The sequence below is a fragment of the Scomber japonicus genome, chromosome 23, assembly GCF_027409825.1.
Source record: "Scomber japonicus isolate fScoJap1 chromosome 23, fScoJap1.pri, whole genome shotgun sequence".
NCBI classification, from domain to species: Eukaryota; Metazoa; Chordata; class Actinopteri; order Scombriformes; family Scombridae; genus Scomber; species Scomber japonicus.
The window spans coordinates 22352824-22421826 of NC_070600.1; the positions used below are offsets into that span (position 1 = coordinate 22352824).

General features: G+C 39.3%; 2 protein-coding genes across 3 annotated transcripts; one reads left to right on the forward strand and one right to left on the reverse strand.

The window, feature by feature from the left end:
• The first annotated feature begins 5813 nt into the window (after window positions 1-5813).
• Window positions 5814-27623, forward strand: LOC128385124 (NLR family CARD domain-containing protein 3-like). The gene is made up of 6 exons (XM_053343985.1): window positions 5814-5931; window positions 7102-7182; window positions 8688-10473; window positions 21395-21565; window positions 26289-26465; window positions 27488-27623. Exons 1-6 carry the CDS (start codon window positions 5817-5819, stop codon window positions 27492-27494), a joined length of 2337 nt encoding a protein of 778 aa, XP_053199960.1. The 5' UTR covers window positions 5814-5816; the 3' UTR covers window positions 27495-27623.
• Window positions 27624-31022: 3399 nt separating this feature from the next.
• LOC128385146 (bile acid-CoA:amino acid N-acyltransferase-like) lies at window positions 31023-43123 on the reverse strand. Of its 2 annotated transcripts, XM_053344008.1 has the most exons (11): window positions 42870-43123; window positions 40968-41173; window positions 40249-40348; window positions 37513-37703; window positions 36229-36392; window positions 35312-35431; window positions 34265-34347; window positions 33693-33786; window positions 33507-33587; window positions 32809-32950; window positions 31023-32233 (listed from the first exon to the last, which is right to left on the reverse strand). In XM_053344008.1, the coding sequence occupies exons 2-11, from the start codon at window positions 41158-41160 to the stop codon at window positions 32109-32111; spliced, it is 1293 nt and encodes a 430-aa protein (XP_053199983.1). In that variant the 5' UTR covers window positions 41161-41173; window positions 42870-43123; the 3' UTR covers window positions 31023-32108. The 2 variants fall into 2 exon arrangements, with proteins under 2 accessions (XP_053199983.1, XP_053199984.1); XM_053344009.1 differs by lacking the exon at window positions 42870-43123 and having other exon boundaries at window positions 40968-41299.
• Window positions 43124-69003: the final 25880 nt, after the last annotated feature.

The window sequence follows — 69003 nt, forward strand, 5'->3', positions numbered from 1 at the left end:
TACTGGCCCTTTATGTTCAAGGATATTCAGCAGTGGTGTGAGCAGTGCATCCCATGTCAAACCCGCAGGGCCCCTAGGCCTAAGCATCGAGCCCCAATGGGGGGGTCTCAAGCGAGTCGACCATTCCAGAGAGTGGCAACTGATATTCTGGAACTGCCAATGACTTCTAAAGGGAACAGATATGTGTTAGTAGTGGAAGACTACTTCACCAAGTTTGTAAATCTGTATGCTCTTCCTAACCAGACAGCTCAGTCAGTAGCACAGTGTTTGTTTGAGGACTACGTGCTAGTACATGGCATCCCGGAGGTGCTGCACAGCGACCAGGGCCGGCAGTTTGAGGCTGAGATTGTGCAGAGACTGTGTCAACTTTTAGGGATTAAAAAAACACGCACTGCCCCATATAATCCCAAATCAGATGGCATGGTTGAACGTTTTAATCGGACTCTCATTGATCAGCTGGCCAAGACCTTGCTCGCCTGTGGCGGTGAATGGGATGCTTATCTGAAACATGTGGCTTTTGCTTATAACACGTCTGTTCATGCCTGCACTAACTACACTCCTTACTATTTAATTCATGGACGCGAAGCTCGTGTCCCAGTGGATGTGTTGGTGCCCTCGCAACAGGGGCACTCAGACTTATTTTCTTCTCAGGGGGACTATGTGACCTCTCTGGCGGGGAGACTGGAGACCGCCTTCAGTGCCGCCAGACAGAGTAGTACCAGCGCACATGAGAAACAGAAACTGTATCATGATGGAGCAGTCCGTCACAAGCCGTATGCAGAAGGGGATTTAGTCTGGCTGCATAATCCTACAGAGGACCGGATGAAACTTGCCCCTCACTGGAAGGGACCCTACAGGGTCCTGGCGGTATTGGACTCACGGGGGGAACCAGGGCTCACCTATCGGATTGGCTATCCTTTGGACTCGGACGGACAGGAACAGGTAGTCCATTACAACAGACTGAAACCCTACACGCTGCCGATACCGGCTGCTGCTTCGAGCAGCCTTCCAGCTTCCCCTCCTCAGGCACCCTCCCTGCGGGACGAGGGGCTGTTATACGGGGACTGGGTGGTTGAAGAACCGCCCTACGCAGGTGGTATAAGGACTGTTCCAGATCCGGGCACCAGCGAGCCACGGCGACCTGTGTCTCGTTTTGGAAGGACTGTGAGACTGCCAGTCCATTTCAAGGACTTTGTTACCTATGATTAACTGAAATGTTTCACTGTCTCTGTCACTGTAGTGTGTTAGTTAGGCCTTATTCGTTAATTCAGTGTGAGTTACTTACAATGTGGATAGGCATGTTTGTTGGTTTGTTTATAATTATATTATTAGATCAGGGTAGGTACAGTCTGCTCAGTTGCCATTGTGTGTCAGCTATATCTGGGGTACGTAGGGCACGATTGAGACTGTGCTTTTATGTGATGGGGTGACAGATGTTTATGTTGTTTACTGTTGCTCAAAAGTGTTTGTCCAGCACATTTAGTACTTCGGTTGTTGATGTTTAGAAACGAGGACGTTTCTTTTTGGGGGGAGGGGAGGTATGTAACCTTTCTTTTTGGTACTGAGTATTTCTGAGCAGACAGCTTAGAGTCAAGTATGTTTTTCCGGGTTAGTATTGATAGTGTATAGGTGGGGGTTTTATTTTGGAGGGAAAAAGCGGAAGTAGGTTGTTTTTGGGTGATGTGTGGGTATTCACAGTGTCTGGAAGAATAAAGCAGCACACGTCCTGTTCAGCAGCGGATCCTCCGTGTTTTTATTTTATAAGATGTCTAAGTATAGGCGTCCATAAGCTCGGTTACAATAATATTGACTAGTTTTGGTTTAGTTTTAGTTTAAGTCTCAGCTTTAGTTTTTCAGGTATTAGGAGGAAAGCCTTGATTAGTAGAAGTTGTAAAAGATAAAATAATGCTGACACTGAGGTATAGGTGTTTGTTAGCCCATTATCTGAAGAAGTCAAACTGAACAGAATACAGTAAAAATGGAAAAAATGGTTTGGATCAGAGCCCAGAAATACACGTTGTTGTTGTTGTTCTAGTATTAGGATTTATTCTGAGATAAAGATTAGGGTGGATGTGAAAGGCAAGAACTAGTGTTAAAATAAAAAAAGGTAAGTATTAAGGATTGTTTGTAAATATTAAAGTACTGGGTAAGTATTAAGATGAGAAATAAGATAATAACATTTAAATTTAAAAGTAGAGATTTCAGTCAAAGCCAATGCACAGCCTGACACACATTACTATCTGCCCCAGACAGGACACACTGTGAGGCTGGAACAAATTCAACAGGGCTTTCCTCAGATGACCCTGAGGCCTACGACTGATGATGTGTCCTATAACACAATATGAGTAATTAAACAAATCTTAACATCTCATCATCATCGATTATAATAATAATTATTAATTTAATCATTGGAGTAATATACAGGTAAGACAGTTATTCGTAAATTTAAAAAAATGTATGCCTTCACAAAATAAATGACAATGAATTTGAGGGTCCATTGTTGTAGAGTTTGAAAGTGAGCATAGCATAAGATGATTTAAATAAATGATGCTCTCCTGACTTTATTGGTCATACAGGGCAACTTGACTGAAATGTTTCCCATTTAATATTCCCATTGACCTGCATCCTGCACCTGTCTCTGACTCACTCTCATGCACCTAGATGTCAGGAGAGGTGGTGGAGTGATAATTATTTAGTGAGCAGTATCTATTCTTTCATGTTTATAATCAGAACAAATTATACTGACTGCAAAGTACCAGTCTGTGAAACTGGAATTTTTTCCAAAGCCCTCAGCAGCAGGTCAAAGATTGCTCCTCAAAAAGTAGAATATTTTTCAGTTTTATGACCCAGTTTATAAATGAGTCAGCCATGCTTTTATTCGTCAACAGGGAGCTTCCTGTTCATGTTGTCTTTTGCTCTGGTGAGATTATGAGTCATACGAGCCGCACAAAATGGACAAAACATCACCATAAACTTCACAGTCAACAACATGAATTGGCCGCTCCCAGTATCAATCACTTCCAGTATTTGGTACATTCTCTTTCCATGAAGATTGTGTCATTTGTAAAAGTGTTCAGCCACTTGTAAATTTGTCTCAGTGCTCCTAAAAGTGTTTTATATCTTGTTAATTTGTTTTCTAAAATGTAAATTTGTTTTGTTTTTGTTCAAAATGTTGTCTCTGGCACAAAATAGGACATCAGGATGAATTTTCTTCTATGACCTAATTTTTTTCAAGTATCATAGAGGTGATATATCAGGGCCCAAAAAAATGTATTAATATATTTATACAAGTGTTTGCAGTCAACAGATAATGAATACCAATATAGTAAAGCAGAGGTCTAACCGACTGATATTACCCAAATGTCCAGGTTCACTGTTTTCCCTGTGATGTTGAACTTCTTTGTGAGGAAGAAGAGACACGCTGATCAGGCTATAAATTGACTGCAACTGACGACTATTTACATTATCCACTAATCTGTTGATCACTTTCCGGATTCATTGATTAGTCGATTAGGCTGACAGTCATTGTTTCCCCAAGTCCAAGGTGATGTCCCCAAATGTCTCATTTAGTCCAAACACAAAGATTCAGTTTACTGTCATAGAGGACAAAAGACACCAGAAAATATTCACATTTGAGACCAGACCATATGAACAAGTTTAGTTTATGTTGAAGTCATAAGATTTTCATAGTGACGTTTTTGATAAACTGTTAGTATATAGTGGAAGCTGATAATAATGACAACGCAAAATATCTACTGGAATTACTACTAAACCTGATATTGAAAGTGTAAATGTCCCTTTTAGATTTTTCTAATATTTATTTCTTACTTTATTTGAGGTGCTCAATAAAACCAGGTCAATTTAGGACAACACAAGCTGCTGAGGTAAGTGAAGATCATGTTGCTGAGTCTCAATCTCCTGAACCTTTGAACTCATCAACCTCAATAAGAAGAATGAAGCAGCTCTTATCTGCTATACTTTACAACATCACGTACCCAACAAGTGTGATAGGTACATCATTGTGTCATTGGTCTTCGGTCTTATCTTGACTTATTTTAAAGCAGACGGAGGAGGAAAGGAGGAAAGCAGCACGTCTGACGCAGGTAAGTGTTAATATTAGTGGTGAAATAATGAATATTGTAATTATTGATCAATCTAATGATTATTTTTCAGATGAATTGTTGTTTTTGATTAAACTGTCAGAAAATTATAAAATCACAGAGCTGACGTCTTCAAACATTTCCTTTTTTCTGCGTCCTCACAGATGTAACGTGGCACACTGGTTCATTAAAATAGAGAGAAATCACAGTTAAGAATGACTCAGATGTTTATTTGAAATCTGTTGGTTTTAAACTAGAGTCAAAGTCAAGTCAAGATGTGATTCTCTGAAAATTATAGATGTAATGTTAGAAAATTCAACTTCAACAAACAAAAACGAACCATTGCCTCCATTACCAAAATTCCAAGCTGTTTGTAGTTTTGTCATTTTGTCATGGTGTTACAATTATTAATGACAATGACTTTATACCTGCTGTAATGACCTTTATCAACCATTATGTTATCCCTTGCTGTGTGTGGCCTATGAACCCACTGATAGAGGGAGATTTATGTATGTGTGTGTGCTCTGTCATAGTTATAAAATCACAGCATTGACGTCTTCAAACGTTTCCTTGTTCCTTTTCCTGGTTTCTGCGTCCTCCCGGATGTAACATGACACACTGCTGCGCTCTAGATAAACACCACCTGAAACAACCATTGAAATAACTAACATACACATTCACTCAACAAATATTATGAAAATAAAATGCACATTTCTCACTAGAAATGTTGTCTAAACACATTTTACTGTTGAAACTAACTTAAAATAGATTTTCCAGTGAGAATAAAGGGAATGGCATCTTGTATTTTGGCAGATATAAACTTGACAGTAACATGACATGGACGCAGACCATCAGAAAATGATAGGCAAAAAAAAGACATCTCACAATTTTAGAGCCGTTATTGTGATACTAACACTTATTGCGCTCAATGAATGTCACCTTTGCCTCATCGTAGGTGTGAAAGGCGGTTCAGCGGTTCCTCAACCCATTACATTAACAAGCATCTTTCCTTTTGAGTTGTCCTTGAGAAAGACAGTATATGCCTATTGGCTCATGATCAGCAGATGACCTCTCACCTCCCAGTTTAAGCACGAGGAGAGTCAGTGGTGAAATTTAGTATCTCATCATTATTATTTTCCTTTCAGGTTTTCACAGACAGCTTCCCTCAGTGTCCAACGTTACCAGCTGATCACTCATGAACTCCTGTAGAGGTAAGTTTGTTGTAATACCAGCAGAGGGCAGCACTTCATAAAGACATGGTGCTGCTCACCAAAAGTACACCAATAAGAATGAAATATTCTCATTTGATATGAAATACAGACACCAAAAGCCTCACACCTGGAACATGACTGCAAAAGTTTGTTGTTTGCTTCCTGACATAGTTTTGCAGTGGTGAAAAACTGAAATTATGAAAATAATAGAAGTTGTTCAAGCAGTAGATGATTAACATTTAAGATGAACATGTACAAAAGTCACACTGGTAAAGTGGCATGAGATGAGAACTGAATACATGTTCTTCCTAATTAAAATGTCTCTTATTTTCAGTAGGGGGCAGAAATGGCAACACTTAAGCTTTTTGAAATTCTGAAAGACTTAAAAGAAGATGAGTTCAATAATTTCAAGTGGATCCTGAAGCATGATGACATCCTGGAGGGCTTTAAAGGCATCCCAGAGTCTCAGCTGGAAAAAGCAGCAAGGCGGGACACAGTGGATCTGATGGTACAGAAACATCAGGATCATGGAGCTCTGCAGCTAACCAAGACGGTTTTAGAAAAGATCGGCAGGAATGATCTGGTGCAGCGTTTACAAAACTTTCAGCCTGAACCAAAAGGTAAGTTCTTTATATATATAAATCTGAAAAGCTGTGACACATGAAGTTCATAAATAGTTACATAGGTTATGAGTTACAATATTCTATTAATAATAATGTGTTAACAAAAATAATGTTAGAGACTGATTTGTCTTTTTTATGGTACACCAACTTCATCAGAAGAAGAAGTAACAGGATAAAGATTTTTTTTTTAATGATTTAAAGATAAAATACATTTACATACAGTTACCTGGCTAACACCATGAAAAAACTATCTGTTAGTCCCCCCCCCCCCCTCTCTCTCTCTCTCTCTCTCTCTCTCTCGCTCTCTCTCTCTATCTTACACTGATAAACAAGACCACAAGATACATGAAGTCCCTCAGTGAGGAAAACCCCAGACCCAGAAGAGATCATTTAACTTTTTACAGCCTCCTGGATTGATCTAAAGTAATTCACATTTGGCTACAAATAAGATACATAAATATATTTGACTTGGACACAGAAAGCTGCTGTTGTACAGTACCAAATAATTCAACATTACTACACATCTCAGAAATACTGTGATAAAAGTACTCAAGATAAAAAAATTATTGAATTGTGGGGCCCTAAAATATAGAACATTAGTCAATTATTTATTACCTCATAATTCATAGACATTAATATAATATTTTATGTACAATGTATGCATTAAACTAATCTTTAATTTCTTTTTTCTGGGAAGAATGGACCATCCAAAACCTTAATGCCACAACCCCCCCCCCCCCTGTATTCACATGAAATGGTTCAGTCCTGTCTCCAAACCAAACAAGACACTTGTTGGCAGTTAATTGTGAATGAGTAGGAACTACAAAAGCAAAATGTCCCAACAGCTTCGTAAAATACATAAAATAGGTTTCCACTAATGAAAACAAAACAAAAAAAGATAAGAGAGAGAACTAAGAGGATGACAAAATGTCATAAAAATAGCAGGTGGTAGTCCATGAGTGGTTAAAATGAACCTGTTAGCTAAGCTTAGTCCACAGTGAGACAGGTTAATGTTACGTTTGCTACCCAGGCATTAGTTACTGCTAATATAATAGAACATTCTTAGTGTTAGCATTTCATTCATCTTTTATCTGACATTTAATCAATGCAGGAAAACGTTTAGTAAACTATACATATTAACTGAGTTGTTCTTGCTTCTGATACCAGGACCAACAGATGCATCTCCAGGCTCAGCAGTCCTGCCCTCCCATGATACTGAACCAGCCCCACTTCCAACTAAACAAAGAGGTGAGCAGCATGTGTTGAATGACATGTCACTTTACATAACTTTACATTTACATTACATCTTTTCATTATTATTTTTGAAAAAGAAGAATGATTAAATACTTTTAATCATAATTATTGGTTGAAAAACAAAAAATCTACTACTGATTTCATTTGGTTCATTTCACTAGCAAGGACCACACCAACAACATGCTGCACTTAAACCATTTATTAAGAAAACGATTGATGAGCATAGTTCTTCCACTGCTGACTGTGTTTTGGGGAGGCTCATTGGAAGTCCATCGTAGCACCTGGTCAAAAATGTTTTTAATGCATTAAGGTTTCCAGATGAATCACAAGCGTTAACATTGACAGCCCTAGTATAAATATAATATTAAAACACTGAGATCTTACCCCTATTTTCACCCAGAAGTATGTGTGTGTCAAAGTACTTTTAATGTTATACTTAAAATAAAAATCCTATATCAAATATGATAATTAATAATAATGTTCATAGGTCAGGGTCATAACTTTACGTAGGTGGCCAAGGAACTGCCTGATAAATGTGTTCATGTATGAGATCCATCGCTTGTGTCAGTCTCCATTGCCAAACTCTCCAATGTTATACCACAATGTCATTCATTATGCTGAATGACAGTAGCATTTAGATCCCATGTTGTCACTAGATTATTGAAATTCATATTTATTTGTTGTATTAATATTAGATATTATCATTTTAAACTATATTATGGCATTTTAATGTATTTAAAGGCAGATTACCTGTATACTGAAAACATTTTAAACATTTTATCCTGTTTTTCCATACAGTTTTTAACTATACTGGTGGTGCTGCTGATAATTGCTCCTAGGATCATTATTAGTGTTGCTAAAGGAATCACATTTAATCAATATTTTGGGCCATCTTGATTAGGGATGGTCACTGTCAATCACTGATTGATAATTGATCGATAATATATTATCAATCAAACGCTGGCATCAAATATAGGTTATGTTTTGTAGTGTGAGTCTTGAAGCAATGCAATGAATTTCACTATGTGGCAGCAATGATACATCTTACCAACAGGGGGCGATGTTTAACAGAGAAAATGGCTCAGCTACCAACGAGCTACTGTAGATATCAAACGTAAACACGAAGAGGTCAAGGTGAAATTTGGCGTGAGACCATTTCAAACTAAAAAATGACAGACTGCAGCTTTAAATAAGCATAATTGTGAAGTAACACTATCTCTCTCACTCACTGTCCCTCTTTCTCTCTCGGCTCGGCTGGGTGCATTTTGGAGTCGTTTAATGTTATATTATGGCAAAAACTGTCAGTTGTTTTTTGACATATAGTGACAAAAACACATCTCAAAGAATGAAGTTAAAGATATTTTCAACATTTTTGCATTTTCTTTCAGTGCAAGGCAGTAAATGTTTGTAAGAAAAAAACCTTCACCATATTAAGTTGTTTTTTTAATCCATATATTTATTTAGTTGTTAAAATCTATATTTTTCTCCTCTTTCAGCAGGTAGTAGACGGCCGAAGGTTTTAGGTAGATATGATTTCACTCTGACGAGGAAATTTCAAAAGGCCGCTGACGGAACTGATGAAGCAGGAAAAAAAACCCTCCTCAAAAAGATTTACACTGAGGTCTACATCACAGAGGGAAAGAGTAGAGAGGATAATATCCAACATGAAGAGAAGCAGCTTGAAACAGTTTCCACCCTCCATGACACTCCGATCAAGTGTAACGACATCTTTAACGTCCTACCTGGCCAAGAGGAACACATCATCAAAGTTGTTCTGATGAGCGGCGTCGCTGGTGTTGGAAAATCCTTCTCAGTGCAGAAGTTCATTCTGGACTGGGCAGAGGGCGCCGAAAACCAAGATATCAGTCTGCTGATTCCACTTTTGTTCAAAGAGCTGAACTTGGTCAAAAATGAGCCGCACAGTCTGCTCACACTGATCCGTCGTTTCTATCCAACATTAAAGAACGTCACAGAAGAGATGCTCGACTCTGATGACTTTAACGTTGTGTTCATCTTTGACGGCCTGGATGAAAGCAGACTGTCACTGGATTTTGAGAACAATGATGTCGTGTCTGATGTCACACAGACGTCATCAGTCAGCGTGCTGCTGACAAACCTCATCACAGGGAATCTGCTTCCCATGGCTCGCATCTGGATCACTTCCAGACCTGCAGCAGCCAATCAGATCATAGATCAGAACTGTGTTGACAGGATAACGGAAGTACGAGGCTTCACTGATGACCAGAAGGAGGAGTACTTCAAGAAGAGATTCAGTGATGAAGAACAGTCCAGCAAAATCATCTCGCACATCAAGACATCCAGGAGCCTCCACATCATGTGCAACATCCCAGTCTTCTGCTGGATCATTGCAACAGTTTTGAAGCTCATGTTGACTCCCGACCAGAGAGGAGAGCTGCCCAAGACCCTGACTGACCTGTACTCACACTTCATGCTGGTTCAGACAAAGAGGAAGAAGAAGTATGATGAGGGACCTGAGACCAAAACACAGAAGCTGACAGAGGCTGACAGTGAATTTCTTCTGAAGCTGGGGAGGCTGGCGTTTGAACATCTGGAGAAAGGAAACATCATGTTCTACCACGAAGACCTGGAGCAGTGTGGTCTTGATGTCACAGAGGCCGCAGTGTCGTCAGGATTCTTTACAGAGATCTTCAAGGAAGAGGGCGTGATATTCGAGGAAAAAGTCTACAGCTTTGTTCATCTGAGTGTTCAGGAGTTTCTGGCCGCAGTCTACATGTACCACTGTTACACCAGCAGGAACACAGAGGTACTGAAAGACTTCCTGGGAAAATACTACAGCTACTCAACTCTGGATGACTTCCTGAAGAGAGTCATGGAGAAATCTCTCCAAAATGAAAATGGCCACCTGGATCTGTTTGTCCGCTTCCTTCATGGCCTCTCTCTGGAGTCCAACCAGAGTCTCTTAGGAGGCCTATTGGGGTGGACAGAGAACAGTCCAGAAACCATCCAGAGAGTCATCACCAACCTGAAGAAGATGAACTGGAAGGATATCTCTCCTGACAGAAGCATCAACATCTTCCACTGTCTGATGGAGATGAACGACGGCTCAATACATCAGGAGATCCAAGAGTTCCTGAAGTCAGAGGACAGAGAGAAGAGACTCTCTGAGATCCAGTGCTCAGCTCTGGCCTACATGTTGCAGATGTCAGAGGAGGTTCTGGATGAGTTGGACCTGGAGAAGTACAACACATCAGAGGAGGGACGACGGAGATTGATCCCAGCTGTGAGGAACTGCAGAAAGGCTGTGTAAGTCCAGATGTGATTAATTATTAGTAGTTTAGTTCTAAAAATATAAATAATAAAAAATTCTTATTAGTGTTAAAATAGTGCTCTACTTATTTATAGCTGAAATAATATGTCAGTTATATGGATTCACAGATTAGCTGTTTTAAAAGTGTGTAATGTTAATTATTTAGTTGTTTGTGATTATAGCTGTTAAGTTAATAAAAACAGTTATTCTATTTATTTCTAGTAATTATTTTATTTTATAGTTTTTTCTTCTGTTATATGACAGGCATCATTCAAACCTGGTAAAACAAATGACGGACTTCAGAGGTTGTGGTTGAGGTTTTATTACAGCAGCATTTTATCACAACATATATAAGTACAGTTATCAATGAATGCAGGAAAGTTATTATTACATGAGCAGGTTCTGCAAATCACATCAGACACACTGTTTTTAACACTATAATTCAGAGTTTAAAATAAGATCTGTATCACTTTCCAAAGAAGATTTTTGAAGTCAGACAGAGTTGCTTTCATCATCTTTTTCTTTAAGGTCTCTGAGACATTTCATAGTGAGCACCGAGGATCAGCCAATCAGAAAACGGATTCAGAAATATTCTTTATTTTAGGGAAGTCGTGTTACATGGGCTTGTTTTGAAGTTTTAGATAGATAGATAGATAGATAGATAGTAACTTTATTGATCCCTTGGGGAGGTTCCCCTCAGGAAATTTAAGTTCCAGTGCAACATCGCAATAAGTACAGGTTGAATAAGAACACACAAAGTAGTATAAAAACACACATCTTACACAGTAAAAACACACATTATAAATAGATACCGGGAGAAGTGCAAAACAGTGTGCAAGTATATGCATTGTAGATATATATATATATATATATATATATATATATATATATATATATATATATATATATATATATATATATATATATGTATATATATATATGTATATATATATATGTATATGTATGTATATGTACAGGAGGTAGCAACAGGTTTTGGGTAACTGAAGGATAAGTTACGACTGTAGTCAAGTGAGTATTACGTTTTAAGTATCCAGTAATAAATAATAAATAATAATAAGAGTCAGTATGAGTTTTCAGGTGTTACGCCTCTTATGTGTCCTTTTTCTGATATTCTCTTGGCCACATAAAGACAATCCCTCTTTTCTCTCTTGTTGGTGTAGAGCAGGGGTCTATCAAACCAATAACTGGCTAAGATATTTGTCATTTTTCATATTATGTTTGGCATGTTTTTATTGCTTTAAACATTTTTTAAAAACAGTCCCCTGATGCAGCCTCCACTCTCTCTGACACAGTCCAACTCATGCTGACAGCTGCTCTGTCTCTCTGGCGTGATACAATTAATTACCAGGAAAAGTAACTATTATGTTACTTTTTAAATAAATGTTCAAATATGTCAAATTACTTGGCTGCCTCAATCAACAACTGGCCTAAATCACGTTCATCACATTAAATTATGTTTAAGAAATGTACTAAAAAGAAGTAAATAATATAATTGTACATGTAGCAGATGTGAAGCGATTGAATTTGATTCATCAAAAAGAACCAATCCTGGTCTAAAATAAAAACCAATCTACACATAGTGCAGAATGCATAAGTTACTATCTTCTCTTTCTGTTTATCACTAGACCTCATTACTTATTTCCATCATTTAAAGTATCTATTCAGGTAATTACTGAGGATATACACTACTCCAATCCTTGTGAAATCACAACTAACTATTTTAGTGCAAACAAAATAATTATATATCATGAATTCCCATTTCACAATCTCCATTTAAAATAAATACATTAAATTATTCATCTCTTTTAAGCACTATTTATCTTTATTTTGTTTCACAAATCACTATATTTGAAATAACTTATTCTCCCCAGTGTAGAGAAGAGTAGTAGCAGGAAACGCACAGAGGTCTGATCATTATATGAGAGCAGAATGACACAATTCAGCCTATTTAAAGAGATCTTATACACATTAAAGTTCAATGATATATTTTTAATGCTGATACCCTGATAACATCTTTCTGATGACATCATGTTGAAGATAATTCATCCTCATTGGTTTGTTAATTGTGTTTGTGCTGAATCAGTTTTTCAGAATCTCAGAAAGTAAAGTCAACAACTAAACATCATGCAGTCATCTGTCATACACATCTAAATATTTAATTACATTCATATTATGTACAGCTCTAATATTGTCAGGTCATTAGATTCATTTGTGTTTGTCAGCAGTCAGTAAATGTAGCTGTTATGGATGTGAAGCTGACAGCAGCAGGTAGCAAAGAGAGATGATCTTTCTCAACTGTAACTCTTCACTGAGCTGAACTGAGTCTAAATATCCTGCAGTCACAGATAAAATAGTGGACAGTAAAACTGCTTTTCTAATCAAGATGTCCTCATGTTAACTTTGTGGAGGCAGACATGGGATCAGATCACACAGACAGACTAAGTAACTCCATTTTCCCTCCTTCATCTGCAAGATGAAAAGAAAACAAAGATTGAAGTCTGCAGGTATGAGAGAGAGTGATGAGAATGATTGTTTCATTCAAGCACAGTGAGAAACCATCAGCTGAACTGGGAGTGTTCTGGTAGCTTACTGGTTCAGATGCATCCAGTATAACTGCAGCATCCACTGATCTCTCTCCTGTTTTCCTGTTTCCTGTTTGTGTGTCAACTGTTGTTTTACATTAAAGGAATAAAATGTGCCAAAAATGATTCAAACGTTTTAAAGACATTAGTAGAACCACTGATGTGAAGAGCAAATGTTAATCAAAATAATGAATGTCAAACTGTTTTATCATCAAATACATGAAGTAAATATAAAGTGTCTCCTTTCATGATAACATATGTTGTAATATATGTCTCATTACAGACTTTCTCTCTGTGGACTCTCAGAGACTCACTGTGAAGTTTTGGCCTCAGCTCTGAAGTCCAACCCTCATCTGACACATCTGGACCTGAGTAAGAACTACCTGTCTGATTCAGCAGTGAAGCGTCTGTCTGCTGGACTGGAGAGTCCAAACTGTGGACTGAAGACTCTGATGTGAGTTCACTGACTGTAGCTTTAGTAGTTTTTTTCTATATATTCAATTCAAATCCTTCACCAATGTTTAAAATGTTTGGTTCATACATTTTCAGGATGTATCTGAGCACAAATCTGTAGAATTGAAATATTTTCAGGAATTTAAAATCCACAGTCTTGTTCTGTGTTAAAATGACTTCCAGAGTTTAAACTAATATGAGGCTTCAGCAGTCTGAGTTCCACATATCTAGTAAGTATCAAGGTTATTATAGTTTTGAAATTTTCTTTAGTTTTTCTTTTTCTTTAGTTTTTCAGTTTGCTTTTTTATTTCAGTTTAGTTTTAGTGAGTTCAACAAGTGATTTAGTAGTTTCAGTTTAGTTTTTATTTAGTTTTAGTCTTAGTTTTAGTTTTTCAGGTATTAAGAGAAAGCCTTGACTTGTAGAAGCTGAAAAGGGTTTATCATCAAGTCCTTTTTAATTTCATTCTTTAACCACGGCTGCTGCAGGACAGGAAGTAACCGAGGGAGAAAACAAAGCTGAATTTATCTGTAATTCACTTTAGTTTTAGTTAGTTTTACATTGTTCATTGTAGTTTTTATTTAGTTTTCCTTTTTTTTTTTTATTAATTGTAGTTTTTATTTTTATTTAAGTTAAACTAAATAATTTTTCATAGCTAGTTTTAGTTTTAGTTAACTATAATAACCCTGGTAAGTATGTTTGAGTTTCTTCAGTGTTTCCTGGCTGAGCTGCAGTGGAGGGATCAAAACTCAAAGAGGGAATATTGTACTATATATTCTGAAACTTTGAGTCACACAAATCAAGTGTGAGTGTACCAGACTGTCAAAGCCTCATATTGTATGGTACAAAATATGGACAGGAGGAATGATTACTGCCACCAAGAACATGGTTGAATTACACACACCTACTAAACTACCAAATACAGGAAGAAGAGCTCATGTAATAAATAATGAACAGGTCTGATTTCATATTGATCCTCTAATTACAGACTTGACTGAGTTCAGCAGCAGTGTGATCGATTTCTGTTCATTTGATGACAGAATATTTTTCACATCAGCAAAATCATGACACACAGACACACAGACACACAGACACACAGACACACACACACACACACACACACACACACACACACACACACACAGATAAACACACTTACCTTTATTATGATGCATTTTCTCTTTAACAATCCAATGAATAATTAGTAGGCTACAGCTATCAGTGTTCAGTGCTATCTTCAAAGTTTACTGCCTGTTGTCCGTTCAGTTTGTAATACATCGTCACATTTTTTTGTTTTGGAAGATAATTATAGTGTGCACTTTTTGTAAATGTATTGTTCAGGTATTTAATGTTATAAAGAAACATTAATTAAATGTATGTTCATTTAAAGGCAGCTTTGTGTTGAGTTTTGTGTTGCTGTAAATTTTGGCACACGTTAACATTTACAGCAACTGAATATCGGATGCAAGTATCGATTATCGGCCTCTTTGACTTATTAATAATCTGTGTTAAAAACGATATCAGTTGATCCCCAGTGTAGAGAAGAGTAGTAGCAGGAAATGCACAGAGGTCTGATCATTATATGAGAGCAGAATGACACAATTCAGCCTATTTAAAGAGATCTTGTACACATTAAAGTTCAATATTATATTTTTAATGCTGATACCCTGATAACATCTTTCTGATGACATCATGTTGAAGATAATTCAACCTCATTGGTTTGTTAATTGTGTTTGTGCTGAATCAGTTTTTCAGAATCTCAGAAAGTAAAGTCAACAACTAAACATCATGCAGTCATCTGTCATACACATCTAAATATTTAATTACATTCATATTATGTACAGCTCTAATATTGTCAGGTCATTAGATTCATTTGTGTTTGTCAGCAGTCAGTAAATGTAGCTGTTATGGATGTGAAGCTGACAGCAGCAGGTAGCAAAGAGAGATGATCTTTCTCAACTGTAACTCTTCACTGAGCTGAACTGAGTCTAAATATCCTGCAGTCACAGATAAAATAGTGGACAGTAAAACTGGTTTTCTAATCAAGATGTCCTCATGTTACCTTTGTGGAGGCAGACATGGGATCAGATCACACAGACAGACTAAGTAAGTCCATTTTCTCTCCTTCATCTGCAAGATGAAAAGAAAACAAAGATTGAAGTCTGCAGGTATGAGAGAGAGTGATGAGAATGATTGTTTCATTCAAGCACAGTGAGAAACCATCAGCTGAACTGGGAGTGTTCTAGTAGCTTACTGGTTCAGATGCATCCAGTATAACTGCAGCATCCACTGATCTCGCTCCTGTTTTCCTGTTTCCTGTTTGTGTGTCAACTGTTGTTTTACATTAAAGGAATAAAATGTGCCAAAAATGATTCAAACGTTTTAAAGACATTAGTAGAACCACTGATGTGAAGAGCAAATGTTAATCAAAATAATGAATGTCAAACTGTTTTATCATCAAATACATGAAGTAAATATAAAGTGTCTCCTTTCATGATAACATATGTTGTAATATATGTGTCATTACAGACTAAAGGGCTGTGAACTCTCAGAGACTCACTGTGAAGTTTTGGCCTCAGCTCTGAAGTCCAGCCCTCATCTGACACATCTGGACCTGGGTGGAAACAAACTGTCTATTTCAGCAGTGAAGCGTCTGTCTGCTGGACTGGAGAGTCCAAACTGTGGACTGAAGACTCTGATGTGAGTTCACTGACTGTAGCTTTAGTAGTTTTTTTTCTATATATTCAATTCAAATCCTTCAGCAATGTTTAAAATGTTTGGTTCATACATTTTCAGGATTTATCTGAGCACAAATCTGTAGAATTGAAATATTTTCAGGAATTTAAAATCCACAGTCTTGTTCTGTGTTAAAATGACTTCCAGAGTTTAAACTAATATGAGGCTTCAGCAGTCTGAGTTCCACATATCTAGTAAGTATCAAGGTTATTATAGTTTTGACATTTTCTTTAGTTTTTATTTTTCTTTAGTTTTTCAGTTTGCTTTTTTATTTCAGTTTAGTTTTAGTGAGTTCAACAAGTGATTTAGTAGTTTCAGTTTAGTTTGTATTTAGTTTTAGTCTTAGTTTTAGTTTTTCAGGTATTAAGAGAAAGCCTTGACTTGTAGAAGCTGAAAAGGGTTTATCATCAAGTCCTTTTTAATTTCATTCTTTAACCACGGCTGCTGCAGGACAGGAAGTAACCGAGGGAGAAAACAAAGCTGAATTTATCTGTAATTCACTTTAGTTTTAGTTAGTTTTACATTGTTCATTGTAGTTTTTATTTAGTTTTCATTTTTTTATTAATTGTAGTTTTTATTTTAATTTCAGTTCAACTAAATAATTTTTCATAGCTAGTTTTAGTTTTAGTTAACTATAATAACCCTGGTAAGTATGTTTGAGTTTGTTCAGTGTTTCCTGGCTGAGCTGCAGTGGAGGGATCAAAACTCAAAGAGGGAATATTGTACTAAATATTCTGAAACTTTGAGTCACACAAATCAAGTGTGAGTGTACCAGACTGTCAAAGCCTCATATTGTATGGTACAAAATATGGACAGGAGGAATGATTACTGCCACCAAGAACATGGTTGAATTACACACACCTACTAAACTACCAAATACAGGAAGAAGAGCTCATGTAATAAATAATGAACAGGTCTGATTTCATATTGATCCTCTAATTACAGACTTGACTGAGTTCAGCAGCAGTGTGATCGATTTCTGTTCATTTGATGACAGATTATTTTTCACATCAGCAAAATCATGACACACACACACACACACACACACACACACACACACACACACACACACACACACACAGATAAACACAATTACCTTTATTATGATGCATTTGCTCTTTAACAATCCAATGAATAATTAGTAGGCTACAGCTATCAGTGTTCAGTGCTATCTTCAAAGTTTACTGCCTGTTGTCCGTTCAGTTTGTAATACATCGTCACATTTTTTTGTTTTGGAAGATAATTATAGTGTGCACTTTTTGTAAATGTATTGTTCAGGTATTTAATGTTATAAAGAAACATTCATTAAATATATGTTCATTTAAAGGCAGCTTTGTGTTGAGTTTTGTGTTGCTGTAAATTTTGGCACACGTTAACATTTACAGCAACTGAATATCGGATGCAAGTATCGATGATCGGCCTCTTTGACTTATTAATAATCTGTGTTAAAAACGATATCAGTTGATCCCCAGTGTAGAGAAGAGTAGTAGCAGGAAATGCACAGAGGTCTGATCATTATATGAGAGCAGAATGACACAATTCAGCCTATTTAAAGAGATCTTATACACATTAAGGTTCAATATTATATTTTTAATGCTGATACCCTGATAACATCTTTCTGATGACATCATGTTGAAGATAATTCAACCTCATTGGTTTGTTAATTGTGTTTGTGCTGAATCAGTTTTTCAGAATCTCAGAAAGTAAAGTCAACAACTAAACATCATGCAGTCATCTGTCATACACATCTAAATATTTAATTACATTCATATTATGTACAGCTCTAATATTGTCAGGTCATTAAATTCATTTGTGTTTGTCAGCAGTCAGTAAATGTAGCTGTTATGGATGTGAAGCTGACAGCAGCAGGTAGCAAAGAGAGATGATCTTTCTCAACTGTAACTCTTCACTGAGCTGAACTGAGTCTAAATATCCTGCAGTCACAGATAAAATAGTGGACAGTAAAACTGGTTTTCTAATCAAGATGTCCTCATGTTAACTTTGTGGAGGCAGACATGGGATCAGATCACACAGACAGACTAAGTAAGTCCATTTTCTCTCCTTCATCTGCAAGATGAAAAGAAAACAAAGATTGAAGTCTGCAGGTATGAGAGAGAGTGATGAGAATGATTGTTTCATTCAAGCACAGTGAGAAACCATCAGCTGAACTGGGAGTGTTCTGGTAGCTTACTGGTTCAGATGCATCCAGTATAACTGCAGCATCCACTGATCTCTCTCCTGTTTTCCTGTTTCCTGTTTGTGTGTCAACTGTTGTTTTACATTAAAGGAATAAAATGTGCCAAAAATGATTCAAACGTTTTAAAGACATTAGTAGAACCACTGATGTGAAGAGCAAATGTTAATCAAAATAATGAATGTCAAACTGTTTTATCGTCAAATACATGAAGTAAATATAAAGTGTCTCCTTTTATGATAACATATGTTGTAATATATTTGTCATTACAGACTACATGACTGTGAACTCTCAGAGACTCACTGTGAAGTTTTGGCCTCAGCTCTGAAGTCCAACCCTCATCTGACATATCTGAACCTGAGCTGGAACGAACTGTCTGATTCAGCAGTGGAGCGTCTGTCTGCTGGACTGGAGAGTCCAAACTGTGGACTGAAGACTCTGATGTGAGTTCACTGACTGTAGCTTTCGCAGTTTTTTTATATATTCAATTCAAATCCTTCACCAATGTTCAAAATGTTTGGTTCATACATTTTCAGGATTTATCTGAGCACAAATCTGTAGAATTTAAATATTTTCAGGAATTTAAAATCCACAGTCTTGTTCTGTGTTAAAATGACTTCCAGAGTTTAAACTAATATGAGGCTTCAGCAGTCTGAGTTCCACATATCTAGTAAGTATCAAGGTTATTATAGTTTTGACATTTTCTTTAGTTTTTCTTTTTCTTTAGTTTTTCAGTTTGCTTTTTTATTTCAGTTTAGTTTTAGTGAGTTCAACAAGTGATTTAGTAGTTTCAGTTTAGTTTTTATTTAGTTTTAGTCTTAGTTTTAGTTTTTCAGGTATTAAGAGAAAGCCTTGACTTGTAGAAGCTGAAAAGGGTTTATCATCAAGTCCTTTTTAATTTCATTCTTTAACCACGGCTGCTGCAGGACAGGAAGTAACCGAGGGAGAAAACAAAGCTGAATATATCTGTAATTCACTTTAGTTTTAGTTAGTTTTACATTGTTCATTGTAGTTTTTATTGAATTTTCGTTTTTTTTTTATTAATTGTAGTTTTTATTTTAATTTCAGTTAAACTAAATAATTTTTCATAGCTAGTTTTAGTTTTAGTTCACTATAATAACCCTGGTAAGTATGTTTGAGTTTCTTCAGTGTTTCCTGGCTGAGCTGCAGTGGAGGGATCAAAACTCAAAGAGGGAATATTGTACTAAATATTCTGAAACTTTGAGTCACACAAATCAAGTGTGAGTGTACCAGACTGTCAAAGCCTCATATTGTATGGTACAAAATATGGACAGGAGGAATGATTACTGCCACCAAGAACATGGTTGAATTACACACACCTACTAAACTACCAAATACAGGAAGAAGAGCTCATGTAATAAATAATGAACAGGTCTGATTTCATATTGATCCTCTAATTACAGACTTGACTGAGTTCAGCAGCAGTGTGATCGATTTCTGTTCATTTGATGACAGAATATTTTTCACATCAGCAAAATCATGACACACACATACATACACACACACACACACACACACACACACACAGATAAACACAATTACCTTTATTATGATGCATTTGCTCTTTAACAATCCAATGAATAATTAGTAGGCTACAGCTATCAGTGTTCAGTGCTATCTTCAAAGTTTACTGCCTGTTGTCCGTTCAGTTTGTAATACATCGTCACATTTTTTTGTTTTGGAAGATAATTATAGTGTGCACTTTTTGTAAATGTATTGTTCAGGTATTTAATGTTATAAAGAAACATTCATTAAATATATGTTCATTTAAAGGCAGCTTTGTGTTGAGTTTGGTGTTGCTGTAAATGTTGGCACACGTTAACATTTACAGCAACTGAATATCGGATGCAAGTATCGATTATCGGCCTCTTTGACTTATTAATAATCTGTGTTAAAAACGATATCAATTGATCCCCAGTGTAGAGAAGAGTAGTAGCAGGAAATGCACAGAGGTCTGATCATTATATGAGAGCAGAATGACACAATTCAGCCTATTTAAAGAGATCTTATACACATTAAAGTTCAATATTATATTTTTAATGCTGATACCCTGATAACATCTTTCTGATGACATCATGTTGAAGATAATTCAACCTCATTGGTTTGTTAATTGTGTTTGTGCTGAATCAGTTTTTCAGAATCTCAGAAAGTAAAGTCAACAACTAAACATCATGCAGTCATCTGTCATACACATCTAAATATTTAATTACATTCATATTATGTACAGCTCTAATATTGTCAGGTCATTAAATTCATTTGTGTTTGTCAGCAGTCAGTAAATGTAGCTGTTATGGATGTGAAGCTGACAGCAGCAGGTAGCAAAGAGAGATGATCTTTCTCAACTGTAACTCTTCACTGAGCTGAACTGAGTCTAAATATCCTGCAGTCACAGATAAAATAGTGGACAGTAAAACTGCTTTTCTAATCAAGATGTCCTCATGTTAACTTTGTGGAGGCAGACATGGGATCAGATCACACAGACAGACTAAGTAACTCCATATTCTCTCCTTCATCTGCAAGATGAAAAGAAAACAAAGATTGAAGTCTGCAGGTATGAGAGAGAGTGATGAGAATGATTGTTTCATTCAAGCACAGTGAGAAACCATCAGCTGAACTGGGAGTGTTCTGGTAGCTTACTGGTTCAGATGCATCCAGTATAACTGCAGCATCCACTGATGTCTCTCCTGTTTTCCTGTTTCCTGTTTGTGTGTCAACTGTTGTTTTACATTAAAGGAATAAAATGTGCCAAAAATGATTCAAACGTTTTAAAGACATTAGTAGAACCACTGATGTGAAGAGCAAATGTTAATCAAAATAATGAATGTCAAACTGTTTTATCATCAAATACATGAAGTAAATATAAAGTGTCTCCTTTCATGATAACATATGTTGTAATATATGTGTCATTACAGACTAGAGAGCTGTGGACTCTCAGAGACTCTCTGTGAAGTTTTGGCCTCAGCTCTGAAGTCCAACCCTCATCTGGTGGATCTGAACCTGAGTCGAAACGACCTGTCTGATTCAGCATTGAATCGTCTGTCTGCTGGACTGGAGAGTCCAAACTGTGGACTGAAGACTCTGAGGTTAGTTCACTGACTGTAGCTTTAGTAGTTTTTTTCTATATATTCAATTCAAATCCTTCAGCAATGTTTAAAATGTTTGGTTCATACATTTTCAGGATTTATCTGAGCACAAATCTGTAGAATTTAAATATTTTCAGGAATTTAAAATCCACAGTCTTGTTCTGTGTTAAAATGACTTCCAGAGTTTAAACTAATATGAGGCTTCAGCAGTCTGAGTTCCACATATCTAGTAAGTATCAAGGTTATTATAGTTTTGACATTTTCTTTAGTTTTTATTTTTCTTTAGTTTTTCAGTTTGCTTTTTTTATTTCAGTTTAGTTTTAGTGAGTTCAACAAGTGATTTAGTAGTTTCAGTTTAGTTTTTATTTAGTTTTAGTCTTAGTTTTAGTTTTTCAGGTATTAAGAGAAAGCCTTGACTTGTAGAAGCTGAAAAGGGTTTATCATCAAGTCCTTTTTAATGTCATTCTTTAACCACGGCTGCTGCAGGACAGGAAATAACTGAGGGAGAAAACAAAGCTGAATTTATCTGTAATTCACTTTAGTTTTAGTTAGTTTTACATTGTTCACAGTGGTGGTTTTTGCTATGGGCAATGTGGGCAACCGCCCAGGTCGCAATCTACTTGGGGGCGCACGAACGCTCTCAAAAAAACAAAAACAAAAAATCCCTCCTCAAAAAAACCCCCCCAAAAAACAGTTTTCTAGACTAATACCGCTCATTTCCACATCAACTTGGTGCAGTGGGCGATGAGGCGCCCCTACTATTACGTCAACTTGCTGCTGAGGGTCATGTATACAGGTTGTGTGTGTCAGAAGAAAAGGCAAAGGGGAGGGGGGGGGGGGGGGGGGGTCAACTTGCGACTGCAGAGGCTGTGAGCAGGTTGTGCGTGAGTCTCACTCTCAGAGGAAAAGCAAGGGGGGGAGGGAGGAGGGGGGAGGGGGGGTGGGATAGACTGACCTGTGATGATTATGATCCCAGGCCACACAACACAAACTGCTGCTTCCAAATAAATAGTAATACATTTATAAACTTAATACAGACCTGTTATAGCTACATGTAAGTTATTGGGTTATGTGAAAATTAAATAAATAAATAAATAAAATGCAAAAAAAAAAAAGAAGTTTTACATACTATATTTCATTTATTCAATTTATTTTTGTGTGGTGAAGGATTTGTGCAATTTACATTGGTGTAAACATACTACATGTCATTTATTTATCTCATTTCTTTCTCTACTCTTGTTAATTTTTGTATTTAATAACATATGTAATAAAATAACATAAATAGTTCAATATTGTGCATGTGTGTGTGTGGTGGTGGTGGTGGTGGGGGGGGGGGGGGGGGGGGGATGTGATGGTCAGTCCGCCCAGGGCGCAAAACTAGCCAGGACCGCCTCTGATTGTTCATTGTAGTTTTTATTTAGTTTTCGTTTTTTTATTAATTGTAGTTTTTATTTTAATTTCAGTTAAAGTACATAATTTTTCATTGCTAGTTTTAGTTTTAGTGAACTATAATAACCCTGGTAAGTATGTTTGAGTTTCTTCAGTGTTTCCTGGCTGAGCTGCAGTGGAGGGATCAAAACTCAAAGAGGGAATATTGTACTAAATATTCTGAAACTTTGAGTCACACAAATCAAGTGTGAGTGTACCAGACTGTCAAAGCCTCATATTGTATGGTACAAAATATGGACAGGAGGAATGATTACTGCCACCAAGAACATGGTTGAATTACACACACCTACTAAACTACCAAATACAGGAAGAAGAGCTCATGTAATAAATAATGAACAGGTCTGATTTCATATTGATCCTCTAATTACAGACTTGACTGAGTTCAGCAGCAGTGTGATCGATTTCTGTTCATTTGATGACAGAATATTTTTCACATCAGCAAAATCATGACACACACACACACACACACACACACACACACACACACACACACACACACACACACACACACACACACACACACACACACGCACACACACACACAGATAAACACAATTACCTTTATTATGATGCATTTGCTCTTTAACAATCCAATGAATAATTAGTAGGCTACAGCTATCAGTGTTCAGTGCTATCTTCAAAGTTTACTGCCTGTTGTCCGTTCAGTTTGTAATACATCGTCACATTTTTTTGTTTTGGAAGATAATTATAGTGTGCAATTTTTGTAAATGTATTGTTCAGGTATTTAATGTTATAAAGAAACATTCATTAAATATATGTTCATTTAAAGGCAGCTTTGTGTTGAGTTTTGTGTTGCTGTAAATTTTGGCACACGTTAACATTTACAGCAACTGAATATCGGATGCAAGTATCGATTATCGGCCTCTTTGACTTATTAATAATCTGTGTTAAAAACCATATCAGTTGATCCCCAGTGTAGAGAAGAGTAGTAGCAGGAAATGCACAGAGGTCTGATCATTATATGAGAGCAGAATGACACAATTCAGTCTATTTAAAGAGATCTTATACACATTAAAGTTCAATATTATATTTTTAATACTGATACCCTGATAACATCTTTCTGATGACATCATGTTGAAGATAATTCAACCTCATTGGTTTGTTAATTATGTTTGTGCTGAATCAGTTTTTCAGAATCTCAGAAAGTAAGGTCAACAAGTAAACATCATGCAGTCATCTGTCATACACATCTAAATATTTAATTACATTCATATTATGTACAGCTCTAATATTGTCAGGTCATTAGATTCATTTGTGTTTGTCAGCAGTCAGTAAATGTAGCTGTTATGGATGTGAAGCTGACAGCAGCAGGTAGCAAAGAGAGATGATCTTTCTCAACTGTAACTCTTCACTGAGCTGAACTGAGTCTAAATATCCTGCAGTCACAGATAAAATAGTGGACAGTAAAACTGGTTTTCTAACCAAGATGTCCTCATGTTAACTTTGTGGAGGCAGACATGGGATCAGATCACACAGACAGACTAAGTAAGTCCATTTTCTCTCCTTCATCTGCAAGATGAAAAGAAAACAAAGATTGAAGTCTGCAGGTATGAGAGAGAGTGATGAGAATGATGGTTTCATTCAAGCACAGTGAGAAACCATCAGCTGAACTGGGAGTGTTCTGGTAGCTTACTGGTTCAGATGCATCCAGTATAACTGCAGCATCCACTGATCTCTCTCCTGTTTTCCTGTTTCCTGTTTGTGTGTCAACTGTTGTTTTACATTAAAGGAATAAAATGTGCCAAAAATGATTCAAACGTTTTAAAGACATTAGTAGAACCACTGATGTGAAGAGCAAATGTTAATCAAAATAATGAATGTCAAACTGTTTTATCATCAAATACATGAAGTAAATATAAAGTGTCTCCTTTCATGATAACATATGTTGTAATATATGTGTCATTACAGACTAAAGGGCTGTGAACTCTCAGCGACTCACTGTGAAGTTTTGGCCTCAGTTCTGAAGTCCAGCCCTCATCTGACACATCTGGACCTGAGCTGGAACGAACTGTCTGATTCAGCAGTGAAGCGTCTGTCTGCTGGACTGGAGAGTCCAAACTGTGGACTGAATACTCTGAGGTTAGTTCACTGACTGTAGCTTTAGTAGTTTTTCTCTATATATTCAATTCAAATCCTTCACCAATGTTTAAAATGTTTGGTTCATACATTTTCAGGATTTATCTGAGCACAAATCTGTAGAATTGAAATATTTTCAGGAATTTAAAATCCACAGTCTTGTTCTGTGTTAAAATGACTTCCAGAGTTTAAACTAATATGAGGCTTCAACAGTCTGAGTTCCACATATCTAGTAAGTATCAAGGTTATTATAGTTTTGACATTTTCTTTAGTTTTCATTTTTGTTTAGTTTTTCAGTTTGCTTTTTTATTTCAGTTTAGTTTTAGTGAGTTCAACAAGTGATTTAGTAGTTTCAGTTTAGTTTTTATTTAGTTTTAGTCTTAGTTTTAGTTTTTCAGGTATTAAGAGAAAGCCTTGACTTGTAGAAGCTGAAAAGGGTTTATCATCAAGTCCTTTTTAATTTCATTCTTTAACCACGGCTGCTGCAGGACAGGAAGTAACCGAGGGAGAAAACAAAGCTGAATATATCTGTAATTCACTTTAGTTTTAGTTAGTTTTACATTGTTCATTGTAGTTTTTATTTAATTTTCGTTTTTTTATTGATTGTAGTTTTTCTTTTAAATTTCAGTTAAACTAAATAATTTTTCATAGCTAGTTTTAGATTTAGTTAACTATAATAACCCTGGTAAGTATGTTTGAGTTTCTTCAGTGTTTCCTGGCTGAGCTGCAGTGGAGGGATCAAAACTCAAAGAGGGAATATTGTACTAAATATTCTGAAACTTTGAGTCACACAAATCAAGTGTGAGTGTACCAGACTGTCAAAGCCTCATATTGTATGGTACAAAATATGGACAGGAGGAATGATTACTGCCACCAAGAACATGGTTGAATTACACACACCTACTAAACTACCAAATACAGGAAGAAGAGCTCATGTAATAAATAATGAACAGGTCTGATTTCATATTGATCCTCTAATTACAGACTTGACTGAGTTCAGCAGCAGTGTGATCGACACACACACACACACACACACACACACACGCGCACACGCACGCGCGCACGCACACGCGCACGCACGCACGCACACACACACACACACACACCTGAACACACCTGAACACATCTGATTGGATTATACATGGATTTTAATCTCCATCATTTATTCTTTATTCAGATTGGAGCGCTGCAGGTTGTCAGAGAACAGCTGTGTTTCTCTGGCCTCAGCTCTGAAGTCCAACCCCTCCTCCCATCTGACAGAGCTGGATCTGAGAAGAAACAACCTGAATGATTCAGACGTGAAGCTGCTGTTCGATCTTAAGGAGAGTCCAGACTGCAGACTGGAGACTCTGAGGTGAGTAGAGAGTTCGAGTCAGTCTGTGCTGGTTTTTTATTAAACACAGTCAGTATCAAAGCAAAGATCCAGTATTTCCTGGTGAACCTCCAACCTTCTCAGTGCTGCTTTCCTCAGTGAAGCTGTGAGAATGGTGACAGGCTTCAGGATTGGACAGAAAGACAGAGGGAGAGAGAACAGTCAGCCAATCAGATGAGCCAGAAGCTTGTTATGATCGTGTGTTTGAGTTGATGTGAAGACGACTATTGTTGTTGTGTTGATATCTGCAGGAAATAAAGCTGGATTACAGCTGACAGCCTTACAAGATGTATAGAGACAGTGATCCTCATCATCAAACTGTCACACCATCAAATCTGATCTGAAAGTGTTTGTTTTCTCATTTCAACACTACAGAATTGATCAGTTCATCTTTGTCAGAGCTCTAAGATCAGTCTGACTGCAGCCTGCAAATCACTGGCTCTGATTTCACACAAGCATCACGTTTAGTAACCATGTGGTCTTAATACAGACCAGAACCTCTGCTGAAGTCCAGGAATCCCAGCAGCTGTTTAGCTGAGAGCTCTGACTGATTGTCATGTGATGATTTAACAGCAGGAAACATCTTCAAATCCCACAGAGACTCTGCAGCTTAAAGCTTTGATAAGAGTTGACATGTATCAGCAGTAAATCCATCAGTAAACTGATGAGTGAATGTCTCTGTCTCTGCAGTAATGATGTGTTCATGACTCTCAGCACTTTATTTCCTCTGTGTACTTCAGTGAAATCTGCAGAGGAAACAAGACCTGATAGTAAAAGTGTGTGCAGGTGTGTGAGCTTGGAGCTCAGTGTGTTCACTCCAACACATTAACATGAGAGCTGAAAGGAAGCAAGCTATGATGCATAGCTGTTCCACTTCTGGTCTGAACAGGACTGAAGTCCCTGCTTCTCTTTATACTTGATGTGCTGCATCACTGACTGACAGCTGAAGTGAGTCTCACTAAACACTAATTTATCACCTCTGTTGTTTCTTCTTCTCTCATCAGCTGGTGATGAGCTCTGTCAGAGTGTGAGTGAACATCCAGGAGTGTTGAGAGAGGATCAGCTGGATCCTGATGATCTAACTGGAGTCTGGATCTGGATTTTATCATCTTCACTTAAGTCTCTTAACTGACTACAAACTGAACAGTTATCTCTGGATTTTGTTGAAGTCAGCACTTTACAGATTTGTCATACATGAGCTTTTTGATGTAGAAAAGATAAAAACATACATTATTTCACCTGAATAATCAACTAAGTATCAGGCAGTGGAGGAAAGTAACTTAGTCCATTTACTCAACTACTCAAGGACTGCACAGATGTTATAAATCAGACGGTGAGCCTGGGTCCATATTTATCAAGCGTATCAGAATCACGCTGAGAGTTAACGAGGACTAAAACTAATGAATTAGAAGAGAATTGACTGTGATTTTCAGCAGGAGAAGGATTACTGCTGGGAGAGAGTGAGACGTTGCTGTTTTACCACAGTAATGATGACGTGTTGTAGTTTTCTCACAGTCTCAACTGCACATATTAAACAATTTTAATTTGGTATATTATGTGTGTATTCATTAAGTTTAGAAGCAGGTAACTTACCAAGGTTATAAAACTATGATGCTAAAATTCATTGATGAATTCAAGATGATATTTACAAACTGAGATCAAACTAAATCACTTTTTTAAACTAATTTTATATTCACTGGTCCTCTATTTATTTTTGTTTTACATGCTGTACATCTTAAATTTCAATCTTATGTTTATTTTTCTGGCTGTGCTGGCGGTGAGTCCAAAATGTCCAAAAGTCCATGACATGAGGGTCAGTGACAAAGAAGGGTTGGCAAGATGAGCAATTCAAAAATATCTTTAAAAAACTTTCTTAAAAGCAGCATCAGGTTTATTAAGATATAATTTTGTATTTGTGTTGGTTTTATGTCATGGTTTATTTTCTTCATCATTATACTTTATTTTCTTATCTCTGTAACATTGGTTTTAAGAAGTTTTATACAGTTCTTTACTTTGTTCATGGTTAAAAAAAGACAACATTTTAACAGCAGTGTCTGTGGAAATAAATGAATTTTCAGTGTTTTAATCCTGTGTGTCGATTCAGCTTTATTTATAATATCTATTTTTACATTTGTTATTGTCTCTGTGTATAAATGAGCCATATTTAATTGAATCTGTGTTGTTAGTTTTGGATGTCTGTGGAGCTGTTAGATTTCACCATCAGTGAATACAGTCTTATGTAACAGATGGAATATCATCTTTGTAATTTTAGTTTCTTATGTTATGTATTTTGTTGTAATATGTAGTAATTTCACCAAAATCCCCCATTCTTCGTACTGGGAGTACTGTATTAGGTTGTATTCTAGCGCCCTCTGCTGGCCATTAGCAGACACTGCTTCATTTCCCGTCTCTCGTCAGTCTGCATGTATCCTTACTGAGAGAGGTATGTACTGAAGGAAGCGCGATCATAAAGTGTGTAATGTCTGTCGTTCTTTTTGCCTCTAGAGATGAGTTTTTAAGGCTTTAAAAACTAGCTTAAACACGTTTTTCCTGTAACGTTGTGTGGCTGGTTTTCATCATTTTGGCTTGTGGAATACACACTTAAGCTTGTTTTTTCATGTTAGGTCTGTTGCAGAGATGAAAGAGCCTAAAAACAACGTTTTTGCTGTCTTTTGGACTCATTTTGACAGAACACAACGCTGACCGACACAGTCATGAAGCCTCATAGTGCTTCCTGTCTCTGGCTGCAGTACAGCTGACCGTCCACTAGATGGCAGAGTCTGACTGGAAGTGAAATTACAAAACTCAATACGACGTCATGTGCTCTGTCCAGATCATTTTCAGGGTCATTTACAGTTGCCTTTTTATTTTAGTTCAGTTTTAGTTAGTTTAGCAAGTGAATAAATATTGATATATAATAATATTGACTAGTTTTGGTTTAGTTTTAGTTTAAGTCTCAGCTTTAGTTTTTCAGGTATTAGGAAGAAAGCCTTGATTAGTAGAAGTTGTAAAAGATAAAATAATGCTGACACTGAGGTATAAGTGTTTGTTAGCCCATTATCTGAAGAAGTCAAACTGAACAGAATACAGTAAAAATGGAAAAAATGGTTTGGACCGGAGCCCAGGAATACACGTTGTTGTTGTTGTTGTTGTTGTTCTAGTATTAGGATTTATTCTGAGGTAAAGATTAGGGTGGATGTAAAAGTACATCAAAGTATTCAGGTCATCACGGTATTAGCTGAAATGGTAAATGATAAGTGTAAAAGGCAAGAACTTGTGTTAAAGTAAAAAAGGTAAGTATTAAGGATTGTTTGTAAATATTAAAGTACTGGGTAAGTATTAAGATGAGAAATAAGATAATAATATTTAAATTAGAGAGTAGAGAGTAGAGATTTCAGTCAAAGCCAATGCACAGGCTGACACACATTATTATCTGCCCCAAACAGGACACACTGTGAGGCTGGATCAAATTCAACAGGGCTTTCCACAGATGACCCTGAGGCCTACGACTGATGATGTGTCCTATACAAGGGGGGAGTTGTGGGTTCTACCATGACTCTACACTCCTTCTGCTGGAGTCCTGCAGTAACTACACAACACTACTGCTGCTGTTAGATTAACATTGTACACATAAAACATGAGGAAACACAGAAATAACTCTTCTCTACGGAGGTATCTGCACCTTTATTCAAATGGCAATGCATTTTGCAAAATGGCAATTCAATGTTCAATTTTGCAATTCAGTCTTCAATTTTGTAATGCAATTTTTAAATGTATTTGTACCAATTGTAAAATTTGTACCAATTTTAAAATGTATTTGGCAATTCACAATTCAATTTGCAAAATGCATTTCCATTTGAATAAAGGTGCAGTTAGGCTTCCATACTTCTCACAGTGCTGCAGCTGACAAAACAATATTTAAAATACAAAATAAATAAACTATAACCTTAGAGATGTAAAAAGCACTCAAAAGTTCATATTTCCCACAAATCGCGATTGAGTCGGGTAAATAATTAGTTTTTTCACAGTACAGAAAACGGTTTGGAGAAATAGAAGAGGAAGGGAGTGGAGGGGCTGGGACAGAACTAGAAAGAGTGATACCAATAAAATAGACATCGAAAAATATAAAAATAGAAGTGACAGCAAGTTGTAGATAAACAACAAAATAATAGCCATTCAATGTTCAAAAAGGGTGTAGAAAGAAGGAACTTTTCCCCCTTTTTTTAAAAACTCTAACAACAAAATCAACATAAGATATATTTAAAAGAGCTGTACAGACACATGAGTCAACAGGAAGTTTAGCTGGAGATGAGTTTCAACAGTGGAGAAGATAGTGCAGTGATTATGTAGGAAAAAAAGATAACAGATGTGATTGGGTAAGGTTGGATAATCAAACTATCTACACCTAGAAGATTAAAGTACACATAGTACTACAGTAAAAGTAAAAGTACCTAAATTATACTTTGCTCGAGTTACTTTCTTTAACTTTTGAATGAAGCATGAATGAAACACTCAAACTGAAAATTACAGATCTGTGATTACAATGTTTTTATTTTAAAAATCAATGCATTTTACAGACAAACATGTTAATTCATCAAAAAATTTGCTCCCATACTCTGTGTTATTAAGTTTCTAAAAAAGGACTAGTGTAGGATTTAGTGCCATCTAGTGGTGAGATTGTATATTGCACCCAACTGAATACCCCTTTCACTCTTTAAAACATATATATTAATATTATATTCCATTTTTTGCAAAGTCTGTTCCAATAGATGCGACCCAATTCTACACACTGCACCTTTAATATTAATACCAAACATGCACCAACCATACTTTTCATACATTTACATTTTCTTTTAATCAAAATCCCTGAGTATCTCTAATAAAGAAAAATAAAATCCTAAAAATGGCATCTGCTTCTTTCCTCTCGTTATAAATTGAGGGAACAAGAAGTGGAGAACTTTTAACAATTGATATGTATTATACACCAATTAACACACCTGGAAATTACATCAGAGCAGCTTAATATTCATCACTAATGATTGGTTAAGATATCTAACAAGAGGCTATGTCAAACTGAAATCACTATAATAGCTATAATTCTAGTCTATTACTTGATTAATACATTTTTTTATAACGAATAACGCCAAAATTCTCTTATTCTAGCTTCTTAAACATTGATATTGTCTTGTTTCTTAGCCCTTAATGACAATAAACTGAATATATTTGGGTTATGGACTGTTGGTTTGGATATTTCAGGTTGCACGTTGGGCTTTGTGGAATAAAAGGGATTGGTCATTTTTCACCATTTTTCACCATTTGCCCAACGACTACTCGATTAACTGAGAAAATACTTGACAGATCAGTTACAACCCTTAAAATAATACTTATCCAGTCTGTCTCATTCATAATTCTGACTTTGTGGACACATAAATAAGGAAATAGAGGCACAATATGACCCTAAAAAACATCCTAATCTGTTCATTCAATCACATCAAAAGGCACATGATTAATACAGAGAGTACCTAATACCATATAATAAACTATATTATACATACAGTACATTTATATAATAACGCTGTATTTTCCAGCAGTGATTGCCAGGTCTGTCTGAACTTATGTAATGATTCACAGCTTGGCTTTGGCACTTAAACTGGAGTAAAGATGCTGCTGTAGAAAAGTCAAGATCTTCCTCCAGGAGTCCTCCTGAGCATCTGAATGGGGTTTGGTTTGTCCTCCCCAAAGTAAAATCACTGCAACACACAAGGTTTTATTTGACAGAAGACAAGTCTGTAAATACTGATGATTTAATAACCTTAAATAAAAACAACTAGGGGGATTTTATTGGATGTATATTGTTAGGCAGAATAAGAGCATTTAACTTTTGAAGAGCTTTTGTAAAGACATTTGATTAGGAGATTAAGTGGATGAGATATACAATGAAAATATAGTCACCAAATTACCTATTAAAATCTAAAAAAACATATATATTTTTTAATGTTTGTCCAGTCTTAACAGGTGGCAGAAGTCTTTACTGCTCTGCTCTGATAACAGCTGCTCCAAATTTGGAAAAAACACAAAACTCTGCTCCATGAAAATCAATTTCACTTCTATAAATCTCCATTAAATTAGGTTTTGTTCACTTTCTGAGCTGCAAGCCATCAAATAATCACTCAGGCAACGTTAAAGATGGAGTGATCTGCCTGCACAGGAACTAGATGCTACATTTCCTGTTTTGATGAATTAAATCATCATTTTATTGTCTGATAAAAAGGTGAATGTCTTTATTAGTACAGGACATTCAGTATAGTGTGCAATGATAAGTCACCTTTGGCTTTTGTGCTGCTCACGATGAACTTCGTAGCTCTGAAGTGAGGGGAGTACGGCGGCTCGATCAGATGTCCAGTGTCAGGGTAATGCAGTCTGGTCAGCAGGTGGTCTTTACCTGCTTCGTGCATCATCAGGGCGATCTGGGGGTTAAAATAAACAAATAAATGCATGGTGCTAGGTGGACATATTTAAGCAGAGGTGCTATTTTTTGCACACAGGTTATTGAGTTATCTTTATTTTTCAGTTCTGTAGAGTTTCAGATTCAGATTCAGATTCATTCTTTGTTTACAGCTGGACAAGGACTATCTCCCTCTGTAAATGTATTTGGGCCATTATTTTCACTTTAAGTAAAACAATTACAGGTGGAATACCAAACACTTGAGGAGTAGTAGTAGTTTTTTGCAGCTCATAACTTCTGCACAGAGTATTAAAAACCAGATTTTTCAAGCTTAGTCTGAACATGAGTCATGTATAATGAATGAATGAATGAATGAATGAATAAATGAATGAATGAATGAATGAATGAATGAATAAATGAATGTAATTATCAGCACTATATGTGACCAGATAACAGAGGTTAATAAATAACGTACAATGCCGCTCCTGTCTGTTGATTAAATGGGATCAGAGTGGAGCATGCAAACAATATCACTGTAAATCAAGTGTGTGTGTGTGTGTGTGTGTGCATGTACTCACATCGTCAGCAGCTTCCACGGCGGCCGTGTTCTGATCATCGAGACCGTTGACCAGCAACATTGGACAGTTTATTTGTCTCGCCTAACAAAGCATCACAACTGGAGTTAATTCAAATATTGTTGATGTAGTCTTGCAGTTAATTAATTAAATATATACTCTAATACACACACACTGCAACATACTTACGTCCACTTTCTCTGACATGTCACTGCTAATCGGTAGACACATATCTCGCCATATGTGATGGTCGTTCTCGTCTATACGCGTCTTGTGAGCATTCCTGCCGTCAAGAGGAGTAATGATTTAGTCACAATACTTATTGACTCCTGATGCGATATTTTGTATTTGCTTTCTTTCTGTTTGACATTGTGTGGGTATTTTTGTGTTAGTTTGTTTTTGTTGTCTATTACTTTTTCTTTTCTTTTTTTTTTTTTATTTATTCTTTTTTTTAATGTATTTATTTATTCACTTATTTTTTTATTATTATTATTATTATTATTATTATTATTATTATTTTATTATCATTATTTTTTCATTATTATTATTATTATTATTATTATTTATTTTATTATTATTTGTTTTTATTTTATTATTATTATTGTTATTATTATTATTTTTTTTTCTTCTAATTTATTCTTGGTTATTTGTATGTTGTTCTTTTTTGGTGTCTCGATGTTTGTGAAGAACAAGTTTATACGAGTAATTAGTTAATTCATGAAAGTTCAGTCAGAGTGTGAAACTTTGTGCTGAATACTTACTTTACCATCAGGTCACTGATGGCGTTGATGGTCGCTCCAGTTGGAAAGAAGTGGTTGCCGCTGACGCAAACACAACAACGAGGCTGAAACAAAACACGACCATGATGTTAACTTTACAATCCATCAGTAGATTTCTATGATTGATGTATGGTGTATATGATGGTAAAAGTGTTGATCCACACCAGGGTTATTATTGTTCTTATTTTTATTTAGTTTTTCAGTTTGCTTTTTTTTTAAATTTCAGTTCAGTTTGAGTTAGTTTCACAAGTGATTAGCTCATTTTAGTTTAGTTTTTATTTAGTTTTAGTTTTTCAGGTATTAGGAGGAAGGCCTTGATTAGTAGAAGCTGTAAAGCAGTGGCCCGCGGGCCAGAACCGGCCTACCGAGGGGTCCAATCCGGCCCACTTTCCTTCCTGTCTTCTTTTTTTCCCTTCCTTCCTTCTTTCCTTCCTTCCTTCCTGTCTTCTTTTCCTTCCTTTCTTCCTTCCTTCTTTCCTTCCTTCCTTCCTTCCTTCCTTCCTTCCTTCCTTCCTGTCTTCTTTTCCTTCCATCCTTCCATCCTTCCTTCTTACATGTTTTATTGAGTTATGAGGTTTTTTTTTTATTACATTATCAGCTGTCTCTTTTTAGTTTTTATCCCACAAATATTACCATCACTTTTCAAAACCACACTTTTATTTTTATCTACTGCATGTTCGTAGCTAAATATTCCCATACTTGCCTGAAACAACTTTTTCTTCTTTCTAGAAAATCATAAATTGCACGTTAAGCATTTTCTTCTTTTGCGTTATGCAGCAGCCGCTCTGCTGCCCCCTACTGGTACTAGCCTGCTATTTCAAGAAGTCAAACTGAACAGAATACAGTTAAAAATAAGAGGGAGAAAACAGAAAACTAAAACTAAACTCATTTTATCTGCAATTCAGCTTAGTTTTAGTTAGTTTTGCATTGTTATTAACTATAATAACCCTGAATCCACACACAGCTAACAACCACATATTCAAGGCTGAAAAAACAACAACTCTGAGACATATTGTACCTACTACTTACCTTGACGAGGGTGCTTTCAGCTGCCAATTTCAAGGCAATAATCGAGCCGAGGGAAAGACCGAAAATCCCTACTCTGTCTGGAATCACTTGAGGATGATCCTTGACAATATCAAACGCAGTCTGTGAAGAAGTAAACACAAGGCGACAAAGAAAAGAAAAGAAAGAATTAATTAAACCCAATGACCTAAAGTTCTCACCAAGCTACACTGTTAGGGGTAAGAGCATAGACTGTATAAAAGAAATGGACGTAACATCCGTGACGTCACCCATTGGTTTGTGGACTGCTGCTCGGAAGCCAATAGTTTCGAATCTAGGCAGCGCCATCTTGAAAATGTCAGGTGCATGCTGGGAAAAATAAAAACACAGATTCTACTTATATGGGCATGAGGCGGGGCCATGGGCGGAGCAGGGAGGTTGCTATGGTTGCGAGGGCTGGATCTCGAGGACATTGGTCAATCAACCTGTCAATCAGGACGTATCCACGCCCTAATGCATACCCTGCTTTATCGTCAAATATAAAATCAGGGAGGCCAAAATGTCCCAAATGAACATCATACTGCATTGAAGAAGGCTTTAAACTAGCGATTGAGACCATAAACACATTTTGAAAATGTTTACTGAGGTTAGAAATCAAGTGAGAAGTTGGTGAATTCTCCATTGACTTGTATAGAGACAGTCGCCCCCTGGTGGCCTTTTGATAGAATTTACTTAAAAGTTACTTCTGCGTTGGCTTCATTTCAGAGGACCAGAACTCCCTGCCTGGTAGCAACAGAAATCTTCCATGTAAAGTAAATAATGAGTAAATCTTTGTTACCATCATCTCATTTAAAGGCTTTGTAGCTTTGTATGTAAATATATAATAAAAACACATTAAAGTAGCAGAGGATAAGAGTCTCTACAAAAATTAAAAAACAAACCTCAAAATATCTGAACTGTAGATCTGCTGTCTGCAGCTCACCGGGGGAGAAATACTCCAGCGCTAAAGACACAAAACCATGGGACGCCAGCAAGGCCGAACGATACTCCAGCAGACCTCCACCGCCTCCCCACATATCCATCAGACCTGGGAAGGGTCCTGGACCTGAAGCACGGAGACACAGATCACAAATTTAGGCTGTGTTCGAAACCGCATACTACATACTACGTACTTCTATACTACATACTACGTACTTCCATACTACATACTACATACTTCTATACTACATACTTCTATACTACATACTTCTATACTACATACTACACACTAAAGGACCAGATAGTAAGCAGACCGTTTACACTGTAGTAAACTACACGATAACCCACAATGCATTTGGTTCCTACCCGAGCTGAAATCATCAGGCTGAAGCTGATTTCATTTTAGCTCTAACTCTGTAAATAAACCACTTTATCCACATTTCTAACCTTTTTAGGAAGAAAGTAAAGTAGCCCTTTAGATCCACAATGTGACGCTAATTTGTCCAAATAACACCTGTTTAAAGTTTTGTTCCTGAGAATTCGGAGACACTCAAGTTAGCCGTAGCAAGTAACGCACTTCCTGTCATTTTCACAAAATAAAACACCCGTTGCCTTTTATTATTAAGAAAACCATAACAATAGAATTGGTGCTTTTATTTTGAAAACAGGAAGCGAACATTCCCTCACTGTAGCTACCTGTGACGTTTGTATTTTGGGTTTTTTCAGAAGTTGCATTGCATCTTGGGTAATGTGAGTGTGAGTAGTAGCGTTGCATCTTGGGTAATGTGAGTGTGAGTAGTAGCGTTGCATCTTGGGTAATGTGAGTGTGAGTAGTCAGCTCTTGATGCATACTCTGCATTTCTGGAGAATCTAGTAAACCATCCAGGAACTTCTCACATACTCTAAATCACATACTACACAGTTGAAACACACTACATACTTCAAATGACGTCAGAGTTAGTACGAGTAGTAGGAAAGTATGGGGTTTCTAACAGACCCGTAGTCTAAACCCAGTAGCAGATTAGGGTTGCCAACTCCCTGAAAAATAAAAAGAGACACCTAGTTGGGAGTGTTGGCCGACCTGATTGCGTTCACCTCTCCCGGCTTGGTGAAATATTTTGCCTTTTTGTGTGTGTGAAACAATTTTTAAATTATTTGACTTGAACCTTTAATTTAATTTGATGCATGTTTTTGAGTGAAACAAATACATGGAAAGCTAATTATTATTTGACTATTGTTTTTCACACCTGGAGGTATAAACAAAGTCCCTCGAACTCCTTTCTCCTTGATATCGACCCTCCGGACCCCCGGAGCCATGTACCATCTCTCAGTGAGCACCGACGCCAGAGGAGGCTTTTCTCTGAAGCCCTCGGCTATGTGTCCACTGTAAACCGAGATGTTGACGGGCATCGGGCTGCGGACGTCCATCTTTCTCAACCTGCAGGTACAGAAAAGAGCAAACTTCAGCGTATACCAAACATGGCACTAAATCTTTACACTTGAGTATGTTTCAGAGCTTAGAATTAAAAACTAACAAAGCAAACTCAAGTCAACAAGGTCTTTTATTTTGTAGGGTAACATAATTGGAAGTTTTCATGCAGGTGTTGTTGTTTTTTTAGCTGTAGTCATTCTTCTGTTGCTACTACTTACTTCAAATGTGCTTTCAATGTAAAGTAATGGAGGACTAAATCATATTTTGAAAGTAGATTTAGCTAGTATTCAGCTTGCTCTCTCTTCCCTCCTTTCCTTCCTCCATCACCCTCCCTTCCTCCCTTCCTTCCTTCCTTCCTTCCTTCCTTCCTCCTTCTCTCTTTCTTTCCTGCCCCCTACCTTCCTCCCTTCCTTCTTTCCTCTGTCCTTCCTTCCTTCCTTCCTCCCTCCCTCCCTCTTTCCTGCCACCTACCTTCCTCCCTTCCTTCTTTCCTCTGTCCTTCCTTCCTCCCTCCCTCCTTCCCTCCCTCTGTTCCTTCCTTCCTTCCTTCCTTCTTCTCTCTTTCTTTCCTGCCCCCTACCTTCCTCCCTTCCTTCTTTCCTCTGTCCTTCCTTCCTTCCTTCCTCCCTCCCTCCCTCTTTCCTGCCACCTACCTTCCTCCCTTCCTTCTTTCCTCTGTCCTTCCTTCCTCCCTCCCTCCTTCCCTCCCTCTGTTCCTTCCTTCCTTCCTTCCTTCTTCTCTCTTTCTTTCCTGCCCCCTACCTTCCTCTCTTTCTTCTTTCCTTCCTTCCTTCTTTCCTCCCTCCTTCTCTCTTTCTTTCCTGCCCCCTACCTCCCTCCCTTCCTTCTTTCCTCTGTTCTTCCTTCTTCCTTCCTTTCATCCTCCTTCTTCCTCCCTTCCTTCCTTGACTCGAGGACAACAGGAGGGTTAAAGCGTGGATCTTGACGTCACAGTAAAAGCTGCACTATCATCTTGTCAGGAAGACATCCTGTCTCTCTACTTGAGACGGTGAAGGCAGCAGGCTGTGGTGTTTTGGGGAAAGCAGGAGTCACTTTGATAACGGTGGCGCAACATTACTGTGATTCTCCTCGGGCCGAGCTTCAATGAACACTTTCAGCGTAAGACGTTAAGATCCATGCTTGACCCACAAATATGGAACATAGTCATTTAAAAAGTAGATGATCAGCTTCTATTGAGCTTCAGCAGTCGTCCTCCTTCCTGTCGTCCTCCCGGGTCAAATTGACCCCGTCTGTTTCGACTGTTCTTTCTTTCTTTCCTTCCTTCCTTCCTTCCTTCATCCTCCTTCCTTCCTTCTCTCCTTCCTCCCTCCCTCCTTCTTTCCTTCCTTCCTCCCTTCCTCCATCCCCCTTTCTTCCTTCCTTCCTTCCTTCCTCCCTCCTTCTTTCCTTCCTCCCTTCCTCCATCCCCCTTTCTTCCTTCCTTCCTTCCTTCTCCCTTCTCTCTTTCTTTCCTCCCCCCTAACTTTCTCCTGTCCTTCTTTCCTCCCTTCCTCTTTTCCTTTCTAGGAAGGAAGGAAGGAAGTAAGGAAGGAGGAAGGGAAGACCGGAAGGAAGGAAGGAAGGAAGGAAAAGAAGACAAGGAGGAAGGGAGAAAGAAAGGTAGGAAGGACAGACGGAAGGAAGGAAAAGGATTGGACCTCTTGGCGGGCCGGTTCTGGCCCATGGGACGCATGTTTGACACCCCTGCAGTAAAGGCTGCACTATCATCTTACAGGAGTTCAAGATTTCTTACGCTGAAAGTGTTTATTGAAGCTCGGCCGAGGAGAATCAAAGTTCTATCAATACGCCGTCTGATGCATGATGCCAGCGCGACTCTGAGGAAACTGTCTTTAAGCCTTCACAGATAAAACCACTACAGTTACCCATCTGTGTGTTTAGGGAGTCAGACTGTGCTGCACCTCCGTTATCAAAGTGACTCCTGCTTTCCCCAAAACACCACAGCCTGCTGCCTTCACCGTCTCAAGGACAGAGACAGGATGTCTTTCTGACAAGATGATAGTGCAGCTTTTACTGTGACGTCAAGATCCACGCATGACCCCAAATATGGAACATTTTTTATCTAAGGAAGGAAGGAAGGAAGGAAGGGAAGAAAAGACAGATGGAAGGGAAGAGAAGACCGGAAGGAAGGAAGGAAGGACGAAAGGAAAAGAAGACAAGGAGGAAGGGAGAAAGAAAGGTAGGAAGGAAAAGAGGGATAAGAAAGAAGAGAAGACTGGAGGGAAGGAAAGGAGGAAGAAAGGAAGGAAGGAAGGGAAGAGAAGACAGATGGAAGGAAGAGAAGACTGGAAGGGAGGAAGGAAAGAAGGAAGGAAGGAGGGAGGAAGGGAAGAGAAGACCGGAAGGAAGGAAGGAAGGAAGGAGGGAGGAAGGGAAGAGAAGACCGGAAGGAAGGAAGAGAAGACAGGAAGGAAGGAAGGAAGGAAGGAAGTGCACAGGTGTATCAAACAAGATAAGGTTTAATTAAAAGTAACAGTGATAAATAAATAAGACAATTCATTATGATAGTAATTTGAGGCTTCGGTGTTTTTACCTGAGGCCTTTCCGGCTGCCTGGGACGGGACGCATGCTCCACAACAAACCCATGGGTTCGATTCCTGCGTACGTCCCTCCATAACTCAAATCCTCTGCAACTACAAAAAGCACAAAAAGCAATGGACTGTCAACGAGAGCATTAACCAGGCGTGTCAAACTCATTTTCATTCAAGGGCCACATAAAGCCCAATTTGATCTCATGTGGGACAGATCACTGAAAGAAGGGAAGGAAGGAAGGAAGGAAGGCAGGCAGGAAAAGGAGGAGAACAAAAGAGAATACAGGAAGGAAAGCTGGAAGAAAGGAAGAAAGGAAGCAAGGCAAGGACAAGAAGGAAGGAAAAGAAGGAAGGAAAGAAGGAAGGGAGCAAGGACAGATGGAAGGAAGAGAAGAGAAGACAAGAAGGAAGGAATGAGGAAAGGTAAGACAGATGGAAGGAAAGAAGGAAGGAAAAGAACACAGGAAGGAAGGAAGCAAGGCAAGGACAAGAAGGAAGGAAGGAAGGGAGCAAGGACAGATGGAAGGAAGAGAAGAGAAGACAAGAAGGAAGGAATGAGGAAAGGTAAGACAGATGGAAGGAAAGAAGGAAGGAAAAGAAGGAAGGAATGAGGAAAGGTAAGACAGATGGAAGGAAAGAAGGAAGGAAAAGAACACAGGAAGGAAGGAAGGAAGGAAGGGAGGAAAAGAAGGAGAGGAGGATGAGGAGGATGAGAACCAACCGGACACTGTTCCTCTGTGGTCACTGACGTAGTGAGCGTAGGCCTCCCAGTAGTCTTTGTCCTCGGAGTGATGGAGGGAGTGAAGGGTTACCGGAGATCCGGCCGGCAGGTTCTCCACCAGCACCTTGATCTTCTCGTCGACCAGAGCACGAGTGGGGAGGACGGAGAGGAGCGGGGGGACAGCCTGAGACATGGTCGATAAACGTCTGCGGAGAAATGCAACGAAAAAAAGAAAAAAAGAAAAAAAAGAAAAGCTGGATAAAACACAGGAGAAGCAGTGAGGAGGGACGAGGACGATGGGAGTGATGGTGGTTATGACTGGGGTTATGTTTTATGTTCCAGACTGACAGAGCTCTCTCTCCTCCCCTCTCTCTGTGTGGGGAGGAAAGAAAGAGAGAAGGAGGGAGGGAGGAAAGAATGAAGGGAGGAAGGAGGGAGGGAGGGAGGAAGGAAGGAAGGACAGAAGGAGAAAATGAAGGAAGGGAAGAAAGAAGGAAGGGAAGATGGTGGGGGGAGGAAAGAAAGGGAGAAGGAGGGAGGGAGGAAGGGAGGACAGAAGGAACGGAGGAAGGAGGGAGGAAGGAAGGAAGGAAGGAAGGAAGGAAGGGAAGATGGTGGGGGGAGGAAAGAAAGAGAGAAGGAGGGAGTCAATTTGACCCGGGAGGACGACAGGAAGGGTTAACAGTGAGGCATCAAACCAAACAGCAAGAGCAGTCAGTCAGTTAGTTAGTTGGGAAGCTCACACACACACACACACACACACACACACACACACACACACACACACACACACACACACACACACACACACACACACACAGTGTGTAGGAGCGTGAAGAGGAAAAATGGGGAACCAAACAGCGCAGAAAGAAAAAGAAAGATGAGTGTTAGTGTCTCAATTTGTCCCTTTTTAAAATATGTTTCTGTCATAAAATTATGACTATCTGAGTTCATACAGTCATTAAAATATGATTAAAAAAGGAATACAATGATGTTAAAATTGTAAAAAATATATACCGCCTTGAAGAAATGATCTCTACCTCCTGTAAAATGTCATTTAATGGGGCCTTTAAAGTAATGTTTGGTTAAAGAAAGAGTGCTCTTTATGTAAAAAAACAACCTTATTCTACATGCAGCACACTGTATTATGTCAATGTGTGGTAACATGGAAAATGTGACACTTCTTCATTTGTCATTTCATTTGATTGCATCACATTTCTATTGTGCCAACGTGTTTGGGCCCGTTTATCATCTGACACTAACTTGAGGAACTTCATCACATATGAACACTGGGACTTATTCAGCAAGACCATTACTTAATTCAATTTGTAAGGGATTTTTAAATATAATTTTTATGTTGATGAATGTATGGGATGGGGTTTTTTTTATGATTTTGGCATCTAATTATTTAAATTCTGCAGTAAAATAACTTTATGATTAAATCAGAGCTGCAGCTAAGGTTTTGATTTGATTAGTTTAAGGAACTTTTGAAAAATTGGACTCTGAGCGATTAGTTTTACTTTGTTCTGTGATCATTAATGATTAAACGAATGCTGTAGTGAAACATTAAAACACTGCAGCGAAATAATAAAGTATATATTTCAATATAAGGTAAAAAGAAAAAAACCCCCACTAAATTCCCCCGTTTAAAACAACTTTTGTGGCCTTTCGAGTTGAGATTCTTGAGTTTACAAGGTGCGCTTGAACGCACCATAGGAATCCACGTGTTTACCGTATAAATCAAAGTAGACGCGCAGGTGTTATGTCAAAGTTTAAAGTTCACGGAGCTGACCCGGCTGTATAACCTGAGTAACCTGAAGCAGGTGTGGTCGGACAGATACTTAAAAGTTGTCAGACATCCGTGTAACTCTCGTAAAGGTAATTTGAGGACATTAAACTTACCTAAAACAAGCCAAAACACACAGCAGGAGTAGTATTAAGGTCGTTGCGTTCACTTTCTACATGTGAACGATGTCTCTCCTCTTTTAGTCCTTTCAGTGATGCGGGTAAGAACAATGTCTCACACACACTTAATCCTCTTTAGTTCATCCATCAGCATCGAGTCAGTAGAAGAAGCTAAAAAGTCGTTTTTTGGCATTATATCGCGTTTTAATGGCAGCGACACTGACTGAAAGCAACACACCGACCTTTTCTGTTGCCCCTGCAGCAAACCGTAATGTCATCGGGTCGGGAGGGAGCGCGCTGTGAATGAAACGAGCGCGTTCACGAGAGGTGCCGCGCATGATTTGGATTATTGATTTTATTAATTGACCTATAAAGTCTGATAGCAGCGTGTTTAAGAAGTATTCAGTATATTTTTAAACACACATGTATTAATATGGGGTTACTGTTTTATAGCTGTTATTATTATTATTCTTATTATCATTATTGTTGTTGTTGTTAAATTGAGACTAAATTTAAAGTTAACACAATAAAATACATGTAGGTAATGTTATATTCTGTTTTAACTGCGAGACATCTTCAAACCTCACCTGAACATCCCGTAACTCTGTTCTTACAGTTTACAGTCGAACCTGACTTCAAATCAAGTTTCCTGCAAATAATGAAATATTATATTAATTACAGTGATGTAGTATGCAGTATTACAGTAAAAGTACTACAGTATTATGAGGAAAAGTACTGCAGTATTACAGTGAAAGTACTAGAGTATTATGAGTAAAAGTACTGCAGTATTACAGTGAAAGTACTGCAGTATTACAGTAAAAGTACTGCAGTATAACAGTAAAAGTACTGCAGTATTACAGTAAAAGTACTACAGTATTATGAGTAAAAGTACTGCAGTATAACAGTAAAAGTACTACAATATTATGAGTAAAAGTACTGCAGTATTACAGTCCAAGTATTGGTTTGGTCTATCTGGCTGATATATTATTATCATTATTACACACTGAAGCTTCAGTAGATAATCTAATGATGTCATTATCACACGTCTGCCTTTTAAACCTTTCAATGAATATAATATAAAGATTTAATATAAAGATATAATATAAAGATATAATATAAAGATATAATATAAAGAAGCAAGCATTCCAGTGAGAGACTCACGTGTGTGTCGGCAGGTGAGCGGAGACTCAGAGTAAATCTGTGGTGGACTTCATACCTTCTCTGCACACTTTTCTTAATATGTAATTCTTTGCTCCTGCAGTAAAGAGAGCAAACAGTGTTGCACTTATCTGCTGGTTAATGTCTGTTAGAGTTCACCACTCACGGTGACATGCAACACTTTCTAAAGAGGAGCATGACAAAGGCAATTATACACACACATACACATATAATCTTCTTTCAGTAAACTATAAGAACTATCAGAATGTAGTCAACTCAGTTGTATTCATATAGCTCATTATTATAAATCACAACATTTGCCTCAAGAGGTTTTACAGTCTTTACATTTATATATAAGTTCATAATATAGCTTCATAATGACATGAAAGCAAAGTTAAATATTTATAATTTTACAATGGTAAATATCTTAAATTGTGCATTACGTTAATGTATTTGGCTGTTTTTATGCAGTATTTTAAAATATGTTGTATTTATATATATATATATATATATATATATATATATCTATATATATATATATATATATATATATATCCCCAACAACAACCAGCTAAAAATAATAAATAATAAAAACATAAATTATTATTAATAATAATAATAATAATAATAATAATAATAATAATAATAATAATAATAAATACATTTTATAAATAAATGATTAATAATAATAGAAATAAAATAATAATAAAAATAAAAACATAACAATACTAATAAATATAATAATAATTATAATAATAATAAATACATTTAAAAATAAATAAATAATTAATAATAATATAATTAAAATAATAATACAAATAAAAACAAATAATAATACTAATAAATATAATAATAATAATAATAATATAAATAAAATAATAATAAAAAGAAAAACAAATAACAATACTAATAAATATAATAATTATAATAATAATAATAATAAATACATTTAAAAATAAATAAATAATTAATAATAATATAATTAAAATAATAATACAAATAAAAACAAATAATAATACTAATAAATATAATAATAATAATAATTAATAATAATATAAATAAAATAATAATAAAAAGAAAAACAAATAACAATACTAATAAATATAATAATAATAATAATAATAATAAAATTGACAACGAAACAACAGAATAAATAAAATAATAAAAAAAAACTAAAATTTAAATTAGTAAAAAAAATAGACATTTAGTTAAGTTTTGTGGTTGTGCAGTATACATAATGTAAAAAGAAAAGTTTATTTTTTCTTCTTCTTCTTTTAACTCCAGGTAGTGAACGTGAACTAGGCCAGAGGTGAAAGAGCAAGGTTCAGTGTTACGTAATAAAGTCATGTTTTATTAGCACTCATAACGCTGTGACACCTGCAGCAGTTATCGGCAGCTGCAACGCAACAGTCATAAAATTCAAAAACCTCATCAATAATGATTAACGAGTAAGAGTTTAAATGTTTTACAATAGAAATAATGACTGGATTAAACAGTTTAAGCAGTTTTTAAGTGCTTCACACAATGCAGAAAAACCAAAAAATGACAAAAAAGGTAAAAACACATAATGTAAAGCCAACAGTACATCTCTACAAAATCATTTTAATACATAATAGATATTAAAAAAAATAAAAAAATCTGTCCTCTATTAAATCCAGATCTGAAAGGTGATTAGTAACTTGTCTGAAATGTAGTATGTATGAGTGTTTTGCATTAAAAATGTTTTAATATTTCCATAATAATATATTAATTATAAATAAGTAAACGAGTAAATGTACTATGTGGTTACTTAGTACTGTGATCTTTTACTTAAAGTAGCATTAACACAGTATACAAATTAACGTTTCGCATTAAAAATATAAAATACAAGTTAATATAATTAAGAAAAAATACAGAAGAATTCCTTCCTTCCTTCTTTCCAACCTGAGATGCTCGTAGTTTAAATATTATAGACTGCAGATCTTCCTTCCTTCCTTCCTTCCTTCCTTCCTTACTCCTTTCTACCCTCTCTCCTTTCTTCTTTTCACCCTCTCTCCCTCCTCCTTTCATCCTCCCTTCTTTCTTTACTCCTTTCCTCCCTCTTTCTTTACTCCTTTCCTCCCTCTCTCCCTACTCCTTCCCACCCTCTCTCCCTCCTCCTTCCATCCTTCCTTCCTCCTTTCCTCCCACCCTCCCTACTCCTTTCCACCCTCTCTCCTTACTCCTTTCCTCCCTCTCTTCCTCCTCCTTCCATCCTTCCTTCCTTCCTTACTCCTTTCCACCCTCTCTCCTTTCTTCTTTCCTCCCTCTCTTCCTCCTCCTTCCATCCTTCCTTCTTTCTTTACTCCTTTCCTCCCTCTCTCCCTACTCCTTTCCACCCTCTCTACTGACTCCTTTCCTCCCTCTCTCCTTACTCCTTTCCTTCCTTCCTTCCTTCCTTCCTTCCTTCCTTCCTTCCTTCCTTCCTTCCTTCCTTCCTTCCTTCCTTCCTTCCTCCCTCTCTCCTTACTCCTTTCCTTCCTTCCTTCCTTATTCCTTTCCTCCCTCTCTCCTTACTCCTTTCCACCCTCTCTCCCTCCTCCCTTCCTTCCTTCCTTACTCCTTTCCTCCCTCTCTCCTTACTCCTTTCCTTCCTTCCTTCCTTCCTTCCTTCCTTCCTTACTCCTTTCCTCCCTCTCTCCTTAGTCCTTTCCTTCCTTCCTTCCTTACTCCTTTCCTCCCTCTCTCCTTACTCCTTTCCTTCCTTCCTTCCTTCCTTCCATCCTTCCTCCCTCTCTAACTACTCCTTTCCAGTACATGAAAACCAAGTTAAATATTTATAATTTTGCAATAGTAGTAAATGTTTTAAATTGTGCATTACTTTATTATTCAAATATATTGTAAATTATATCAGACAACATGCCAGAAGTCATGTAATATACTGAGGAATAGTCTTTAGAAAGCAGGAGAGGTGGGAGGAGCAGCTGCTTTAATGCTGCAGTTACATCATTTAGCCACTAGATGGCACTGTTGTCCACATAACTGTTAACATCAGAACATCAAACCTTCTTTGAAGGAAGGAAGGAAAGAAGGAACAGTCAAAAGTCCTTCCTTCCTTCCTTCCTTCCTTCCTTCCTTCCTTCCATCTTTCCTTCCTTCCTTCCTTACTTCCCTCCTTCCTTCCTCCCTCCCTCTCTCCTTACTCCTTTCCTTCCTTCCTTCCTTATTCCTTTCCTCCTTCTCTCCCTACTCCTTTCCTCCCTCTCTCCTTACTCCCTTCCTTCCTTCCTTCCTTCCTTCCTTCCTTCCTTCCTTCCTTCCTCCCTCTCTCCTTACTCCTTTCCTTCCTTCCTTCCTTATTCCTTTCCTCCCTCTCTCCATACTCCTTTCCTCCCTCTCTCCTTACTCCTTTCCTTCCTTCCTTCCTTCCATCCTTCCTTCCTTCCTTACTCCTTTCCTCCTCTCTCCTTACTCCTTTCCTCCCTCTCTCCTTACTCCTTTCCTTCCTTCCTTCCTTCCATCCTTCCTTCCTTCCTTACTCCTTTCCTCCTCTCTCCTTACTCCTTTCCTTCCTTCCTTCCCTACTCCTTTCCTTCCTTCCTTACTCCTTTCCTCCCTCTCTCCCTCCTCCTTCCTTCCTTCGTTACTTCTTTCCTCCCTCTCTAACTACTCCTTTCCAGTACATGAAAACCAAGTTAAATATTTATAATTTTGCAATAGTAGTAAATGTTTTAAATTGTGCATTACTTTATTATTCAAATATATTGTAAATTATATCAGACAACATGCCAGAAGTCATGTAATATACTGAGGAATAGTCTTTAGAAAGCAGGAGAGGTGGGAGGAGCAGCTGCTTTAATGCTGCAGTTACATCATTTAGCCACTAGATGGCACTGTTGTCCACATAACTGTTAACATCAGAACATCAAACCTTCTTTTTTGAGATGCTCGTAGTTTAAATATTATAGACTGCAGATCTTCCTTCCTTCCTTCCTTCCTTCCTTCCTTCCTCCCTTCCTTCCTTCTCTCCTTCCTTCCTTCGTTCCTTCCTTCCTCTCTCTCTCTTTACTCCTTTCCTTCCTTCCTTCCTTATTCCTTTCCTCCTTCTCTCCCCACTCCTTTCCTCCCTCTCTCCTTACTCCTTCCTTCCTTCCTTCCTTCCTTCCTTCCTCCCTCTCTCCTTACTCCTTTCCTTCCTTCCTTCCTTCTTCCTTTCCTCCCTCTCTCCCTACTCCTTTCCTCCCTCTCTCTTTACTCCTTTCCTTCCTTCCTTCCTTCCTTCCTTCCTTCCTTCCTTCCTTACTCATTTCCACCCTCTCTCCTTACTCCTTTCCTTCCTTCCTTCCTTCCATCCTTCCTTCCTTCCTTACTCCTTTCCTCTTCTCTCCTTTCTCCTTTCCTTCCTTCCTTCCTTATTCCTGTCCTCCCTCTCTCCCTACTCCTTTCCTTCCTTTCTTCCTTCCTTCCTTCGTTCCTTCCTTCCTCCCTCTCTCCTTACTCCTTTCCTTCCTTCCTTCCTTATTCCTTTCCTCCCTCTCTCCCTACTCCTTTCCTCCCTCTCTCCTTACTCCTTTCCTTCCTTTCTTCCTTCCTTCCTTCCTTCCTTCCTTCCTTCCTCACTCTCTCCTTACTCCTTTCCTTCTTTCCTTCCATATTCCTTTCCTCCCTCTCTCCCTACTCCTTTCCTCCCTCTCTCTTTACTCCTCTCCTTCCTTCCTTCCTTTCCTTCCTTCCTTCTTTCCACCCTCTCTCCTTACTCCTTTCCTTCCTTCCTTCCTTCCTTCCTTCCTTCCTTCCTTCCTTACTCCTTTCCTCTTCTCTCCTTTCTCCTTTCCTTCCTTCCTTCCTTATTCCTGTCCTCCCTCTCTCCCTACTCCTTTCCTTCCTTTCTTCCTTCCTTCCTTCGTTCCTTCCTTCCTCCCTCTCTCCTTACTCCTTTCCTTCCTTCCTTCCTTATTCCTTTCCTCCCTCTCTCCCTACTCCTTTCCTCCCTCTCTCCTTACTCCTTTCCTTCCTTTCTTCCTTTCTTCCTTCCTTCCTTCCTTCCTTCCTTCCTTCCTTCCTTCCTTCCTCCCTCTCTCCTTACTCCTTTCCTTCTTTCCTTCCATATTCCTTTCCTCCCTCTCTCCCTACTCCTTTCCTCCCTCTCTCCTTACTCCTTTCCTTCCTTCCTTCCTTCCTTCCTTCCTTCCTTCCTTCCTTCCTTCCTTCCTTCCTCATTTCCACCCTCTCTCCTTACTCCTTTCCTTCCTTCCTTCCTTACTCCTTTCCTCCTCTATCCTTACTCCTTTCCTTCCTTCCTTCCTTCCTTCCTTATTCCTTTCCTCCCTCTTTCCCTACTCCTTTCCTCCCTCTCTCATTACTCCTTTCCTTCCTTCCTTCCTTCCATCCTTCCTTCCTTCCTTACTCCTTTCCTCCCTCTCTAACTACTCCTTTCCAGTACATGAAAACCAAGTTAAATATTTATAATTTTGCAATAGTAGTAAATGTTTTAAATTGTGCATTACTTTATTATTCACATATATTGTAAATGATATCAGACAACATGCCAGAAGTCATGTAATATACTGAGGAATAGTCTTTAGAAAGCAGGAGAGGTGGGAGGAGCAGCTGCTTTAATGCTGCAGTTACATCATTTAGCCACTAGATGGCACTGTTGTCCACATAACTGTTAACATCAGAACATCAAGCCTTCTTTTGTGAAGGAAGGAAGGAAGGAAAGAAGGAACAGTCAAAAGTCTTTCCTTCCTTCCTTCCTTCCTTCCTTCCTTCCTTCCTTCCTTCCTTCCTCCCTCCCTCTCTCCTTACTCCTTTCCTTCCTTCCTTCCTTATTCCTTTCCTCCTTCTCTCCCTACTCTTTTCCTCCCTCTCTCCTTACTCCTTTCCTTCCTTCCTTCCTTCCTTCTTTCCTTCCTTCATTCCTCCCTCTCTCCTTACTCCTTTCCTTCCTTCCTTCCTCATTCCTTTCCTCCCTCTCTCCCTACTCCTTTCCTCCCTCTCTCTTTACTCCTTTCCTTCCTTATTTCCTTACTTCCTCACTCCTTTCCACCCTCTCTCCTTACTCCTTTCCTCCCTCTCTCCCTACTCCTTTCCACCCTCTCTCCTTACTCCTTTCCTTCCTTCCTTCCTTATTCCTTTCCTCCCTCTCTCCCTACTCCTTTCCTCCCTCTCTCCTTACTCCTTTCCTTCCTTCCTTCCTTACTCCTTTCCTCCCTCTCTCCTTACTCCTTTCCTTTCTTCCTTCCTTCCTTCCATCCTTCCTTCCTTCCTTACTCCTTTCCTCCCTCTCGAACTACTCCTTTCCAGTACATGAAAACCAAGTTAAATATTTATAATTTTGCAATAGTAGTAAATGTTTTAAATTGTGCATTACTTTATTATTCACATATATTGTAAATTATATCAGACAACATGCCAGAAGTCATGTAATATACTGAGGAATAGTATTTAGAAAGCAGGAGAGGTGGGAGGAGCAGCTGCTTTAATGCTGCAGTTACATCATTTAGCCACTAGATGGCACTGCTGTCCACATAACTGTTAACATCAGAACATCAAACCTTCTTTTTTGAAGGAAGGAAGGAAGGAAGGAAAGAAGGAACAGTCAAAAGTCTTTCTTTCCTTCCTTCCTTCCTTTCTTCCTTCCTTTCTTCCTTGCTTCCTTCCTTCCTTCCTTCCTTCCTTCCTTCCTTCCCTCCTTCCTTCCTTCCTCCCTCTCTCCTTACTCCTTTCCTTCCTTCCTTCCTTATTCCTTTCCTCCCTCTCTCCCTACTCCTTTCCTCCTTCTCTCCTTACTCCTTTCCTTCCTTCCTTACTCATTTCCACCCTCTCTCCTTACTCCTTTCCTTCCTTCCTTCCTTCCTTCCTCACTCCTTTCCTCGTCTCTCCTTAATCCTTTACTTCCTTCCTTCCTTCCTTCCTTCCTTCCTTCCTTCCTTATTGCTTTCCTCCCTCTTTCCCTACTCCTTTCCTCCCTCTCTCATTACTCCTTTCCTTCCTTCCTTCCTTACTCCTTTCCTCCCTCTCTAACTACTCCTTTCCAGTACATGAAAACCAAGTTAAATATTTATAATTTTGCAATAGTAGTAAATGTTTTAAATTGTGCATTACTTTATTATTCACATATATTGTAAATGATATCAGACAACATGCCAGAAGTCATGTAATATACTGAGGAATAGTATTTAGAAAGCAGGAGAGGTGGGAGGAGCAGCGGCTTTAATGCTGCAGTTACATCATTTAGCCACTAGATGGCACTGCTGTCCACATAACTGTTAACATCAGAACATCAAACCTTCTTTTTTGAAGGAAGGAAGGAAGGAAAGAAGGAACAGTCAAAAGTCTTTCTTTCCTTCCTTCCTTCCTTCCTTCCTTCCTTCCTTCCTTCCTTCCTTCCTTCCTTCCTTCCTTCCTTCCTTCCTTCCATCTTTCCTTCCTTCCTTCCCTCCTTCCTTCCTTCCTCCCTCTCTCCTTACTCCTTTCCTTCCTTCCTTCCTTATTCCTTTCCTCCCTCTCTCCCTACTCCTTTCCTCCCTCTCTCCTTACTCCTTTCCTTCCTTCCTTCCTTCCTTCCTGCCTTCCTTCCTTCCTTCCTCCCTCTCTCCTTACTCTTTCCTTCCTTCCTTTTTCCTTTCCTCCTTCTCTCCCTACTCCTTTCCTCCCGCTCTCCTTACTCCTTTCCTTCCTTCCTTCCTTCCTTCCTTCCTTCCTTCCTTCCTTCCTTACTCCTTTCCACCCTCTCTCCTTTCTTCTTTCCTCCCTCTCTTCCTCCTCCTTCCATCCTTCCTTCCTTCCTAACTTCCTCCTTTCCTCCCTCTCTCCTTACTCCTTTCCACCCTCTCTCCTTACTCCTTTCCTCCCTCTCTTCCTCCTCCTTCCATCCTTCCTTCCTTCCTTACTCCTTTCCCCCCTCTCCCTACTCCTTTCCTCCCTCTCTCCGTCCTCCTTTCCTTCCTCTCTTCTTACTCCTTTCCTTCCTTCCTTACTCCTTTCCACCCTCTCTCCTTTCTCCTTTCCACCCTCTCTGCTTTCTTCTTTCCTCCCTCTCTTCCTCCTCCTTCCATCCTTCCTTCCTTCCTTACTCCTTTCCTCCCTCTCTCCTTACTCCTTTCCTTCCTTCCTTCCTTACTCCTTTCCTCCCTCTCTCCTTACTCTTTTCCTTCCTTCCTCACTCCTTTCCTCCCTCTGTCCTTACTCCTTTCCTTCCTTCCTTCCTTCCTTCCTCTTTTCCTCCCTCTCTCCCTACTCCTTCCCACCCTCTCTCCTTACTCCTTTCCTCCCTCTCTCCCTACTCCTTTCCTTCCTTTCTTCCTTCCTTCCTTCCTTCCTTCCTTCCTTCCTCCCTCTCTCCTTACTCCTTTTCTTCCTTCCTTCCTTATTCCTTTCCTCCCTCTCTCCCTACTCCTTTGCTCCCTCTCTCCTTACTCCTTTCCTTCCTTCCTTCCTTCCTTCCTTACTCATTTCCTCCCTCCTCCTTCCATCCTTCCTTCCTTCCTTACTCCTTTCCTCCCTCTCTCTTTACTCCTTTCCTTCCTTCCTTCCTTACTCCTTTCCTTCCTTCCTTCCTTACTCCTTTCCACCCTCTCTCCTTTCTTCCTTCCTCCTTTCCTCCCTCCTCCTTCCATCCTTCCTTCCTTCCTTACTCCTTTCCTCCCTCTCTAACTACTCCTTTCCAGTACATGAAAACCAAGTTAAATATTTATAATTTTGCAATAGTAGTAAATGTTTTAAATTGTGCATTACTTCATTATTCAAATATATTGTAAATGATATCAGACAACATGCCAGAAGTCATGTAATATACTGAGGAATAGTCTTTAGAAAGCAGGAGAGGTGGGAGGAGCAGCTGCTTTAATGCTGCAGTTACATCATTTAGCCACTAGATGGCACTGCTGTCCACATAACTGTTAACATCAGAACATCAAACCTTCTTTTTTGAAGGAAGGAAGGAAAGAAGGAACAGTCAAGTCTTTCTTTCCTTCCTTCCTTCCTTCCTTCCTTCCTTCCTCCCTCTCTCCTTACTCCTTTCCTTCCTTCCTTCCTTCCTTCCTTTCCTCCTTCTCTCCCTACTCCTTTCCTCCCTCTTTCCTTCCTTCCTTCCTTCCTTCCTTCCGTCCTTCCTTCTTTCCTTCTTTCCTTCCTTCCTTCCTTCCTTCCTTCCTTCCTTCCTTCCTTCCTCCCTCTCTCCTTACTCCTTTCCTTTCCTCCCTCTCTCCCTACTCCTTCCCACCCTCTCTCCTTACTCCTTTCCTTCCTTCCTTCTTTCCTCCTTTCCTCCCTCTCTCCCTACTACTTTCCACCCTCTCTCCTTAGTCCTTTCCTCCCTCTCTCCTTACTCCTTTACTTCCTTCCTTCCTTCCTTCCTTCCTTCCTTCCTTCCTTCCTTCCTTCCTTCCTTCCTTCCTCCTTTCCTCCCTCTCTCCTTACTCCTTCCCAGCTTCTATCCTTATTCCTTTCCTCCCTCTCTCCCTACTCCTTTCCTCCCTCTCTCCCTCCTCCTTCCATCCTTCCTTCCTTCCTTCCTTCCTTCCTCCTTTCCTCCCTCTCTCCCTACTCCTTTCCACCCTCTCTCCTTACTCATTTCCTTCCTTCCTTCCTTCCCTCCTTCCTTACTCATTTCCACCCTCTCTCCTTTCTTCTTTCCTCCCTCTCTCCCTCCTCCTTCCATCCTTCCTTCCTTCCTTACTCCTTTCCTCCCTCTCTAACTACTCCTTTCCAGTACATGAAAACCAAGTTAAATATTTATAATTTTGCAATAGTAGTAAATGTTTTAAATTGTGCATTACTTTATTATTCAAATATATTGTAAATGATATCAGACAACATGCCAGAAGTCATGTAATATACTGAGGAATAGTATTTAGAAAGCAGGAGAGGTGGGAGGAGCAGCTGCTTTAATGCTGCAGTTACATCATTTAGCCACTAGATGGCACTGTTGTCCACATAACTGTTAACATCAGAACATCAAGCCTTCTTTTTTGAACCCCATCTCTCTTTTGACTGTTCCTTCCTTCCTTCCTTCCTTCCTTCCTTCCTTTCTTCCTTCCTTCCTTCCTTCCTTCCTTCCTTCCTTCCTCCCTCTCTCCTTACTCCTTTCCTTCCTTCCTTCCTTATTCCTTTCCTCCTTCTCTCCTTACTCCTTTCCTCCTTCTCTCCTTACTCATTTCCACCCTCTCTCCTTTCCTTCCTTCCTTCCTTCCTTCCGTAACTCCTTTCCTCCCTCTCTCCCTACTCATTTCCTTCCTTCCTTCCTTCCCTCCTTCCTTACTCATTTCCCCCCTCTCTCCTTTCCTTCCTTTCTTCCTTCCTTCCTTCCTTCCTTCCTTACTCATTTCCACCCTCTCTCCTTTCTTCTTTCCTCCCTCTCTCCCTCCTCCTTCCATCCTTCCTTCCTTCCTTCCTTCCTTCCTTCCGTACTCCTTTCCTCCCTCTCTCCCTACTCATTTCCTTCCTTCCTTCCTTCCCTCCTTCCTTACTCATTTCCCCCCTCTCTCCTTTCCTTCCTTTCTTCCTTCCTTCCTTCCTTCCTTCCTTCCTTCCTTCCTTCCTTCCTTACTCATTTCCACCCTCTCTCCTTTCTTCTTTCCTCCCTCTCTCCCTCCTCCTTCCATCCTTCCTTCCTTCCTTACTCCTTTCCTCCCTCTCTAACTACTCCTTTCCAGTACATGAAAACCAAGTTAAATATTTATAATTTTGCAATAGTAGTAAATGTTTTAAATTGTGCATTACTTTATTATTCACATATATTGTAAATGATATCAGACAACATGCCAGAAGTCATGTAATATACTGAGGAATAGTCTTTAGAAAGCAGGAGAGGTGGGAGGAGCGGCTGCTTTAATGCTGCAGTTACATCATTTAGCCACTAGATGGCACTGCTGTCCACATAACTGTTAACATCAGAACATCAAACCTTCTTTTTTGAACCCCATCTCTCTTTTGACTGTTCCTTCCTTCCTTCCTTCCTTCCTTCCTTCCTTCCTTCCTTCCTCCCTCTCTCCTTACTCCTTTCCTTCCTTCCTTCCTTATTCCTTTCCTCCTTCTCTCCTTACTCCTTTCCTCCTTCTCTCCTTACTCATTTCCACCCTCTCTCCTTTCCTTCCTTCCTTCCTTCCTTCCTTCCGTAACTCCTTTCCTCCCTCTCTCCCTACTCATTCCTTCCTTCCTTCCTTCCCTCCTTCCTTACTCATTTCCCCCCTCTCTCCTTTCCTTCCTTTCTTCCTTCCTTCCTTCCTTCCTTCCTTACTCATTTCCACCCTCTCTCCTTTCTTCTTTCCTCCCTCTCTCCCTCCTCCTTCCATCCTTCCTTCCTTCCTTCCTTCCTTCCTTCCTTCCTTCCTTCCGTACTCCTTTCCTCCCTCTCTCCCTACTCATTTCCTTCCTTCCTTCCTTCCCTCCTTCCTTACTCATTTCCCCCCTCTCTCCTTTCCTTCCTTTCTTCCTTCCTTCCTTCCTTCCTTCCTTCCTTCCTTACTCATTTCCACCCTCTCTCCTTTCTTCTTTCCTCCCTCTCTCCCTCCTCCTTCCATCCTTCCTTCCTTCCTTACTCCTTTCCTCCCTCTCTAACTACTCCTTTCCAGTACATGAAAACCAAGTTAAATATTTATAATTTTGCAATAGTAGTAAATGTTTTAAATTGTGCATTACTTTATTATTCACATATATTGTAAATGATATCAGACAACATGCCAGAAGTCATGTAATATACTGAGGAATAGTCTTTAGAAAGCAGGAGAGGTGGGAGGAGCAGCTGCTTTAATGCTGCAGTTACATCATTTAGCCACTAGATGGCACTGTTGTCCACATAACTGTTAACATCAGAACATCAAACCTTCTTTTTTGAACCCCATCTCTCTTTTGACTGTTCCTTCATTCCTTCCTTCCTTCCTTCCTTCCTTCCTTCCTTCCTTCCTTCCTTCCTTCCTTCCTTCCTCTTTCTTGAAAATGTTCCTTCCTTCTTCCCCTTCTCCCCTCTTTCTTTGCTCCCTCCCCCTTCCATCCTTCCTTCCTTCCTTCCTTCCTCCCTCTCTCCTTACTCCTTTCCTTCCTTCCTTCCTTCCTTTTTCCTTTCCTCCTTCTCTCCCTACTCCTTTCCTCCCTCTCTCCTTACTCCTTTCCTTCCTTCCTTCCTTCCTTCCTTCCATCCTTCTTTCCTTCCCTACTCCTTTCCTCCCTCTCTCCTTAGTCCTTTCCGCCCTCTCTGCTTACTCATTTCCTTCTTTCCTTCCTTCCTTCCTTACTCCTTTCCTTCCTTCCTTCCTTACTCCTTTCCTCCCTCTCTCCCTACTCCTTTCCTTCCTTCCTTCCTTCCTTCCTCCTTTCCACCCTCTCTCCTTTCTTCTTTCCTCCCTCTCTCCCTCCTCCTTCCATCCTTCCTTCCTTCTTTACTCCTTTCCTCCCTCTCTCCCTACTCCTTTCCACCCTCTCTCCTGACTCCTTTCCTCCCTCTCTCCTTACTCCTTTCATTCCTTCCTTCCTTACTCATTTCCTCCCTCTCTCCTTACTCCTTTCCTCCCTCTCTCCTTACTCCTTTCCTTCCTTCCTTCCTTACTCCTTTTCCCTCTCTCCCTCCTCCTTTCCTTCCTCTCTTCTTACTCCTTTCCTTCCTTCCTTACTCCTTTCCACCCTCTCTCCTTTCTTCTTTCCTCCCTCTCTTCCTCCTCCTTCCATCCTTCCTTCCTTCCATCCTTCCTTCCTTCCTTCCTTCCTTCCTTCCTTCCTTACTCCTTTCCACCCTCTCTCCTTTCTTCTTTCCTCCCTCTCTTCCTCCTCCTTCCATCCTTCCTTCCTTCCTTCCTCCTTTCCTCCCTCTCTCTTTACTCCTTTCCTTCCTTCCTTCCTTACTCCTTTCCTCCCTCTCTCTTTACTCCTCTCCTTCCTTCCTTCCTTCCTTACTCCTTTCCACCCTCTCTCCTTTCTTCCTTCCTCCTTTCCTCCCTCCTCCTTCCATCCTTCCTTCCTTCCTTACTCCTTTCTTCCCTCTCTCCTTACTCCTTTCCTCCCTCTCTCCCTACTTCTTTCCACCCTCTCTCCTGACTCTTTTCCTCCCTCTCTCCTTACTCCTTTCCTTCCTTCCTTCCTTACTCCTTTCCACCCTCTCTCTTTACTCCTTTCCTCCCTCTCTCCTTACGCCTTTCCTTCCTTCCTTACTCCTTTGCACCCTCTCTCCTTTCTTCTTTCTTCCCTCTCTTCCTCCTCCTTCCATCCTTCCTTCTTTCTTTACTCCTTTCCTCCCTCTCTCCCTACTCCTTTCCACTCTCTCTCCTTTCTTCTTTCCTCCCTCTCTTCCTCCTCCTTCCATCCTTCCTTCTTTCTTTACTCCTTTCCCCTCTCTCTCCCTACTCCTTTCCACCCTCTCTCCTGACTCCTTTCCTCCCTCTCTCCTTACTCCTTTCCTTCCTTCCTTCCTTACTCCTTTCCTCCCTCTCTCCTTACTCCTTTCCTCCCTCTCTCCCTACTCCTTTCCACCCTCCCTCCTTACTCCTTTCCTTCCTTCCTTCCTTACTCCTTTCTTCCCTCTCTCCCTACTCCTTTCCACCCTCTCTCCTTACTCCTTTCCTTCCTTACTTCCTTACTCCTTTCCACCCTCTCTGCTTTCTTCTTCCTCCTCCTTCCATCCTTCCTTCCTTCCTTACTCCTTTCCACCCTCTCTCCTTTCTTCTTTCCTCCCTCTCTCCCTCCTCCTTTCTTGCAGTTCATCAGTTCAGTTGAGCGTTTGATGCCTTTATCGTCACTATATTTCTCTACATTTTTATAGATTTTTGAAACATGGGATTAAAAGAAAAACTAATCCATACAATAGAAGTTGAGATATTTTAACCTTTGCCCCCCCCCCCCCCTTTATCATCACCTGACACCTAAACTATGACTTAGAAATGAAATGGGGAAATGGGAAACAACATTTCTAAGCAAGCCAGCGACACACAGCTAATTTGCATGTTGAGATCTGATTACAATGTGGACACAAAGACCCGCATGAGTGAGATGTTATTATCCAGATACTGATCGCATGTTAATACCAGGTGGAAATTGGGGCCATGAGGATCACCAAAGTCAGCAGTCTTCGTCCTCTGGAGATCACGATTGTCTGTCTGTTGGAAATCTTCTTGGCGATCCATCTTGAAATCGTTGAGATATTTAAATCTGGATAGGTCATCAGATGTCTTGTACTGATGACAGGAGCAGGCAGTTGTCTCAAAACACACTCGCGTCTATCTGTGTTCTTGTGTTTAGCAGTAAGAAGAAGAAGAAGGAGAAGAAGAAGAAGCTTTTTCTCTCTGTTAGTGAGACGCTGAGGGCCAAACACTGATATGATATCTCTCATGGAAAACCCATAAGAATGATAAAGTATTGTTCCAATGAGCCACGATCCACCTGAACCTGCAAAAGTTTGTTGCTATTTAACTGCTAACCCTAAAAAAGAAAGGTGCATGATGCCTTAACCCTTGTGTCGTCCTCCCGGGTCAAATTGACCCTGTCCGTTTTGACTGTTCCTTCCTTCCTTCCTTCCTTCCTTTCTTCCTTATCTCATTCTATCTTTCTTTCCTCCTCCCTCCTTTCCTTCCTTTCCTCCTTCTCTCTTTCCATGTTCCCTCCTTCATTTCCTTCCTCCCTCCTTTCCTTCCTTCCTTCATTCCTCCTTCTCTCTTTCTTTCCTCCCTCCTTTCCTTCCTTCTTCCTCCCTCCCTTCCTTCCTTCTTCCTTCCCTCCCTTCCTTCCTTCTTCCTTCCCTCTTTTCCTTCCTTCCTTCATTCCTCCTTCTCTCTTTCTTTCCTCCCTCCTTTCCTTCCTTCCTCCCTCCTTCCTTCCTCCCTCCTTTCCTTCCTTCCTTCATTCCTCCTTCTCTCTTTCTTTTCTCCCTCCTTTCCTTCCCTCCTTCATTCCTCCTTCTCTCTTTCTTTCCTCCCTCTCTTCCTTCTCTCCTTCTTCCTTCCTTCTTCCTTCCATTCTTCCTTCCTTCCTTCCCTCCTTCCTCCCTCCTTTCCTTTCTTCCTTCTTCCTTCCTTCCTTCCTTCCTTCTTCCTTCCTTCCTCCCTCCTTTCCTTCTCTCCTTCTTCCTTCCTCTTTCCGTCCCTCCTTCCTTCCTTCCTTCCTTCCTTCCTTCCTTCCTCCCTCCTTTCCTTCCTTCCTTCTTCCCCCCTCCCTTCCTTCCTTGACTAAAGGACAACAGGAGGGTTAAACATCTCAAATAAACATAAATTTAGCCGTAAAAGTAATGCAGACAGGTCACATAAAGCTAAATATTTGAGGTTTTTAACGTGTAGAGTAAAAAAAAAACATTAAGCATTTGTTAAAAGACAAGAAACCCCATCAAAACAGCAATTTTCTGCATCCTTGATGATGTTTATTTCATCTTTAAGCTTAAACCTTGAGTGAATTACTGAAGATGATGATGGAAACCTCAAGGGAAGCCACAGAATTGCCCTTTTAGCGCCCACACTTGCAGGTCTGATCAGATTACGAGGGGCATCTTTCCACTGGACGGGGTTAGAGTCGCTGTCAGATAAGGTTCAGTTTGTTACAAAGGACAATCTGATTAATATTTATTGGATTTTCCAGTGGCTGCTAAATAGACTGAAACACAAGGTTAAAAAATTGCATTGAGGTCTATCTGTGTTTTACAGCTTTGATTACTTTTAAAGAACTTTTTGTTTTTACACCAGACGTTTCGATGCGTCAAAGAAAGCAAATCACAGAGGTGTAATTGAAGGAGCAGAGTCATAATTAATGTGATTAATTACACCCATGCTCCAAGTCAATCTTAGGACTGGTGGAAAAACACTCAGGCGCTTCTCTTATACAATACAACAAGTGCCAATTTATTTTTTTTAAGTATAGTAAAAGTAATCAAATATCAGCTGTAAAACATATTGAAGTATCAGAAGTAAAAGTCAATGTTTTCTTTATTTTTCAGGTTGGCTGAAGAGGGAGAAGACAGATGAAAGGGATTAAGTTTGATATGAAGGAAAGAAGAACAAAAGGAAGAAGAAGTGAATGAAGGATGTGGAACGAACGGTGGAGGACAGGACAGAATGAGATAAAGTGGAAAAAGAAGGTAAGAAAGAAAGAAGACTTCCTTAGAAGGTCTATGAGGCTGCTTAAGCACAGCGATGGGTTTACTATACTCCCAATCTTAATTTAACATGATACCATTTAGTAATTAACACTAGACTCAAAGTACTGATGAGGAATGTGTGGGAATGTTACTCATTTTACTTTTGGCCCTAAACCAAATGGTGACATATCAATCACACAGACAGGAAGCTGACATGAATGATGGCGACCCGTCCAGTAGCTGTTGAGACATTTATGAATCTCATGGTGCCGAGTTTTTCCCCTCGCTGCTGTCGCCAAGTGCTTGCTCATGTGGGAATGTTGGATCTCTTTAAATTTAATTAAAGAGTACAGTCTAGACCTGCTCGATGTGTGGAGTGTCTTGAGATTACTTTTGTTGTGATTTGGGTGGCTGTGGCTCAGGAGAGAGAGCAGGTCGTCCACCAATTGGATGATTGGCGGTTTGATTCCTGGCTCCTCCAGTCCAAATGTCGATGCGTCCTTGGGCAAGACACTTAACCCCAAATTGCACCCGTTGCTACCAGGCGGGGAGTTCCAGTCCTCTGAAAAGAAGCCAATGCGGACGTAACTTAGAACTGCATTCTATCAAAAGGCCACCAGGGGGCGACCGTCTCTATACAAGTCAATGGAGAATTCACCAACTTCTCACTTGATTTCTAACCTCAGTAAACGTTTTCAAAATGTGTTTATGGTCTCAATCGCTAGTTTAAAGCCTTCTTCAATGCAGTATGATGTTCATTTGGGACATTTTGGCCTCCCTGATTTTATATGTGACGATAAAGCAGGGTATGCATTAGGGCGTGGCTACGTCCTGATTGACAGGTTGATTGACCAATGTCCTCGAGATCCAGCCCTCGCAACCATAGTAACCTCCCCGCTCCGCCGTTGGTCCCGCCCATACTTCCGTCCATGGCTCCGCCTCATGCCCATATAAGTAGAATCCGTGTTTTTATTTTTCCCAGCATGCACCTGAAATTTTCAAGATGGCGCTGCCTAGATTCGATACTATTGGCTTCCGAGCAGCAGTCCACAAACCAATGGGTGACGTCACGGATGTTACGTCCATTTCTTTTATACAGTCTGTGGTTGCTACGTCATCAGTGTATGAATGTATGTGGGTGAATGGGTGAATGAGAAATGTAGTGTAAAAATGCTTTGAGTGGTCATAATGACTATAAAAGCACTATATAATTACAGTCCATCTACCATTTTGGTGCTATATAAATAAATATTGACTGATTGATTGATCCTGTACAGCATTTTGTACTGCTCAGAAGAATAATTAACATGTGACATTAGCGAAAATCTAACATATTTATAATAATCAATCATCATATATGAATAGGCATAACAGGAAATTGGCTGAAATGGAAGCAAACTTCTGCTGCTGTTGGTCCATGAGGTCAATGTTCCTTCCTTCCTTCCTTTCTTCCTCATTCCTTCTTTCCTTCCTTCCTTCCTTCCTTCCTTCCTTCTTTCCTCCTTCCTCCCTCCCTCCTTCCTTCCTTCCTTCCTTCCTTCCTTCCTCCGTCCTTCTTTCCTTCCTTCCTTCCTTCCTTCCTTCCTTCTTTCCTCCTTCCTTCCTTCCTTCCTTCCTTCCTTCCCTCCTCCCTTCTTTCCTCCCTTCCATCTGTCTTTCCTTCCTTCCTTCCTTCCTTCCTTCCTTCCTTTCTTTCTTCCTCATTCCTTTCCTTCTTTCCTCCCTTCCATCTGTCTTTCCTTCCTTCCTTCCTTCCTTCCTTCTTTCCTCCCTTCCTCCTTCCTTCCTTCCTTCCTTCCTTCCTTCCCTCCTGCCTTCTTTTCCTCCCCTCCATCTCCCCTCCATCTGTCTTTCCTTCCTTCCTTCCTTCCTTCCTTCCTACTTTCCTTCTTTCCTTCTTTCCTTCCTTCCTTCCTTCCTTCCTTCCTTCCTTCCTTCCTTCCTTCCTTCCTTCCTTCTTTCCTTCCCTCCTTCTTTCCTTCCTTCCTTACATGTGTATATATATATATATATTATATATACATTATATATATGTATTACATATATGAATAGGCATAACAGGAAATTGGCTGAAATGGAAGCAAACTTCTGCTGCTGTTGGTCAATGAGGTCAATGAGAGAAGATGTTTAGAAAAAGAAAGTGATTAAAAACTGAATGAATGCTCGACTTATTCTTGTCCAGAGGTGAGAAAACATGTGCAAAAATGATTATATTCTTAATGATACTGCTTCAGGAGATGACCTGCAGATACAACTGAAAGCTCTAATCTGCGTTTGTAATTTATGACTCCGGCTGTCAGATAAATTTAGTGGAGTCAAATATCCTTCCTTCCTTCCCTCCTTCCTTCTCTCCTCCCTTCCTTCCTTCCTTCCTCCATCCCCCTTTCTTCTTCCTTCCTTCATTCTTTCTTCCCTTCCCTCCTTCCTTCTTTCCTCCCTTCCATCTGTCCTTCCTCCCTTCCATCCTTCCTTTCTTCCTTCCTTCCTTCCTTCCTTCCCTCCTTCCTTCTTTCCTCCCTTCCATCTGTCTTTCCTTCCTTCCTTCCTTCCTTCCTCCTACCTACCTTCCTTCCTTCCTTCTTTCCTTCCTTCCTTCCCTCCTTCCTTCTTTCCTCCCTTCCATCTGTCCTTCCTCCCTTCCATCCTTCCTTTCTTCCTCCTTCCTTCCTTCCTTCCTTCCCTCCTTCCTCCTTTCCTCCCTTCCATCTGTCTTTCCTTCCTTCCTTCCTTCTTTCCTTCTTTCCTCCCTTCCTCCTTCCTTCTTTCCTCCCTTCCTCCTTCCTTCCTTCCTTCCTTCTTTCCTTCCCTCCTTCCTTCTTTCCTCCCTTCTATCTGTCTTTCCTTCCTTCCTTCCTTCCTTCCTTCCTCCTTAGAAGACAGTAGAAGCAGATTTATTTATAGGATTGACGAAGAGGCGACTGTGCTCAGATTCGACATCGGTGCGGTTGCGTGTTTATTATTTCTTGTTTCCTAGGTTACAGCGCTCATCGTGTTCCCCGTGCTAAGCTGCTATTGCTATTTCAGAGGCTTTACCACCCTGACAAGAAAAACATTTTAATGGAAACACTTTTAATATCCTGGAATGTTTTTCAACGACAGAGGCGCAAAAGTATCGGGTGACAGACCCAATCTCATCAGACCCTAAACCTCCTGCCATCCGTCCGAAAACACTCGTCTCTCTCACTGGTGGTAAATCCTTCATGTTCTGCAAAAAGGAGTATTCACAGTGTGGTTATACCCTGCTGATATAATACCACTGTTGTCTTCATGATGCTGGTTCTGATTATCCCTCCTGCCAGTCATGCTTTATAAGAAACCTCATCATGTAAACTCACAGTGACATGCAGACGTACACCACCAGCACCGCCAGTCACCATGACGACTCCCAGATGTGTCTTGATTGCCGAGCCAAACAGAGAAACTGTCCGTAATCTGCCACCACCTTTAATTCTTCTTGGCATTTTAATTTCCTCAATATGTCACGTTAAGTGCATACCCGTTAAAGGAGAACCTCTCGTATATCTTACTTTTTTTTTTTTTTTCAAATATGTTTTATTGAGCACCAACCATGTGCAGACAGTGCACACATTTTTTTCCCACCCCCCCCCCCCCCACCCTTCATTAGTGGTTAATGACACTGTAAGTCTAAAGGATATATTTCACTCATCAGGCATGATGTCTAGGGAGTCTATGATGGAGAGCAAGTTTTATCATACGTGACATTCCCTCTTAGTATTTTCCTTCCTTCCTTCCTTCCTTCCTTCCTTCCTTCCTTCCTTCTTTCCTTCCTTCCTTCCCTCCTTCCTTCCGCCCCTCCTCATTCCTTCCTTCCTTCCCTCCTTCCGTCCTTCCCTCCTCATTCCCTCCTTCCTTCCTTCCTCCCTTCCTTCCTTCCCTCCTTCCTTCCTTCCTTCCTTCCTTCCTTCCTCCCGTCCTTCCTTTCTTCCTCCTCCCCTCCTCATTCCTTCCTTCCTTCCCTCTTCATTCCTTCCTTTCTTCCTCATTCCTTCCTTTCTTCCTTCCTTCCTTCCTTCCCTCTTCATTCCTTCCTTCCTTCCTCCTTTCCTCCATCCCTCCCTCCTTACTCCCTTCCATCTGTCTTTTCTTCCTTCCTTCCTTCCTTCTTTCCGTCCTTCCCTCCTCATTCCTTCCTTCCTTCCTCATTCCTTCCTTCCTTCATTCCTTCCTATCTTCCTTCCTTCTTTCCTTCCTTCCTTTTTCCTCCATCCCTCCCTCCTTACTCCCTTCCATCTGTCTTTCCTTCATTCCTTCCTTACTTCCCTCTTCATTCCTTCCTTCCTTCCTTCCTCTTTTCCTCATCCTTCCCTCCTTACTCCCTTCCATCTGTCTTTCCTTCCTTCCTTCCTTCCTTACTTCCTTCTTTCCGTCCTTCCCTCCTCATTCCTTCCTTCTTTCCTTCCTTTCTTCCTTCCCTCCTTTCTTTCTTTCTTTCTTTCTTTCTTTCTTTCTTTCTTTCTGAAATGTAGTAGATTATAAAATAAAGTAGCATTAATTTGTAATATGCAAGAAAAGTAACCTCATCTCATAATTTCACTGTAAGCAAAAAGTATTTTATCTTTCCACGCCAGCTTTCTGCTTTTCCTTGAGTACATTTCAGTTAAAAATAACTATTTGTCTGTCGGCTGTTGTAGATTCACAGATTTGCTCTGAGAAGACTTCCTGAACCTTAAGCATGTGTTAGTCTCTGGAGGTCTGAGGTCTGAGATAGGGAGGAAACTACTTCCTGAATGCACAGAAACAGTGGAAGTGCTACATCTGCACATACGTGACATTCGGAGGGTGTTTGTCTTCATAGTCGTAGCCTTGATTCCTTCCTTCCTTTTTCCTCCCTCCCTCCCTCCCTCCTTACTCCCTTCCATCTGTCTTTCCTTCCCTCCTTCCTTCCTTCCTTCCTTCCTTCCTTCCTTTTTCCTCCCTCCCTCCCTCCCTCCTTACTCCCTTCCATCTGTCTTTCCTTCCCTCCTTCCTTCCTTCCTTCCTTCCTTCCTTCCTCTTTTCCTCCATTCCTCCTTCGTTACTCCCTTCCATTTGTCTTTCCTTCCTTCCTTCCTTACTCCCTTCCATTTGTCCTTCCTTCCTTCCTTCCTTCCTTCATTCCTCTTTTCCTCCATCCCTCCTACCTTACTCCCTTCCTTTCTTCCTCATTCCTTCCTTCCTTCCTCCTTTCCTTCCTTCCTCCCTTCCTCATTCCTTCCTTCTTTCCTCCCTTCCTTCCTCCATCCCTCCCTCCTTACTCATTTCCATCTGTCCTTCCTTCCTTCCTTCCTTCCTTCCTTCCTTCCTTCCTCTTTTCCTCCATCCCTCCCTCCTTACTCCCTTCCATCTGTCCTTCCTTCCTTCCGTCCTTCCTTCCTTCCTCTTTTCCTTCCTTCCTCCCTTCCATCTGTCTTTCCTTCCTTCTTTCCTTCCTTCCTTCCTTCCTTCCTTCCTTCCTTCCTCTTTTCCTCCATCCCTCCTTCCTTACTCCCTTCCATTTGTCTTTCCTTCCTTCCTCCCTCCCTCCCTCCCTCCCTTCCTTCCTTCCTTGACCTGAGGACAACAGGAGGGGTTGAGAGCAATATCTTCAACAATAGTTAATATTTGGGTGACATTTGGTGGAAAGATGACGCTGATCCAGGAACATTTTCAATATTTTCTGGCAGACGTATCCCAGTTATCTATCACTACGTGTCTTTTCATGCAGATCCAGATCCTTCCTTCCTTCCTTCCTTCCTTCCTTCCTTCCTTCCTTCCTTCCTTCCTTCCTTCCTTCTTTCTTTCTTTCCTCCCTTCCTTCCTTCCTTCCTTCTTTCCTGACTGTGCTTGTATTATGATTAGAAGATGAATTCATATATTGGGGTATTGGGGTATATTGGGGGTCGTTCCTTCCTTCCTTCCTTCCTTCCTTCCTTCCTCTTTTCCTTCCTTTCTCTTTTCCTCCATCCCTCCTTCCTTACTCCCTTCCATCTGTCTTTCCTTCCTTCCTTCCTTCCTTTCTTCCCTCCTCCCTTCCTCCTCCCTTCCTTCCTTCCCTCCTCATTCCTTCCTTCCTTCCCTCCTTCCTTATTTCCTCCCTTTTCCTCCTAGCTCCCTTCCTTCCTTTCTTCCTTCCTTCCTTCCTTCCTTCCTTGACCTGAGGACAACAGGAGGTTCCTCTTTTCCTCCATCTCTCCTTCCTTACTCCCTTCCATCTGTCTTTCCTTCTTTCCTTCCATCCTTCCATCCTTCCTTCCTTCCTTCCTTCATTCCTTCCATCCTTCCCTCCTCATTCCTTCCTTCCTTCATTCCTTCTTTCTTTCCTCCCTTCCTTCCTTCCTTCCGTCCTTCCCTCCTCATTCCTTCCTTCCTTCCTTCCTTCTTTCCTGACTGTGCTTGTATTATGATTAGAAGATGAATTCATATATTGGGGTAGAAATAGGAGGAGAAAGAACCTTTTTTTTTTCTTCTTCTTCTTCTCTTGATTATTTACAGGTGGCTTTTTTTTTTCTCTCCGTCTGTCCACATCCAAGAAAATGTAATCCATCAAAAACACAATTTTTAAAGCAGAAAAAGAAGTCGAGAAGCTGCTCAACCTTCTCCAATGACATGACTGGTGCAAGTGCTTTTAAAAAGGAGTTGATTAATCGCTCAGTTGATTGAAAGAAACTCAAAGTTTAAATAACCGATTCATATTTTAAACAATCTATCAAAATACGAAACTTGTCTTCGGAGAACCTGCAATGAACATTTTGACTTTTATTCTCTGACTTCTTTTTTTAAGTGATTCACCAACAGGATTGCTTTTTTTTTTTATTTCCAAGGGACACTTAATGTATTTGCCATGGAAATATTGTGCAATAGAAATTATGATTTTTGTTTCCTGGAAGCCACCGACAGAACTGGAATAGCATGTATTTAACGGATGAGTGAAAATAACACAGTGTAAGGGAAGTCCAGGAAACCGTAGGAGGGTAAAAGACGTTTGCAGGAAGTGTCACATCACATCTTAAACAATTCCACATCCCGCCAAAAATAAACTTATAAAATAAATAAATTAACATGAGTTTAGGATTACTAATTGGTGTGATGCTGTAATAAATAAACCAAATGCAAAATTACAAAATAAAGGTTGATGATTATAAAGGAGGTTACATCTGAAATCAGACCTTTAAGATTTTACTCAGGAGGGTTTTTTCCTCATTTTTTAATATTTAACATGTTACTGAATACATATATTACTGTTTTTAATTCTTTGACATCAATATTTTTTATTATATGTAGTAAGTAAATCATGATGTGGGCTTAAATGGAGTCACAGTACCAATTAAACTCACTTTATTCATCAATTATCTTTATTTTATATTCTAAAATCTACATGAACTAATGAATACATTTTACAATGAGAGATAAATGTTGCTTTATAAGAAATGATCTCCCTTATAAATCATGTCAGTATCCATGACAACACAGCTGGGCTTAGATTTTAATGGGAACACTAACAGGAAGGAAGGAAGGAAGGAAGGAAGGAAGGAAGGATCGATCATTTACCCTAACAGCTAAACTTAGATGTGAGGAAGGAAGGAAGGAAGGAAGGAAGAAAGGAAGAAAGGAAACGAGTAAGGAGGGAGGGAAGGAGGAAGGAAGGAAGCAGAAAGGATGGAAGGAAGAGGGAGTAAATAAAGAGGGAAAAAGGAAGGAAGGAAGGAAGGAATTGTCCATTAGACTAGAGAAGGTTAGATTTTCTCTTAATGGCTCCCTAAACTTATTTGAAAAGACTTGGAGACCTCTCCTAAATTATATTGACTCTCTGACATCTCTGTCTGATTCTTATTTCCTTTTTAAAAAAATGTTTTTAAATTTAAATTTTTTAATTTGTTAATTTGTTAATTATTTTAAGAACTACTACTACTACTACTTACTTTCTCATGTATTGTTTATATGTATTCGGTATTATTAATATGCCCTTGATCGGTCGTAGGGTGGGATGGGATAGTGTGTGTGTGTGTGTGTGTGTGTGTGTGTGTGTGTGTGTGTGTGTGTGTGTGTGTGTATGTATATGTGTATATATATATATACATATACATATACATAACAATCAGCTGGTCACTGTAGTCAGGTTTTCTGCCTCTCCCTGTTGTGTATATTATTTGTTCTTTGTCATTTTTTTGGTGTAATTTTAATTCATATACTGTGTGTGACTTTCTAGAGTGACTGCTTGATTACTGATCCCAAAGTCTTGATATACGTTTATTAGCAGGTGAGACCAGACGCCAAAACAAACCTGAACAAAGGGGAGGAAATGAAATGTTTACGTGATTTTATTTTAAATCCTAAGAGAGAGAGAGAGAGAGTAAGGAAGTAATTTGGGATTTAAGGAAACGGACAGACAGACTAAATGCAAATATAGGAAGAAAGAGTCTGGAGTGATTTATAGAAAGATAGAGGCCACTTAAATCCTTAGTTACAGGATGGTCTCCACCCAACGTCGTTCATGATGAAAGCCGCTCCATTTTAAAGACACCGGCTTTGCTTTTGCCACATTCATCTGAACTTCCTGTCTTTAACAATGCACTTCCTTCTCCTGAATTTCCTCTCGTGGCGACGCATTCAGCTCCTTGATAAAGAGAAAAGTCTCTGTGGACAATGTGATTGATAATAAATTGAAATTCCTTCAACACAGGCATTTGTTAAAGCCTGTGTGGATTCTCACGAGTGGAAAAGGAAGCTATGGTAACCGTGTGGGGAAAGCTTTTATTCAATCAGTCTTTTATGATTTAAAGTACTTCACCGGTGGTTTTTCAGGTTTTATCCAATCTACTACAAATTGTAATTGCTTTGCTGTGTACCATCAGGGCTTTGATTGATCCCCTTATTTTCCCAGAAGACACTTGTTTTAGATCATTTCACTACAATATAAAAAGCAACCCACCCGACACACACACACACAGTCTTCTCTCTTCTTTAGAGCCAGAAAAGTGGGACAAC

What these genes read in the sequence shown, in the direction of transcription:
- LOC128385146 (XM_053344008.1), bottom strand. Translation starts at nt 41,160, where the DNA reads ATGTCTCAGGCTGTCCCCCCGCTCCTCTCCGTCCTCCCCACTCGTGCT. An exon ending in CCACAGAGGAACAGTGTCCG is followed by an intron (nt 40,349 to 40,967) that starts GTTGGTTCTCAT and finishes TGCTTTTTGTAG; the next exon opens with TTGCAGAGGATTTGAGTTAT. An exon ending in GAGCAGCACAAAAGCCAAAG is followed by an intron (nt 32,234 to 32,808) that starts GTGACTTATCAT and finishes TGTGTGTTGCAG; the next exon opens with TGATTTTACTTTGGGGAGGA.
- LOC128385124 (XM_053343985.1), top strand. Translation starts at nt 5,817, where the DNA reads ATGGTACAGAAACATCAGGATCATGGAGCTCTGCAGCTAACCAAGACG. An exon ending in AGGAACTGCAGAAAGGCTGT is followed by an intron (nt 10,474 to 21,394) that starts GTAAGTCCAGAT and finishes GTGTCATTACAG; the next exon opens with ACTAGAGAGCTGTGGACTCT. An exon ending in TGTGGACTGAAGACTCTGAG is followed by an intron (nt 21,566 to 26,288) that starts GTTAGTTCACTG and finishes TTCTTTATTCAG; the next exon opens with ATTGGAGCGCTGCAGGTTGT.